The sequence below is a fragment of the Mustela putorius genome, unplaced genomic scaffold, assembly GCF_011764305.1.
Source record: "Mustela putorius furo isolate JIRA1106 unplaced genomic scaffold, ASM1176430v1.1 tig00003845_pilon_pilon_pilon, whole genome shotgun sequence".
Taxonomy (NCBI): domain Eukaryota; kingdom Metazoa; phylum Chordata; class Mammalia; order Carnivora; family Mustelidae; genus Mustela; species Mustela putorius.
This window is the reverse complement of record NW_025421998.1, coordinates 80,127,961-80,200,049: the sequence shown is the minus strand read 5'-3', so window position 1 is coordinate 80,200,049 and position 72,089 is coordinate 80,127,961. Positions and strand designations below refer to the sequence as shown.

General features: G+C 36.0%; 1 long non-coding RNA gene across 1 annotated transcript; it reads right to left on the bottom strand.

Annotated features, from left to right (window-relative positions):
* Positions 1-24,267: 24,267 nt before the first annotated feature.
* Positions 24,268-60,267, bottom strand: LOC123394829. The gene is made up of 3 exons (XR_006609551.1): positions 60,017-60,267; positions 25,095-25,237; positions 24,268-24,442 (listed from the first exon to the last, which is right to left on the bottom strand). It is a non-coding gene; the product is annotated as an uncharacterized LOC123394829 (long non-coding RNA).
* Between the last annotated feature and the right edge of the window lie 11,822 nt (positions 60,268-72,089).

The following is a 72,089-nucleotide window of genomic DNA, read 5'->3' as shown; positions in this document are numbered from 1 at the left end:
TACAGAGAGGGAAACTATACAAATGAGCTTTTGAATCACCAGTTATTTTTTTTTTGCAGAGTAATTGCTAATTCTGGTTTGAGCTGAGGGTCAGGCTGGGTCCATGTGTAGCACCTCTTCTGGGGAGAGGGAAATCCTTTTGTCATTGCATAGGTCTGGAGCAACAAATTGGAATCTTGAGAAACTTGAAACATAAGCAGTGAGCAATAACAATTTAAGTTCTCGTAGAATATTTACTAAAATCAACCTTCTGATGAGCCATGAAGAATCTCCAGAAATTTCAAAAGGCTGGGATAGCTTAGACTTTATTCTCTGATTACAATGCAATTAACTAAAAAGTCAGTAATAAGATAACAAGAAAAACCCCACTGTCTGGAAATTTAGTAACACATCTCTAAGTCATACATGAATAATTAAGAAATCAAGATGAGGGATGCCTGGCTGGCTCAGTTGGTAGAGCATGACTTCATGAGAGGATTTTGAGTTCAAGCCCCACTTTGGACATAGAGTTTACTTAAAAAAAAAATAATTTAAAATTAAATAAATAAACAAATAAATAAAAATAAAGAAATCAAAATGAGAATTAGTTCAAACTGATTCATAATGAAGATACAACAGATTTAACCTTGTGTGATGCAAATAAAGTATAGTGAAATCAGTGTTTTCGGGAACATGTATACTGTAAATATATATTAGAAAAAGGGGTTACAAATTAATAATTTAAAATTCCATCTCCAGAAACTAGAGCAGGAAAAACATACCAATTTTATGAAAAAGAAAAGAAAAAGAAGGTAATAAGAGTAGAAACTGATGTAATAGAATGAGAAAAGCACTAAGATAAAGCCTTTTTAGAAAAAAATTACTGAAATTAATAAAGCTCTAGCAGAATGTCAAAGGAAAATAAGGGAAAAATAAATTACTATTGCCAGAAATTTGAAATCCATTTTTAAAAACCTTCCCACAAAGAAAGCGTGTTACCAGAGAAGTGTTCCAGATATTTAAGGATGAAATTAATATCAGTTTATGCAGTCTCTCCCAGATAATAAAAACAGAGGAAACATTCATCAGCTTTCTTACTTTAATGATGGCCACATACCCAAAACCTGACAAGGAAATTATGGAAAAAGAAATTAGAGATCAATATCTCTCATAAACATGGGTATAAAAATTATTAGCATAACACTGTAATTAAATCAAGTGATACTCAAAAAGAAAAATGCTCCACAACATAGCAGAAGTAATTCCAAGAAAGATTGATTTCGTATTTCAAAATCAATGTAATTCATCTTATCATCACAGAAAAGGAGATAAAACGTGATTTTTTCAATAGGTGGAGTATAAACTTTTGATTCAACATCCATTCTTGATAAAATTGCTAGAACTAGTTATAAAGAGGAACATCTTTAATCTGGTAAGGAGTATTTATGAAACCACCATAGCAAGCATTATACTCACTGGTAAAATGTTGAAAACGTTCCCCTTAAGATCAGGGGATAAAAATGTATGCCTACCCTCACCATTTTTATTCATTGGTGTATTGGGGGTTCTATACAATGCAGTAAGATTAGAAAAATAAGTAAAATATGTCTGACAAAAACCCATATCCAGAACATGTAAAGGTATCTTAAATATTAATAAGAAAAAGATCATACACTGAAAAATAACTGAGCAAAAGATCATACACTAAAAAGCAAATGAGCAAAAAGTTGAACAGATCTTTAACAATAAGAAAAAATCCAAATAAACATATAAAGATGGGCTCAAGTTTATTATTCATTAGGGAAATGCATGTTGAAACCACAGTGCATTAATTGTACATATACACCGGAAAGGCTGAAATCTGAATGAGAAAAAATGTTTAGTGTTGGTGATGGTGTGGATCAACTGGAATCCTCATATGATGTGGTTGGGAGAGTAAACTGGTACACTCACTTGGGAAATGTGTTTGGCAGTTCTTTCTAAAGCTGATCATATGTGTACCCTTTGACCCAGCTATTATGCTTATGTTCATTTAAAGACATGTGCTAAAGTGTTCACAGATACACTATTCATGTTAACCAAGATTGGAAAACTGAAATGCTTATCAGTAGTGGAGTGGATTAATGTTAGTATGAACCATATGCAAATTGTTGGTTTTACATGTCAAATAGTTCAAATATTGACAACAGTATATTTTTTTTCAATTGATATATTGTATATATAAACACTGACTATATACAGCCGTGTAGATAAAGATTCATAACCACACACAACAACATAGAAGAAACTTATAAACCTGAGGTTTAGTTAAAGAAAAAAAAAAAGCCAGACATGAAAGAGTAAATACTGAATGTTCCGATTTAAATAAAAAAAAACTTTTGAATTAATACTATACTACACTGTTAGAAGTTAAGATAGTAACTATGTTATCCATGCTGAGAGACAGTAATGGAAAGAGATATGAATGAGGCTTTTTGGGTTATAGGGTTCTAGTAATGTGTTGATTCTTCATCTGAATGCTGATTGCACAGATGTCAATTTGTAAAGATTTATTGAATGATACAATTATGATTTATACTTTTCTATATATGCATTTTACTTCAATAAAAAGTTTTAAAATTAAATCAAGAGGCAGATGCAAAAAATGTACAAAAACTATTAGTGTATTGTTCTGTATATAACATTAGAAAGTGATGTCATGAATGTATTGTGTCCTGTGACCTCACAATAACTATATGAGGTATGTATGATTATTTCCTGTCCACCTTTTATAGATGTGGAAACCGAAGGTCAGAGAGGACCCATGTCAGGCATCAGTCCTTGAAAACGGTCACATGATCCCTTCTCTCACTAGGCCTATTGGCTCATTAGACGTGCCAGGACTACTCTGAACCTAGAGCAAGCTCTGCTTAGGCTCAGGTTGGGGCCCTCATCCCCATGGGTTTACAGAAAGTGCCAATTAGTGGGAAAGGGGACAGGAATCAGTCAACACATCTCCAAGGTTGGGGTAGAGTGGAGAGGGGAACAATGGGCTTTGTTTCTGTAGATCCTCAACAAGTGAAAGATGAGGGTTGAACAGAGCAGAAAGTCACATCAGACAGAAAGAAAAGGAAGAGGAAGTTTGGAGGTTGGGACGTAGAGCCTGTTTCCTGGGAGTAGAGTGGGTAGGAGGTGTTCTGGCTAGAGAGCTGGGGAGTACAGAATTAGAGTGAACCTTGAGTGCCACTATGAGAGTGAGCTTGAGGGGGAGAAGAGTGCGTGGAAAACAGTCCACCCCCCACAAAGCCCTGCTCAGGTTGCCCAGAAAGTGTGGCCATTGGATCCCAAACACTACTGGAAATTGCTGGTATGGGGCTTGCCTATTTGAACTCTCAGGGAGCAGGTGCTGAATGTATAGGAATCATGAGTGAACCTATCAGAAACACCAGGCTGAGCCACTGGGAGGCTTTTGTCTTCATTCTCTGCATATTATAGCAGGCTAGAGCAGTGTGTCAGTCCATCGGTGGTAAGTGACAGAAATCCAGCTCAAACCCACATAAGGGAGGTTTATGAACTTGGGAAAGTGACTGTGCAGACATAGAATTAACTTCAGGTTTGTCTCAAATAATGTGGGGTCTTGTCTTTCTCAGTCTCCCCAGCTAAAAAAAAATCATGTCAGTCACTGAAGGGCAGATTCTAAGATGAACACGCAATGCGCTTGAAACCTTTTCAAAACTTTTTCAAAAGATTTTCAATGTTTCCATTTCCATTAAGTCAGACTTACCTTCCAAGGTCTATCTTTGAAATCAGTGAAATGTTGTGCCCAAGAGAAACAAAATGAACTCTAGGATCTGATTAAATGTTCAACTGCTGAGTGAACTTGTCTGAATGACAGATGAGAAGTGAACATTCCAAGTCTGGTTTTGTAAGTTCAGAGTCTCTAAACCACTGACCCAGAATGTGATGTTCTCTCTTGCTCCAAGACACTCTTCACTGTTTATCTATAGGAACCTGGAGAGTGATACTATTAGAGAGCTCCCAAGGAATGCTACTGACTCCAGAAACTTTGGTACAGTCAGCTCTGCTCTAACACTTGCTTTGAAACACAGATTTATTCCAGTGCTATTGATATACTGGGGACAGATTTGAGCATAATGCAAATTTCAGATTTTATGTTGGCTTTTTTGGAATTTCATCTGGGATGCACACTAGGTAAGAACAGAAAACTAAATGCAGCTGAAGTAAGTTGTGTACAAATTCAGAAAACTCATATATGCACACACATCATTTCTCCGTTCTCTCTGTGCTATGGCGCACAGGCCCCCACATCTGGTACTGAATTTTCTTTCCAATTTCAGATAATCCCTATTCAACTTTATAAAAACTCACGACCTGGGACCCCTCCAGTTTCCACAGCAAGCTTCAGATAACTTTCAAAGTTAAATGTCATATTTATTATGCTAATTCATGAATTTCCTATCATTTAATTTATATAAAGCTGTTAGACTCCTATTTTTTCATATATGTGTCAGAGGTGAAGTTTGTGATTGTTGTACTCTAAACTACCTCCTTAGAAGTCCTGTTATTTTTACTGTGAGATTTTCCCCATAGTATAAGAATTTTCAGGAATATGTATATTGTATTATAGCAAAACTGTACATAAAATTCACTAAAAGTCAGTCAGGGCTTTTGTGTGTAAAATTTATTTCAAGCCATTTGAGATGATGGCTGCACTTCATTTAGAAATAAAATAAGAATCTAGAAGTTACTAGATATGTGGCTTTGAACTCATATTCACATGTATTTAGGGATTCTTTTACTCTCAGAATATGCTTTTGCCATGTGTAGCACTGCTCTTTGCATAAAACATATTACAGAGCTTAAAGCAATTATTGGCTTTCTGTGCATCTTTCTGGCAAACAGAAAATTGTGTTAAGTGTATTGAACTTAAGTTAGTCAAGTCATGTCACTTCTAACAAGATCTTCCCCCTTCTTTTTGGTGATGACACAACGTGGCAGCCTGTACTGAAGTGTGGTGACATGGGTGTTAGTAAGTGGGATTTAGAACTGCCTAGAATACAGTAATACAGATAAAGAATATACTACTCTCCTAGGAGCAAAATGGTAGTTTTAAGGCAGTGGTGCAAAACTTGACTGCTTTGGGATGGGTAGATAAATGTTTTTAATTAGGTATTTGAGAAATATTCTTTTATGAAGAATGAGTTCTCTATGCTACGAGCTCTTTTATGTCATCTGATGGGAACATGGTGATTAAGAACAGCATTTTTTTAGAACAGCCTTTATATAACAGTGATTGCCACAAAGGCCTGTCTTGTTAAAAAAACATAATGTCTGCACCCCACCTCTGTTAGCATAACACTAACAACAGTAATGACTGGACACAGAATTGAAAAGGAGCTTGGGGAGCCCTAGTGTCTTTTGCATCTAATTACTGAGATGTCACCAGAAATCTGATTGTGTTGGAAGGAGGGAAGTGGGGAGTACTGATGAGATGGCAGTGCCTAAAACAAAGGATAACATTGTCTCTTTGTATCTGGATCACTGTTCAGGGAATCTACGATGCACATTAACCCTTTGCCATGTTGGTACAAGAGGCAAAGTGGGACACTATATTAGGCCTCATGATTTGATGCTTGAGATGAATAAGACAAATGATTTTTGTCTTCTTTGGGTTCAGGTGTTAGTGTTCATGAAAATGTATTTTATTTTATTTATTTTTTAAAAAAATTTTTATTTATTTATTTGACAGAGAGAAATCACAAGTAGATGGAGAAGCAGGCAGAGAGAGAGAGAGGGAAGCAGGCTCCCTGCTGAGCAGAGAGCCCGATGCGGGACTCGATCCCAGGACCCTGAGATCATGACATGAGCCGAAGGCAGCGGCTTAACCCACTGAGCCACCCAGGCGCCCCATGAAAATGTATTTTAAATGTCAAACCATTTGATTCAACATGATGAGATTTCTACCTGCTCTTTCTGGGTACAAATGGGAATGGTAGGACTAAGTTTTGTTTTCTGACTCATCTCTTGACCAATACAAGCATGGAGCTGTACATCTGTGGCGAATACAGCCAGCCTCCCTTCATGCAACGTGGCAGGTTCTAGGATTCCGGAGGATCCCACTGAGGTTCTCAGACTCAGCTTTGTGAGCCTTAGGTAGGCTGGCTTTTGGTTCCAGGGAAAAAGAATCAATTAAATGAGTTCTGGAAAAAAAAAAAATCAGCTTATATTCAAGAGACCCAGACATGCTGAAGATTGCTTTGGTCAACTTCTGTGGGCACAAAAGAAGAGGGTTCTGCAGCGTCTCCTCCTGCTGCACTGTTCACTTTTGAATTGGCTGCTCAGGGTGCTAGAAGAAAGACAGGTCTGATTTTCCTCTGTGCCTCTGATGAACCAGTGTACTTGAAAAGGTCAGAAGTGAGATTAATACGGATAGACATAAAAAGAGTTTCCAAATTACCTCTTTACTCATATATCATTCATACATTATTTATCAATGCTTCTGTGTGCTGAGAGCTGGCATAAGCATGGGGAAACAAAAGCAAGAGTGATGTGGATCCTGTTCTAGTGGAGGATGACAGGCAGGAAAACAAGGAAGGGCCATAAAGTGTTATGGGGACTCTGAAGAAGTCAGTGATGGAGAAAGAGTAGTCATGTCTGTATAGAACATGGGTCATTAAACTTTTTTGCCCTATGGACACATTTGGCCATGAGCAAGATTTAATTCCTCATGCTTCCAATTTTAAGCAAATGCTCAACACAATAGCTATTGAATCTGACAGTATTTAGACCACAAGCTAAATTACAGAGCTACCATTACTGGTAGTCCGTGAGTATATGAAAAGGAAATTAATGGACAGTCCAAGTTCTGAGTTACTCTGATAATACAAAGGAGCAAGGGAAAAGTCCCAGAACACCAGTTATTGCCTTGGCTATGCAGCTAACTAATTGTATAATCCGCCAAATCACTTATTTTTGGCCTCAGTTTCCTTACACGTAAAATGCGAAAGTCCCCCATTCTAGATCGTAATGATTACAGAAAAACTCCAAGACAAAACTAAAAAGAGAAAACCAAGAGTGCAAATTCTTAATAGTATTTTTCTGTGTATAAACAGACTTTAAAGAGCAACTGAATGATTTTGGACCTCTCTTGAAATTCAAAACAAATTGGAAGCCAGACGGTGGTTACCCATAATCCCCACATGAGATGAAAATCAGGAAGCCCATCTGCTTGAATTACCCATTTCCACATGGAAGTTAGGATCTCCAGCTATTCATAATCTGGTGAGTCATTTCATTTTTTTCTTTTCTTATGTGTGCCAAAGGAAATTTCTGCTGAGGAATATAGGGTTCTAAATTCTGCCTGGTGTCCCTGGAGTATATAGTAAATGTCCTTTTTGTGAATATCTACAGAAAACCCAGGAGAGTACAGGGTAACATTGTGCATTTTATAGATTAAATACTATTCTCTACTACAGCTAGGACTTCTAACCCTGATTGTTAAAATCAAGTTCCCATTTCTAGTTTCCTCCCCTGTCTGATCCATTTGTAATGCACTACCAGATTAATCTTTCAAAACAGCTCTGTCCAGTAGAATGAACTGTGATGATGGAGATGTTCTATACCTTTTCTATCCAATATGGAAGTTACTAGGTATTGGGCACTGTTGAGCATTTGAAATATGGCTAATGCAATTGAGAGCTGATTTTTTCATTTTCTTTAATTTTGATTAATTTAAATTTAAACTTAGGTAATTACATATGTTGCTGGAGTCAGCATTGAATATTACAGTTCTCAAGCACAACCTTGATGGTGTCCCTCCTCTGCTCAAAACTTTAAATAGGTTTGCTCTGCCTAAAATTTACCATTAAAATACCTTCAACTGGTATTCAAGAAATTCTATAAACTGTTCTCAAACTTTGCCTTTCATGCAAAATAAATATTTCATCCAAAGTAAAATATTTGCTGTTCTCAAATTTATCTATTTTCCAGCAACCTCATTTTTTCTTAAGATTTTTTTAAATGAGAATGACATTTCATTCATTTACTTACTTATGTCTGATATCAAAATATCTCAAATACTCCCCCCTCTATAAAGTCTTAACTGCATTCATAGAAATTGACGCCTCTTGTGCTCATGAAATCTCATAATCCTTTTTATGACATCTGGTACATTTTACTGTACATCTTCACTATTTATGTACATTAAGTCCACTACCTGATTGTAATCTGAGACTGCTGTTCATGTCTGATTTAACTTTCTTTTTTTTTTTTTTTTTTAAGATTTTGTTTATTTATTTGACAGAGGTCACAAGTAGGCAGAGAGACAGGCAGAGAAAGAGAGAGAGAGAGAAAGGGGAGGAAACAGGCTCCCTGCAGAGCAAAGAGCCCAATGTGGGGCTCGATCCCAGGACCCTGGGATCATGACCCGAGCTGAAGGCAGAGACTTTAACCCACTGAGCCACCCAGGTGCCCCTGACTGGGCACCACCCAGGTGCCCCTAAACTTCCTGGCTCTTCTCACAATGAAGAAATATAAATTAATTATTAGGCAGACAATCAACAGCATTGGGTTTAAATCCTAGCCACTTGAATTACTACCTAGGTAATTGATTAGCACAATGCCAGGTACTTAGCAAGTGCCCAGCAAATGCTAGCTATTTGTAAGCGCTAATGAGAGAAGGTCAGGGTTTTCTTAGGCAGATTTTCATAACTGTTTTTGATACACAAGCAAAAGACCATACTGTTTTATTGAAAGAATAAGATCAGCAAATATTCTCCAAGACTGTCATAAAAAGAAGCTTGTTCTTTCTCAGGGCAGGAATTCTTTATCTATATTCACCTCTCTCTCCATCAATGAAAAATGGAGTTTGGGGCAGAATGTCAAAAAAAGGACTTGAAACTTAGTCACAGGCAGGACCAACAGCAGGTCATCCTGAAAGCTCTTCCTTGGTAAAGATAACCCCACATCCTCAAAGCATGTGGTTTCCTGCCCTCCTGCCATCTACTGTGTTCCCATGCCAGAACCCACTGTTTGCAGCACCAGGCTTGAATGGCTGATTTTTCTTTGGTCCTGGGCTTGAAGGGAATTATAAAGATATGTCGGTCAAAATGGAAGAGCACAGATTTAAAGAGAAGCTGCCCTTTTCAGCCTTTGAGAGAATTCTTTGTTCTTTGCTTTTGGACACTAATCTTCAAGTTGATTATTTAGGGTGATTTTTTTCACAGTGTTTGAAATCAAATGCTTTTGAAACGATACAGTAGAGAATTTTAAAGATTTTGCTCGAAGACATAAAATTCTGCTAAAATACTGGTAATTATGTTTAAATTACCAAATTCCTGAGTTTAAAATATTTGTAAGAAAATAACATTTTTATTTGCAAAAGCCACATGAACTAACTTCTAACCTACTTTTAGCTGGTAATACTAGCTGATCTTTAATGAACCAATAATATATAAATATAAATCATCTCAGTTTGAATCCTAGTTTTCTATTTATATAAATCATTATCTTACTGGTTATAGTTAGCTCCTTCTAGGTTTGAATCCAGGCTGGTCCACTTAAAAACTTTACAGTTTCCCACAAGTTACTTAACTTCTCTAGCCTAAGTTTCCTTACTTATGAAATAAGCTATGAATTGATGGTAATTCTCACTTCATAAGAATGTGGTTAAATTTGAATCGAATAGCATAATATAGCATTTTATACAGTACATGGCCCATAAAAAACAGTATATTTAACTATCTTCACTATGTGGTTTGTACTAAAATAAATGCTTTAAATTATTAAAGAACAGTTCCTTCACTTACTAGGCTATTTGTAACCCCTCCATATAACTTTGAGTATTATTAGTTAATCTTTTATTTGGAAAGAAAATAAAAATGTCTAGCTTACCAAGAAGTTGCAATGTTAGTACAAAGGATTTCCATATGCCATTTACCCAGAATCACCAACTTTTAAAAAATATTTCGCTTCATTTGCTTTATTACATGTGCTCTCTCCCTATAATATACGCCTATATGTGTGTCATGTGTAGGTATGATATACATGTAGTATGATATTGAACCATTAGAGTAAAAGTTAAATACATTATGTCTCTTCAACCTTGGATATTTCAGTGTATACTTCCAAAGAACAAGGACATTTTCTAAGATAAGTAACTACAGTACAGTTAGTAACGTCAGAAAATCTGATACTGTTACAGTTTACCTAATCTACAATCCATAATCCAGATTTGTCAACTGACCTAATTTTATCTTTATAGTACTTCTTTCCATTTAGTGCAGGATTTAATCCAACCTCACATACTGCATTTAGTCGTCAAATTTCATTAGTCTCCTCTACTCTGAATACCTTCTTCAGTCTTCTGCCATTTTTTGTAACATAATGTAGGTGAAAACTCTTTTATGATAGAGGTATAATATTCCATTGTATATCTTCTTTATCCATCCTTCTGTTGAAGGGCCTCTTGGCTCTTTCCACAGTTTGGCGATTGTGGCCATTGCTGCTATGAAAATTGGGGTACATATGGCCCTGGTACATATGGTATCTTTGAGATAACTACCCAGTAGTGCAATTGCAGGGTCATAGGATAACTCTGTTTTTTAAATTTCTTTGTATCAGCATAGATGGGACTGGAGGAGATTATGCTGAGTAAAATAAGTCAAGCAGAGAAAGTCAATTATATGGTTTCACTTACTTGTGGAGCATAAGGAATAACATGGAGAACATTAGGAGAAGGAAAGGAAAAGTGAATTGGGGGAAATTGGAATGGAGATGAACCATGAAGAGATTATGGACTCTGAGAAACAAAGTGAGGGTTTTGGAGGAGAGGGGAGGTGGGGGGCTAGGTGAGCCTGGTGGTGGGTATTAAGGAGGGCATGTATTGCATGGAGCACTGAGTGTGGTGCATAAACAATAAATCTTGAAACACTGAAAAAATTAGATTTAAAAAAAATGTAGGTTAAAAATCTTAACAATCATTTGAACCTAGACTCAAACTCTGTGGGAGGTAGGTTCTGAGATGGTTCTCAATAATCCCTAGTATTTGTGACCTGTTGTGGCATATATGTGGATTTTGTGACTTGTTTTTGACAAACAGAATATGACTACAGTAATGAGCTGTCACTCTTAAGATTAGGTTACAAAAAGATTAAGTTACTCACCTCACACCTTTGCAAACATGAAGCTGGCCAAATCAATATTCCAATTCTCCGTATAAAGAAACTAGAGATTTACTTTTGTCCTCCAAAAATGCCTAAGGTCCAAATATCAGTAGAACATTTTCTGAAAATTTCCAAAAGTTTTACATCAACTTATTTGATCTTATTTTTAGATTCATGCTAGGTCTTTTCTGCTTTACCATTGTATGTGGCCTGTTTTCATCTCAGGTCCTGACTGTTAAGTAGTATATTTTTAATAAATCTGGTATTTTGTAATGAAACTTTCAGAGTTTATACATATATATATACACACACACATACATATCTATCTATCTATATATGTATACACATACATATCATGTAAACTTATATGTATGTCATATATAAAAAGCCTATAGTATTTATATAAATTTTATAAAGCCTATAAATTTATGTAAAACCTATAATTTATATTATATATAAATATATATGTATAAAGCTGATGTCAATCCAATCTATCTTATTAGTCCAAGCTCACTAAATTATCTACTCCTACCCTTTTGAATGAATATCCCATTTTCAATTAGAACTTCTGCCAAATTGAAACTCACAATTATAAGACAGTCCTTCTTCCTTACAAGCTATTTGTAAGTGGTACTAAAGGTTTTTCCAAGATTTCATCTTTTTGCTCATATCTAGCCAATTCTCAATTCCTGTTAACATGCTATCAAAATTCTTTTTTATTTTTTCCAGAATTCTTTTAAAAATGTCTCTATAGTGATCCTTTTCTCTTTTTGCTGGGCTCCCAGGCTGGGTATTTATAACCACATGTCCAGCTGTCTGTAACAGCAGAGTTTTTTCTGTTTTTGTTATTTATTATCAGTCAAGACATCTGGGTTTCTTTTATTATACTGAACTTAAAAACTTTTGTAGAAACTCCATATTTCCAGGTATTCCATAATCTGTTTATCCAATGCCCCACCTTCATTTTAAACTCCTCAGACCACCTGGAGTGAAGTTTACCCTTCTAGAAAGTGATGGGAAGCTTTAGAGCAGCAATTTTTAAAAAAGATTTATTTATTTATTTGAGAGAGTAAGAGAAAGAGAGAGCATGTCCACAAGCCCATGAGGCAGGTAGAGGGAGAGAGAATCTCAAGCAGACTGTGGTAAGTACAGAGCCCAGTGTGGGTCTCAATCTCATGACTCTGAGATCACGATCTGAGCCAAAACCAACAGTTGGATGCTTAACTAACTGTGCCACCCAGGTGCCCCGAGAGTAGCAACTCTTAAGCTTTTTAGTTTTAGGGTCCCATTACCCTCTTACAAATTACTATCTCAAAGAGCTTATGTTTAGGTTTGTTGTATCTATCAATATTTACTATACTAGAAATTAAACTGAGAAAATTAATTAACTTTATTTTAATTAAACTAATAATATTAAACCCATTATTATATAATATTATATATTAATATAATTAATGTACTTTTAATGAAAAATAACTTTTCCAAGAATAAAGTTATTGGTAGGGAGAATTGTGTTGTTTTACTTTTTAATTTCATTAATGTTTGGCTTATTAGATGACAGCTAGATTCTTATATCTGGTCTGCAGCCAATCCATTACAATATGCTGTTTTGTTCAAAGTATAAAAAAGAAATCCAGCCATAGGCGGACATGAAATTGGGAAGAGAAGTATATGAACTGCCTTTTCAGATAATCCCTCTTTAAAACTATACTAAAACCCAGTGATAGTTTCTTAAAGATTAATTGCAATGTGGATGTGAAGCCATATCTTTTAATCAGCTTTTTATACTCTGTCAGTAAACTTTTCTTACTCTATAGCTTTTAAATCCAATGAATTCTTTTGAATTTTAAGTGAATCTTTTATCCATGCATGCATGACTTTGTAACCTCATTCATTAGCCATTTGAAAAATATTGGCTCACTGTGCAGACCTTCAAAGTATTAACACATTTTAAAAACATTGAAAACCGCATTTGCTAATATCCCCCCTAATCTAACACCAGGAAACTGTTCAGCACTTGGTGGCAATAAAAGTTTGATTTAAATTTTTCTTGAAAGTTTTAATTATATCACTGGCAAGAAATACTGTCAGTTGTTTTCCTTAAAGTGACAGAGTCACTTCATTCGTTTTTGAAAAGTGCCAAATACGTTTTTTCCAAGGAGTTTTATTGAGATATAATTCACCTATGATAAAAGTTACTACTTAAATTTTAGAATTCAGTGGTTTGCAATACATTCACAGTGAGAAACCACTACAGTAAATTTTAGAACACTTCATCACCCCAGAAAGAAACCTCACATCCATTAGCAGTCCCTCCACATTTCAGCACAATACCCAAATTCTATATAACCACTGATCTACTTTCTGTCTCTATGAATTTGTCTATTCTGAACATGTAATATAAATGGAGTCATATGATACATTGTCTTTTGTGGCTGGCTTCTTTATGTAGTACAGTGTTTTCAAGATTCATCCATGTTGTAGCACGTATCTAGTACATCATTTTTTTACGGCTGAATAATATTTCATCTTATGAGTATTCCACATTTTGTTTATATGTCAGCTGATGGACATTTGGTTGTTTCCACTTTGGGCTATTTTGCATAATGCTGCTTTGAACATTTGTCTATATATTTTTGTGTGTGGGCAGATATTTTCAATTTTCTTGGGCACACAGAAGTGGAATGGAATGGAATGGATTGGAATGGAATGCTGGATCTTATAGGAATTCTATATTTAAAATTTTGAGAAACTTCCTAGATGTTTTCCACCTTGTCTGTGCCATTTTATATTCCATTCCCGGAAGCAACACGAGAGGGTTCAATTTCTCTATCTCTTTGCCAACAGTTGTTATTGCCTATCTTTTATTGTAGCTATTCTAGTATGTATGAAGTGGCCATTGTGGTTTGGGTCTGCATTTCCCTAATGGACATTATTGACATTTACATATCTTCCTTTGAGATATGTCTAATCAGAAGCTTTACCCCTTTTTAAACTGGGATATTTGTCTTTTTGTTGTTTAGTTTAGAGTTCTTTATATATTCTGGATACTATACCCTATTTAGATATATGATTTTCAAATATTTACTCCCCTTCTATGAGTTGTCTTTTCACTTTTTTATATGATATCGTCTAAAGCACGAAGTTTTTTTATTGTAATGAAGCCTGATGTATCTGTTTTTTTCTTTTGTCAATTGTGGTTTTGGTGTCATAGCTAAGAAACCTTTCCTAACCTGTGATCACAAAGATTTACTGCTATATTTTATTCCAGGTATATCAGTTCTAGCTTTTACATTCAAGTGTGTGAGCTATTTCAAGCAAATTTTTGTGTGTGATATGAGACACAGTTTCAGATTCATTCTTGTATCTGGATACCCAGTTCTCCTAGCCCCATTTGTTGAAAAGATTCTTCTTCCTCCTTGGCACCCTTATCAAAATCAAATGACTGTACTTGGGTGGATTATCTTTGGCTTCTCAGTTGTTTCATTGAACTATTGCCTGTACTTATACTGGTACCACACTGCCATGATGACTATAAATTTGCAGTAAGTTTTGAAATCAAGGGGGTGAATCCTCCAACTTTGTTCCTTTTCAAAATTGTTTTGGTTCTTCAAATATCTACCTGTGAGTAACTATGGTTTGTTTTTTGGTTGTTTTGGGGGAAAAATTATGTTCTATGTTAAAAGTGTCTTGTTCTGCTCTCAGCTCAATCACACAAATACCTTTCTCAAGACAACCATTGTACTTTATAGCATATAGCAGAAATGCTTTATGCATGCTTCTCAGTTTATCATGCAAAATATTAAAGGATGTATACTCAAGGGTCAAGATTTATTTTTTTAAAGATTTTATTTATTCATTTGAGAGAGAGAGAGCAAAAGCAGGGTAAAAGCGGGGGGGGGGGGGAGGCAGACTCCCTGCTGAGCTGGGAGCCAGACAAGAGGCTTGATCTCAGGACCTAGGAATCATGACCTGACCTGAAGGCAGATCTTAACCATTTGAGCCACCCAGGCGCCTCAAGGGTCATGATTTAATAAATTTAGTAAATTTTGCTGCTTTATTAGGACATTCTTTAGAGATACTGGCTTTTTAGTTGTTGTTGTTAAGTGTAGGAGTCAGTGAAGAACACAACTACTGCTGGTACATTTCAGGGGCACTGCCTTGATTCCAAAGACACCAGCAGTTTTGTCCATCACTGATTTTACATAATTGCTGCCAATGTCAAAATACTAAAAAACTAAAAATTTTTTGCATATATTTGGTAATATTAATCTGCTTAAAAGAAAATCTGTGATGAGTAAACTTTCAAAATGCCAATTTACTGGCCTCATATCTTCAGGAAAAAAATCAGCAAAGTTTTAATTCATGTTCTATCACATATATTTTTAAACCGTGTACATAAAAAATAATTGTCCAAATAATCTTATCATTGTTATGAATATTTACTTCTGATAGAGAATGTAGTTGTTTTTATTAGTGCTATTATCACTTGGATAAGAATATTTTTATGTCTTTTAAAATAATTCCTTGACCCAGAATAGTCTGTGTAATAAAATATTTCCTATAAACAATGTAGTTTGTGGCCTTTGCGTTTGAGATAGCACAAAATATTTTAGACAAAATGTTCTTTCAGTGAACTTTATAATTTTTCTACTACTAATTACCAAATGTCAGAATTAATTTTTCTCAAATGATTATTCCTCTAATATAGTTGACAATCCCAGGCATTTAACTCATTCATTAAAATGCAATATGATTTCTCCAAAGGTTTTCATGACTAGTAATGACATGCATTATCATGCATCACTAATTTCCATGAAGAACAATGAGATACTATTTTATTGGTATCTACATTTATAGGACTTTACTAACTGCATACTTGTGAAGAAAAGGACAAAAGAACCCAGGGCAAATCAACCTCAGTTTTTTGTGTTTACTTTTTTTTCTTATGATTAAACAACGTGCTATATTAGTATTTGATGTTAGAGTTGCTACTGGTTATTTTTATTATTGTGTAGTTTTTATTAATAGTTGGAATAAATATATGGCTAAGAAGAACAATAATTAAATTATCAAAAATAAATATATGAGGATAATTATGAGTAAATTTGGAACTAAAAAATTTTAAATATTTCAAACTCCAATTTTAAAGAAAAATATTGGATGAAATGTTCCAAAACCTTTTCTTTGAAGTTTTGCATTTACATTTGTTTTCATTACTTTCTCCAGTTGTGAGCATTTATTAATTTGAAGACAAGTCAGTTAACTTACTGAACTATCTATAGTCATATCTCCTTCTAATGCATTTTCACTTTGTTGCACTTCATAGATTTCTTTTTTTACAAATTGACAGCTTGAAGCAACCCTGTGTCAAGCAAGTCTATCAGCACCGTTTTTCCAACATTTGCTCACTTTGTGTCATATTTTGGTAATTCTTGCAATATTTCAGACTTTTTCATTATTACTGTGTTTCTTCTGGTGGTCTGTGATCAGTGATCTTTGATGTTACTGTTGTTAATTGTTTGGGAGCTCCACAAACCATGCCTGCATGAGAGTGTGAATTTAATTGATAAATGTTATGTGTGCTCTGACTGCTCTGTTGACCAGCCATTCCCTCTTTACCTCTTTTTGGACCTCCCTATTCCCTGAGACACAACAATATTGAAATTAGGTAATTAATTACCCTATAATGGCCTCTAAGTGCTCAAATGAAAGGAAGAGTCACATGTCTCAAAATCTAGAAGTGAGTAAGCTTAGTGTAGAAGACGGGTCCAAAGCTGAGTCAAACTGAAAGGTATACCTCTTGAGCTAGATGGTTAGCCAAGGTGTGAATGCAAAGGAAAAAATTTTGAAGGAAATTAAAAGTGCTACTCCAGTGAATACACACATCATAAGAAAGCAAAACAGCTTTGTTGCTGATATGGAGAAAATTTTGTGGTCTGGATAAAAGACCAAATGAGCCACAACATTCCCTTAAGCTAAAACCTAATTCTGAGCAAGAGCCTGACTCTTTTTTTTTCTTTTTTAAGATTTTATTTATTTATTTATTTAAGAGAGAGACAGAGACAGAGGGAGCACATACAGAGGAAGGGCAGAGGGAGAGGAAGAAGCAGGCTCCCGCTGAGCAGGGAGCCCCATGCGGGACCAGATCTCAGGACCCTGGGATCATGACAGGAGCCCAAGGCAGCCGCCCAACCAACTGAGCCACCCACATGCCCCAAGAGCCTGACTCTTCAATTCTGTTAATGCTGAGAGAGGTGAGGAAGCTGCAGAAGAAAAGTTTGAAGCTAGCAGAGGTGGGTTCCTAAGGTGTAAGGAAAGGAGTTGTCTCCGTAATAATCCAAGTGCTGCTGTGGAAGCTGCAGTGTTAATCCAGAAGATCTAGCTGAGATAGTCATGGATGACTTGGAGGGGTTCAGAGCTTTGCTGGAGAACGTAACTGCAAATATGTGGAAAGAGCAAGAGAACTAGAATCAGAAGTGAAGCCTGACGATGCAATTGAACAACTATCCCCTAGATAACAAACAGCTGCCTTCTCACGGTGACACTCTGAAAGGTGAGAGGTGCTTCTCACAGATGAGCAAATATGTCTTGGGATGGAATCTACTGCTCCTGGTGAAAATGCTGTGAAGACTGTTGAAATGATAACAAAGGACTTACAGACTTGGTTGACAAAGCAGTGGCAGAGTCTTAGAGGATTGACTCCACTTGAAAGTTGTTCTGCTGCAGGTAAACAACATTTGAATGCTACAGAGAAATCATTAGTGAAAGGAAGAGGCAGCTGATGTGGCAAGATTCTTTGTTGTCTTATTTTAAGAAATTGCCACAGTCACCCCAACTTCAGCAACCACCACCCTGATCAGTCAGCAGCCCTCAGTATAGGACTCCCTGAAAGCTCAGATGATGGTTAACATTTCTTAGCAACAAATTATCTTTAAATTAAGGTATATATATTCTTTTAGACATAATGTTACTATACACTTAGTAGTCTATAGTATAGTGTAAACATAGCTTTTATATGCTCTGGGAAACCAACATTTGACTTTGTTGACTTTGTTGAGGTGATTTGGAACCAAACCTGCAGTGTCTCCAAGGTATGCCTGAGCTATAGATGCTTTATTGTAGTAAAGATTAAATGTTTTATGGTGCTACTATTTCAGTGCTTACTGCTATTCACTAAAATAGCATTTAGCATTTAGCATTCACTAAAATAGCAGTTACTTTTTGATAAAGATTAATTGCTGATTTAACAAAAGAATTCAAGCTTTCCTCAGGTTTGCATAGAAAAAATCATCTTCAAGGGCGCCAGAGTGGTTCAGTTAAGTGTCTGACTGTTGTTTTACCTCAGGTCATGATCCTGGGGTCATGGGATTGAGCTCCAACCTCCGTGCACTGTCTGCTTGGCATTCTCTCTCTTACCCTGTCCTTCCTGCTCTGCCCCTCTCCCCAGCCCTCTCTCGTGCTTGTGCACTCTCTCACTAAAGTAAATAAATAAAATCTTTTTAAAAAGCCATCTTCAGTTTTATAAAATAAAAATGTAGAATACAGTAATCAGACTTCACATCTAATGAACAATATATTAAAATGTCCCCATATACTCATTGACTAAAACACTTTCAGTTGGAGAATTATTCATTGATATGTACATATTTCATCGATTAAGGTGGGTTTTACTCAAAATGATATGACTTCTCTTTACAATGACAGCTTCTCATTGTAAGACACATTGTCTTCACTGTTTGTATGAAGCAACAGTGACACGCAGGGACTGATTAGCTTAAATCACAGATGTGTTTGCCTTAGGGAAGTACCAGTAGCCTAGTTTTTCCCATAAAGCTGATAGCCAGAATTCACATAATTTCCAGTCCAAAGCCACAACTGTCCCAATTCCAGTATTTCATTAATTAAATTGGAACATAGTAAAGAGGAAAGGAAGATTGAGCCTGCAAATATTTAATGTCTATATGCTTTTATCTAAGGCTAAAAATATGATTCTGTATATTACTAGGGATTTGCTTTCACTAGGCTAACATCAGTTAAGCAACTCATTTGTATAGCACTTGAAAAATTCATTTGCATCAGTCATCAACACATGGATGCATAATGAGAGTGGGTATTTTTCAGGAAGAGAACACACATTTGATTTGACATTTTCTTGTTGAACTTGCGGCAGCCAGCTTCCCTGGCTTTCTTCCATCTTTTCATCCCACCAAACTTTTCCTCCTACTCATCAAATAATCACAGCATTCTTCACCATAAAACATAGGCAGATGGGTTCCTGTATCATTATTTGTAATCCAATTGAAAAGATCTGTTTTTGCTTCTCCTGGCCCTCATTCCATAGTTCTCTAAAATCAACATTCAGCTTCTTAAATTCACAATCTTTCTTTTTCTTAGCAAAGAAATGAAACTTACCAATAGCATTTTTTTGCAACTTTTTCATGTACTTTCTAGTCATGCATAATCTGAGAGTTATTCATATAAAATGTTGGAAACTTTTTTCTGAATACAATAATAATAGCACACTTTTAAAATACAATGTAGCAATGTAGTAATGTTATTATCTAATAACAATTTTGTTGAAGTCATCCACCTTTTCCTATAAATGTAAATGTTTCATTATTTAAGCATTCATTTAAAGATTATCATGGGTCCTATTTATTCATTATCATTTATTCTGAATTACTTCATAATTGGATTATTTCTCATTTTCCTTTAATAATTCCTTGAAGCACCATCTAAAAAACACTATGTGTTGAGAGGTCATTCCTCTAGAGTAGCTGTTGGAATTTCTTGGAGTGGTTGTCCTGGGATTCCAGGTTACATTTTTCTTTCCCTATTAGAATGCCCCAAATTGGGGTGCCTGGGTGTCTCAGTGGGTTAAAACCTCTGCCTTCAGCTCAGGTCATGATCTCAGGGTCCTGGAATCGAGCCCCTGATGGGCTCTGTGCTCAGCAGGGAGCCTGCTTCCCTTCCTCTCTCTCTGCCTGCCTCTCTGCCTACTTGTGATCTCTGTCTGTCAAATGAATAAATAAAAAATCTTAAAAAAAAAAAAAAGAATGCCCCAAATTCTTTGTTGAACAAGGGAGGGATATATGATATTATTTCTTTATACTGTCCAATTAATACTTTATACCCATATCCTTGAATTTTTTTAACCTATAAAGAACTATATAAATCTAATGTGTGAAAAAATAAAAAGAGCAAACCCCACCAATGACATATGAAATAGGAAAAGTATAGTGAGAATAAGTGTCAGTTTACATACTGAGGTCTGAAACAAAATTTTGCAAAAAGGCATTTTTCCGTTCTACAAATTCATATCCCGGAGAAAGTGAGGATGTTCTCAAAATTCATGGCAGTTGATTAGACACAGTTAAATCTTTGCATAAGGAGTATGAGCCTCTGAATTTTTAGCTTTATCAAAGTGAAGTTTCATATTCTGTATTTAGTAAACACTCCAACCTGATATAACCACAAATTATAGAAATATCTCAGCAGGGGAAGGGGAAGGAAGGGTGGCAGTTACATGGGAGAACCGGTTTCCCAGCCCTTTCACTTGTCCTCTTCATCCTCAATCCATCATCATTTTGTTCCTGTCTTGCCAACCCATTCATAAACATACTTTGAAAAGAGTACCCTACAGGAGATTTCAAACTTTCTCGAGACAGGCAACAAAAAGCCTGAAATTTATCGGTATGTGATTTTTCACCAAAGGACAAATACCTATTTCCTATCTTTCAGCACATAAACAAAATGCTTGTTATTATATTTGAAGCTGCCTACTACATACAGAGCACATTGTTCATTATCAGGAAATATCAATTCTAGAAAGGTAGAAAAATCTCTGCTTCAGAGAGTTTATGTTCTAAAAACAACTTGACACAAGCTATTTCTGATAAGTGATTTGAAAAAATGAGGCGCGAGTGTTGTAAAGATTTCTACTTAACTGATTCTTCTTTAAAGGGATTATTATCTAGCATCATGTAGTAAAAAAATTCATCCATAGTGGAGATTAGGAAATTGTACTGATTTGGGTTCTAGCTTGATTGGGTGTGACCTTGTTTATGTTATTGAACATCTCTGGGCCTCAAATTTACTGTCTGAAGAAAACAAAATTGATTGAACAATCTCTAATTCTCATTATTCTGTGTTAGTTCATAGGAAGAAAATGCCTTTTTTTTTTTCTTTAAGAAAAATTTCCTTTTTGGTGACCAGTGTTTTCAGTTTACCCTGTTAATGAATTTACTATCTCATTTTCTATCATATCTTTTGAATGTCTGTATGGTGCTTAAGATCTTCTTATATATATCTGTGTATTTCCCAATACATATATACATATGTTTCTTTGTTTATAAAATAAACAACATTGATATTTTTTAACATGACAAAGCATTTTTCATGGATATCTAATTCCCATAGCACTCTCTGAGGTATTATATAATTATGTTCACTTTCCAGGTAAAGACTTGGAGACACAGTGAGATTCAGTAGCTAACCCATAGTCAGTAGACAGTAGACAGTAATTGGGGAACTGAGATCCAAGCCCAGACTGTCCAACTCTAGGGCCACTTTACCATATCACCTTCCTATGTTACTGGCTTCATACTACAACCCTACAGTTTTTCAAGTGCTTCTTTTTCTAGGCAGATTGATTTCTTTGTTTTCAAACAGAATTTTATGTGCTTGTTGTTGGCTGTGTCTTTCCATCTTGTCTGCCATCTTGATTGACACAGAGTTTCAGGCAGCCATTGTATCAATGGAGCAGAGTTGCTATCTGAGATTAATCCTATGCATCGTCATGTGTATATAATAATGGCTCCCAAATTTAAAGCCTTAACTGTTCTTTTGAGCACCTGTACTGTGCCATAGATTCCTCAGCTAACATCTTACTTCCCCCCAAATTTGTAATGCCCTTGTATTATCTTACAGGTAAATATACCACCAAGTGTCTCCAAGGAGGAGGAATTCTAGATTACTTCCTCTCCCTCATCACCTGTATCCAGTCTTTGCAACCTGATGTTTTTGCTTTCTTCATGTCTCTCAAATCCCATTCTTCTCCATTTTCATCATTATCACTTCTTGTCTGGATTATCACAATAGCTTTCTTATATTCTCCCTACATCTCCTGCCATGCTCTGTTCCAGTTTATCCAGCATAGATCTGGCACAGTAATCTTAAAAAAAGATTATTCCTTTGGTTTTTCCCAAATCCTTCAAATTTTCAGTAAAAACTGAAAACTCTGTATCATAACTTCTAAGGCTTTTCTTGACTTCCTTCTCTACCTCTCTCATCTCTTCTGATATCCTTCACCTCAGATGAGTTTCAGCCACTCTTCCCATATCTCCCAGCTCTGCTATGTGTTCCTCCACTAAAACTACCAAGTGCGATCATATTCCCTCATGCTTAGAGCCTCAGCACCTAAGCAGTTTAATATAATAGCTAAAAACTCAGACTTTGAAGTTATACAGACCTGGTTTGAATTGCTCACCTACCACTTACCAGCGTATTTAGGCCAAGTTGGATAAGTAATGTGACCTCCCTGAGTCTTAGTTTCTTCATCTGTGAAATGGGCATATTAAAGGGCTTATCCCACAGAACTGTTAGAATTAAATGAAATAATTAATGTAAAGCCCTTATTATGATGCTTGGAATATAGTAATTGCTTAATGAATGTTGATACTACAACTAATGTAAATGCATAAAATCAAATGAATAAAAATTAATGAATAAATGAACACAGTAATGGAATTAAATCTATGGAGGAGAGATAAATGCACTGGTTCAGTGATGGAGAGGCTCAGGATGAGGTCAAGTAAATAAACATTTCAGATTTGTCAATTTTCTGCCTTGAAATTTGTTTCATAGTTGATATTATTTTAATAAAAGAAAAAAACAATCAAAAGATTGTTGGTCAAGGCTTTCATTTTGTATTTCCACTGCCATGTTCTTCTTGTCACTTGAGAGGTACTTTTTTACTACTTCCAAAATTGTAGTCTTTGTACATCTTTAATGAATCAGAATCAGCACAATGCACTTTCTATTGAGAGAGCCATCTGAGGTTCCTGGCCTGAGGGGCACGGATGAAGGAAAGCTGGTGTCAGCACATTTAGGGCACATCAGAGAACAATTGAGCAGTGTGCAGAGTCTGTGCAATCACTTGCTCTCATTAGATACTTCTTAAATGTTCGCATGCTTGCCAGTGGCAAAGATGGCAAACTTCAAGTAACTGGGAACAAAATTTTTATTGTCCCCCACAGTTCTATAAAAGCTGTATTTAATATTTTTTGGGTGTTTTTGTTTTTGTTTTCGCTTTTTTCCTGAATGGCTTTCCACTTTAAACCCTTGGTCAAGAGTCAATGTCTGTAGTTAGTACCTGGAGTCCTTAGCAGATGGAGTGACAGGGATTAACAGGCATTTCTGTAGGTGGTAAAGTGTACACAGCAAGGTAATAGTAGCTAACATATTCAAAATCTTTATAATTTAACTTGTGATTCCCATATGTGATCTCTCTTGGGCTGTTTTCTCATATATGATCTCATATGGGCAGGGAAAGTATTTTTATTAACTTTCCTTTATACTTGAGGAAAAATTTAGGGTAATAGAGTATCTGTCAGTTGCTCAAATTCACTTGTTAGTGAGTGGTATAGTTAGGGTCGTTTATAGTGAGTCATATACCCTTCCCCACTCATATCCAAATCATTTCAGAGGCTCATTTTATAATGGATCTCTAAATTGAAGAGGCAAGAAATATTTACTACCATCGGGAGAGCAGATATATGGCAGATTTGCTTCACTGTAGGCAGTTAAGACATTTAGGGAAGTATGTCCCGTGGGGTGATGGCATCCATCAAAATAGTTACTACTTGGCAAAGGTAGGAGGCAAGCAAATTAGGTAGAAAAAAAGTAACTACTTTTTCTTGCTTTATCCACCATTTCAACCAGCCACAACCACAGTGTTAACTGACTTCGTGAGATTTTTGAACTTGACCTGGGATCCGTTTTACATGCTCTGATATTAGTTCTCCTCTAGAAAAGAAGAGTCTCCCAGAGCAAACAATCTTCACTTCAAAATCATATATGTAACTACTAATGCCTTAAAATACTTACCATTATTCCTAACTTTTTAACCTATGTCTTCTACCATTATTTTAAAATCTTTATTGGGACAATTTCAGAGTCACTCCTATATTTGAGTGTCATTATTTTCTGAAGTCTAGGCATGAGTGGTTGTGGTTCTCTGAATTCTCCATGTCTTCTTTTTCACTTCAATGATGTATTCAATAAATACTTGTGAGCACCTACAAAGCATGAGAGGCACAAAGATAAATGCATTATATTCCCTGACCTCACCCCTTTGGTTGAGAGAAGTTATCAGTACCATTTCTAAAATAGAGAGGTAAGTATGTTAATAGTTGTGTCAATCCAGATCATTGCTGACTCTTTCTAAGGAAACTTGAGTGTCTCTGTCCGCTAGAAGCAGGGATTTCCTCTGGCAAGCAAGATCACAGCTGATGTTGGAAAAGCCTTGGTACTCCCTATGCCTATATTCCACCTACCAAAAGACCGCAGCAATCAATTCACTTGGAAACCCTATGGTAAATATAATCCATTAGGGTTCACGCTATTGTTATCTCTGGTCATCATCTCATATACAAGCCCCTCCAATCATCTGCTGTTTTCTGCATTCTCACCTTTAGAATATTTTAGGCTTCCTGCCTCCTATCTATCCTTAAGGTACTCCTCTCTGCATGGTCTCCCAGACCTGATCTCTATATTCTACTCTGAAACTCTCTGAACGTAGTTAAAAAGTTTTCCTATCTTCTTCCAACTAATGGCCTTAACTGAAACTGAGACTTCACTTATGAAAACCCTTCTCCAATTTAAGTGGGGAAATCTATGATCAGGAAGGAGGTGTTCACAAGAGTTTGTGTGGATTTACGGCTTACTTACAAGAATTCTCAATAATAGTTGTTTGTTTTAGTGTTGCTTTTGGAAGCCATGACGTGATAGTCCCCCAGAGCTGTTCCCACAGTCCTTAAGTCTGTCAGTAGGAAGGACCTGACATTTGGTTCGATCTTCAAATATCAGAGTACCTGAGAAAATAAGAACATAAGAATAAACCACTTAGTCATGTCCAGGCTGTTTTATGCAATCAAGCTTTATTTCTCTGACCAAGGATGTGTCCATTCTGCCTTACAAGCAATCACCTCAATTAAAAAACAATGTATTTCAAATAGACTTGTCTCATACCGTAATGTAATTTTTTTTTTGTCTATGAACTTTTCTGTAATTTTTAAGCTTATTTAAGCTTTTCATTTTTTCCTTCTTAATCTGCTTTTCACTTCTATCTCTTAAAGTAGAGTTTGGTTATGTTTGCTTGCTGGTGGGTAAAGTACTACAAGCAAGTCTGTGTTATTTCATATAAATGAGTAATGGTTACAGAAGAAATCAAGCACACACACATTCAAGAAATAAGGACATGATTTAGCTAGCAATAATACTGTTCTAAGCCTAATCCATACTTTTTAGGGATGACTCAGAAGGCAATTCAAGACCATGCAAAAGCCTGAGGAATAACACAGCTTGTTATGATAAATATGTGGAAGTGTTAACAGAGTTTTCAGATTCTCTGAGAAATTTGCTTTAATTTTAAATGTAAAAAAAAAAAGTTAATGTAAAGTACTTTATAAATAGAATTATATGTGCTATTCCTGAGAGACGATAGGAGTGTTAGTGTCAAGGTCACTTTCTTGAACTCCAGAAACTTCTTGCAAAGAGTAAATCACTAATCTGTTTTCTAGATTTCATTATCTTCTTTCAAAATCATATTAATATTTTTGCCTATGCCGGTAATATTTCCTAATTCCACTTCCTCCGTGCCAGTAAGACACAATGCTGAACTACAAAAGACATGGGCACTGAAGTCACAATCCTGTGAATGTTAACTCCTCTTACTAACTTTGTGACCAGGGACCTCTTAAAAACAATTTTTAAAATATTTCTTTGTTTTAGTTTCCTACTCTGTAAAATGGAGATAATTTTTAGCATATTAAGTTCTTGTAAGAAGTAAATGAGACAATTTGGGTAAAGCATTTAGAACTGTTCCTGACACATACTCTGTCCTCAGCAAATGCTTTCTATTAACAACTACCACTTTTTTTTTTTCTTTAAAATTAGCAGTTCATAGGTGAGGTCCTATTATTTTAAGATTTAGTGAACACATCTTTGTTAACTTGAAATGGAACATATTATCTTCTAATAGTTGTTTTTCCATATGGAAGAGGCCTAATCCCCTGAATCTGTGCTTATCACAGATGTCATTGTGCCCACGGCATCTGGCAGCTGAGAAATGATGAAATATTGTGGAGGCCGAGGGAGAATTCAGTTTTGTTCTAACCCCTCAATCTGCAAGTTTGCTCTCATAGTGAAGTGAAGTCAGCTTTTCTAGATCTTCCTTTGAATTTACCTACTCCTGCTCTTGGATTGCATGGAATGTATAATCATTCTTGTCATTGGACAAATCTTCTGGTTTAAAATAGCCATTGTATTTCAGATACAACTTGTCTTTTCCATTTCAACCTGCCCAGTTCCTACAAGGTTTCCTGATGACTGTTTTCTTAACATGTATCATCCTGGTCACTATCCTTTGTTCATAGTGTCTTAAAGTGTTTTTGGAGTAGAATGCACTATTCTAGATATCAAAAAGAATTATGGGATTTGCCTTTTGTGGGCACTGTGTTTCCATTAATGCAGCATAAGATTGTATTCATTTTGGAAAAGCCTTGCTATCGTGTTGGCTACTGGACTTGAACTCCATGACAATAGCTGAGGTTTTTTTTTTTTTTTTTTAATTGGAAAAACTTGTTCTTACAACAAGTTATAGGTTTCCTCATTGTGTCATTGTGCTGATGTAGTTTGAATCTAATTCTAAGACTTCATAGTTTTATCTGTCAAATTCTGTGTTGTTAGTTTCATGTCATTGCTCCAGTATATTGGAAACTGTAAATCATTATTATAATATATATTAGTATTTGATCTTGACATTATGACATCTGAAAACTTGACAAGTACACCTTAATATACACTATATAATGATGACAACCCTATTGATAAGGAAGTAGATTGAGACAAAGCCTAATACATTGACATACGTTGACATGCTGGACACATCTATTCAGGTTGTAAATTAACTGATAATCAATACACTTTAATCACTAGCATTATTTTATCTCTCTCATCATTGATATTTACTCTAAATCACTCTGGGTGATTTATTGAATGAATCTGCTGGTTTCTTCATCATTCTGTGAGGGACAGTAGTTCCCCCTTATCTGTGGTTTCACTTTCCAGTGTTTCAGTTACCTGCAGTCAACTGTGGTCAGGAAACAGATGATCTGTCTTCTAACATATGGTCAGAAGTTCAGCAGTAGTCTAACACTTCATCACAGTGTCCACACCATTCACCTCAGTTCATCTTATCACATGGGCATTTTTTCATCTCACAACATTACAAAAATAAGGGTGAGTATAGCACAATAAGGTATTTCAAAAGAGAGAGACCATATTCACATAATTTTATTGTCTATTTTTATAGTTGTTCTATATTATTATTAGTTGCTGTTATTAATCTCTTACATGCCTGGTTTATAAATTAAACTTTATCATAGGTATGTATGTATAGGCAAAAAATAGGGTTTGGTACTGTCTGTGGTTTCAAGCATTCCTGGCGGATTGTGGAATGTATCCCCCACAGATAAGGAAGGACTACTATAAATCATTGGGACTGGAATGCCAGACTCACTTAAAGCCTGTATATATTCTCTAGCTATTTCCACATCTCTCCTCAGAGTCAAATTTTTGTTTTGTATGTGTGTGTGCATGCATACACACACACTTCTTCCTTACTTATATAAGTTTGAAATAATGTGATATAAAATAATTTATCATACCCTAGTTTTTTTTAGCATTTCCAAAGTTATGAAATAATGTAGGAGAATATGAACTTTAATGGCTGCATGATTTGCCATAAAATGGATTCAGCATAATGTATGAAACAGATTCCTAGATTAAGTATATATCCAAATTTTGGCTATAATGACTAATCTTAGGACAAAAATAATTACAGCCAAATAATTCTCAACATTTTTGGATAAATGCCTAGGAGAGATTAATTAAACAGTCATAAATTTACATATACATATGGCTGCATCCATATTTATAGTTGTTTTAAGAAAAGATATATTTTTATTTTAGAAGATATATGAAATACCAGGAAAGATTGAGAAGTTAAAAAAATTATTGTCCATGACTCAGAGAAAGGTTATCAATATGTATACATATATTTCGCATATTTTGATATACCTATTTAAAATATAAAAAGGGAGTTATACTGCATATTTTATCTTTTAGAATTTTTTAGAATTAAAAATAGGTCATAATCATTATACCCTATCATTTATTAGTTTTCTACACTATAATTTTAGTATCTATACAGTGTTCCTTTGCATGGATTTAATCTTAAAAAAGAAATTTCTTGATATGGGTTAGTTATGTTACTTCTGTGCTCTTTGGTATGTAGACTGTGATGAATATCCTTGATAATAATCTTTGTATACATTCACAATGATCTTCTTAGGAATAAATCTTTAAGGTAGAATTGCTTGTCAAAGAGTATGTATACACAATATTAAGCTTTTTGTGGAGATTTTTCATTTGTTCCTTGGAAAATGTACTCATATTTTCCCTCCTAGTGGCATAAAATCACATTTTTGGGGCACTTGGGTGGCCTAGTTGATTAGGCATCTGCTTTAGGCTCAGGTCATGATTCCAGATCCCGCAATCCAAGCCCCGGATTAGCAGGGAGTCTGTTTCTCCCTCTCTCTCTACTCTTCCCCTAGATCGTGTTTACCCTCTCGCTCACTCTCTCTCTCTCTCAAATAAATAAATTAAAAATCTTTAATAAAATAAAATCACATTTTCCCAGATTCTTACCAAGAGCACTTAGACATTTTGGCCTTGTTTTAAGTGAAAGTTATGTTGTGTCATGGTTTATAATTGGCATTTCTTCTTTGACTGCCAGTGAAGTTTTATGTTTCATTGTGTGTGTGTGTGTGTGTGTGTGTGTGTGTGTGTGAAAAAAGAGAAAGAGAGAATGAGAATTTGTGTGAATTTCCTCTTCAGTCTTTATTGTTTTCTATAGATTGTCTGTTTTGTATTGATCTAAAAAATATATTTGCTATTAGTGAAATTAAGCATTTATCTCCGAATAACAAACATATTTTCAATAACAAACATATTTTCATATTTTGAAATGTTTCCTTTTTTAAAAAAAATCTGTTTAAATTCAATTTAGGGGACACCTCGGTGGCTCAGTCAGCTTAGCATCTGTGTTCAGCTCAGGTCATGATCCCAGTTTCCTGGGATCTAGTCAGCCATTGGCTTCTTGCTCAGCATGGAGCCCATTTCTCCCCTGCCTGCTGCTCCCCTTGCTTGTGCTCTCATGCGTGCTCTCCCTCTCTCTCTCTCTCTCTGGCAACTAAAAAAAACTTTATAAAAATAAATAAATCCAACTTAGTTAACATATAGTGTATTATTAGTTTCAGGGGTAGAATTTAGTGTTTCATCAGTTGTATATAACACCCAGTGCTCATCGCTAGTGCCCTTCTTAATGCCCTTCACCCAATTACTCCATCCCCCCACCAACCTCCCCTCCAGCAACCCTCAATTTGTTTCCTATGGTTAAGAGTTTATGGTTTGCCTCCCTCTGTCTTTTTATCTTATTTTGTTTTTCCTTCCCTTCCCCTACGTTCATCTGTTTTGTTTCTTAATTTCTACATATGAGTGAAATGATATGGTATTTGTCTTTCTCTTACTGATTTATTTTGGTTAACGTAATACCCTCTAGTTCTATCCACATTGTTGCAAATAGCAAGATTCCGTTTTTTGATGGCTGCATTAGATTCCTATGTGTATGTGTATGTGTGTGTGTACCACATCTTCTTGATCCATTCGTCTGTTGATGAACATCTAGGCTCTTTCCATAGTTTGGCTCCTTTGGAGATTGCTGCTATAAATGTTAGAGTGCATGTGCCCGGATAAATACCTAGAAGTGCAGTTGCTGGGTCTTGGGGTAGTTCTATTTTTAACTTTAACTTTTTAAGGAACACCCATACTCTTCTCCAGAGGGGCTGCACCAGTTTGCATTCCCACCAACAGTGTAGGAGGGTTCCGCTTTCTCTGCATCCTCACCAGCATCTGTCATTTCCTGAGTTGTTAACTTTAGCCAACCTGACTGGTGTGAGGCGATATCTCATTATGGTTTGATTTATATTTACCTGATACCAAATGATGTTGAGCATTTTCTCCTGTGTCTGTTAGCCATCTATATGTCTTTTTTGAAGAAAATGTCTGTTCATGTCTTCTGCCCATTTCTTGACTGGATGTTTTTGGTTTTGGGGTGTGGTGTTTGATAAGTTCTTTATAGATTTTGGATACTAGCCCTTTATCAGATATGTCATTTGCAAATATCTTCTCCCATTCTGTAGGTTGCCTTTTAGTTTTGCTGATTGTTTCCTTTGCTGTGCAAAAGCTTTTATCCTGATGAAGTCCCGATAGTTCAGTTTTGTTTTTGTTTCCCTTGCCTCTGGTGATGTGCCTAGCAAGAAGTTGTTGCAGCTGAGGTCAAAGAGGTTGCTGCTTGTGTTCTACTCTAAGATTTTGATGGATTCCTGTCTCACGCTTGGGTTTTTCATCCATTTTGAGTTTGTTTCCTATTCTCCAATATTGTAAAATATCCAATACATTATTGTTAGTACTGTAATATTTTCTTAGCATTTCAGTATTTTCTCCTGGAATCTATTTCTGTTTAAGCTGTGAATAAGAATCTGGCTTACTTTTTTCTTTCAAGATTATTAATCACTTCTCTCAGCACTACTTATAAAATAGTTATAAATCCCCTACTGATGTGAAGTAATATAAGCATAAATAGCTCAGATAGATATACATAAGAGCTGTTTTTATTCTATTTGCCAATTTACCATTTTTAATTGAAAAATTTGTTTATATTTACATAAGCACATATGTGGGTATGATTTACAGTGAGTCTTTGTATGAATTGGCCTTTGGGTGCTTTGAGATTAAATTGTGTTTTTATCACATACGTTTTAAATAAAATCTTTGAATTCAGTTTTGAGATTACTTACATAATTTTTTTCCACTAATTCCTATACCAGATTGAAAGCATGCTGCAGTTTTGGTATCTTTTGAAATACAGGTTTAATGTTTTTCTTTCCAAAAGGAACATGTAAGCAGTATTATTTTCTGGAATCTTTTATGTCAGTAAATGACTATCTGTTTCATTCATTAAAGACAACCCAGACTGTTTTAAATTTCTTAAGTGTCTATTTTTTATTTCCCCTGAATTTATGGAATGATGTTTGGTTTCCCTGTTCCTGCAGAAATTTTTCTTAAGCCTCCATTATTTTTTTCTCTTTTTTCAACCCTGTGAGGTTTTTTTTTTTTTTCCATATTCCCTCAGTTCTGCATTTTTTCTTATTGAGGTGAATGCTTGAATCCCTTCCTCAGATCCAAGATTAGAGCCTGGGAAGTGATATAGCAGTCCAGTTCCCCATGTCTGATAAACACTTATCTATGATTTTAAACTTTCTTCTATCCTGTAACCTGGTTCTCTGAAGTTCTGAACTAATGGATTACATTAAAACTTTATAATTCTTAACATCCATTTCCTCAAAGTTCTTCTCAATTTTTTCCCTGTCTTGAATGTTTTGCTTATAATTTCATTTAAAAACCCCTAATTTCAGCTTTAAGTTCTTCTTCAATAAATAAGTCTTTGGGGAAAATATTTAAGTTTCTATATGCCTTGTTTTTAAAAAATCGAACTTCTGTTTATGTTTAGATGTACAGCTTTAGTTTTATTTTGATAATAAAAAAGTTACCTACACATTTTTTCTCTCCATTTATTATCACAAAGTGCTTTTTATTTCCACTCCAAGGTTTATGTGGTTTTATGAGGTCCAGTTTAATTTCTCTATATTTGTGGCTCTCATACATCCTACACTTGCTTTAAAAGGTAGCTGAATATCCTTTGGGTCTTTATTAAAGAGCTGAGCCAGGTAACAGATGAATGCCTCTCCCTTTGTCTCTTCATTCATGACTACTGTATGATGTGGTTTACCAAGGGAAATGACACACATTATTTTATTCATTCTTTAATACTTCTGGGTTTTTTTGTTTTGCAGAATGAGTGTGTGAAGTGTGAATTAATTACTATACTTGACAGTGGCTTTGTAGCTGAGATATGGCTGGACCTTGCAGTCTAGTGGCAAACACAGACATGAAAGACTTTCAGGTAAGGTTAGAAGGTTCTTGGAAGAAATGGATAACCAGAAAAAGCAAGATCTCTGACAGTGACATTTTACTAATCCCTAATGAAATACCCTGATGACTCTAACTTGTTGCCCATTACACAAAAGTTAAATCTGATTTTGGTGCCTTTTTGTTGTATGCATGTGGCCTTCTACATTCTCCAGCGTATGCTGTGTGTGTTGTATTGTATTGTATTCTCAAAGTCCTTATTCCCCAAATTATCTCACTTTGCAGCTTTTCTTACCAGACTTTTCAGTGTTTCTTATTGTCTTCCCTAACTGATATCCTTTGTCTTAGGTGACAATAGCTGGTTTATTTTCCTTTCATTATTTTTGAGGAATTCCCTGGCATAGTGGACTCTCGGCCCTCAGAGTTTTAAGTTAAGTAAAAAAAAAAAAAAAGCAAGTCCTTTGTGCAAATCCTTCATGAAGCTTCCACGGTGGTCAAATAAGACAAAAACAATTCATTGAGAACCAGATCCTCTCTGCCCTCCAACACTAGAACTGATACAAGAATGTGAGTTGCCAACCTATGGAAGCAGGTGGGATAAATCAAAATACCACAGAAGTCTACTGTATTTCACTCATTGTTTTCCTGACTGAGCATTCAACTGTTGCTATTTGCTTTGACAATACTCTGGAGTTTTATTTCCAATAAGGTTGACTCTGACCGTTTTTGTCAGATTTCTCAGTGTTTTTAAGGGAGGATGGGCCCCTGGAGTTCTCTACTCTGCCATTTTCACTGATGTTACTTTCAACTTGTATTTCTTACATGAAAATGCATGTCTGGGTGTTCTTCCGAATCAATGCATAAAAGGTTCTTCATTCTTTTATATCACTACAGTGTTCCATGTATAGATCTACTGTAGTTACTTAATGAATCTCCTGTTGCTATGCATCTATCTTGTTGCTAACATTTTGCTATTACCAGTTAAATGTAGTGAATAGCCTTATACATGCTATTTCACATCTTTGCATGTATATTTATATATCAGATTCCAAGTGCCTTGGTGTGCCAATGGTTATGAACATCTGTAATTTTGAAAACATTGCCAGATTGTTATGTATGCTGTTATCAGTTTACAAATCTACTAACCATTCATGATTTAAGATGGGTTTTCCACTACAATGCTTCATTAAAATTTTTCATTGTTTCCAATTTGACACAGTATGTTTTTATTTATATGTCTCTAGTTATTAATGAGTTTGAGTATCTTTAAATAAATTTAAAGGTCCACCTAATTTATGAATCTTTTGTTTATTCACTTTTCATCTTTATGGTCATTTTCTTATGGGTTTATGGGAACATTTTATATTAGGGCAACATCCATAATATTTCTCTAAATATTATTACTATTTATCATTTTTTCTGTTTTAAATTCAGCAATACAGAGTTAGCCTGTGAAATCCTAGGCCCCCATCCTGGACCCCAGTAAAAGCTGAACGCCAGGCCTACACTCTCTCCCACACCCCTGTGACGTGTATGGCCCCAGGTGTGGTGTAGTTTCCAGGTTCTGTAAGTCATTAACCTTGTCTCCTTTGAAGTCTTCTGATGGTTATTGCTGAGGATGTCTTACAGTCATAATAAGAACCACAAGGGACAGTCCAGCCATAACGTTGGTTATTGATAGCCCCATATAATAGGAGGTTTCGATCTAGATACAATTTTTCCAAATTAGGTTTCACTGGAATCTACGAGGCCCAACATCCCTTATTGAAAAGCCTATTCCTTTCTCCTTTTACCCCACATAACAGTTTGAATCACCAAATTTATAAAATGGCTCATTTCTGTAAATATTTGGATATATATCTAGATTTTCTGTTAAGAGATTTTTTCCTATCAATTCTAAAAATTGAGATTCCCTCATATACATTAGCAGAATGTTTTGTGGACCAGCTTCTCTCCTGTCCAAGTTTTATTTTCTCTTTAATAATCTTTGATAATCTAAAAAAAAATAATAATCTTTGATGATCTTCTTTTATGGCAGCCCCCATAGAATGTAGGTAACTAGTTTAGAAATGTTGAAGACTCACATATAATTACCTCTGGTTTGTATGTTTGTATTGGCCAATATGGTAAAGACAGTTGTGGAGTATGTCACATCATGGGACATGTTGGCCATGTATATCAATGCATACATTCTCTTGGATGGAACATACTCCACCGTATATATCTGCTCTAACTTGCATTTTAAGCTATAAAGATAAGTTGCCCAATGTGTGATGTTGCTCTGGGTAGGTGGTGGTTAATGTCCTACATCTATGAGAAACCTAAATTTTGGAATATTTGTAGGTCCCTATTCAGGGATTTAACCTTTCTAATTTAGTTGTCTCACAAAAATTTTTGTGTAAAGAAAGATGACTACCTTCTCCATAAAAACGGTGAATTTCTGATGAACTTTAAGGCTCGTATACCCAACAAATATATTCTAATGATTTTGATTATATTGTCTGAAAATCTAGTTAAAAGTAATGTTTACAGGTTAACTAAGTTTAATGAACATTGCTTTCCTTAACGTGCTTTTTCTTGGATATACATTTGTATTTTATTATCATTTGACCAATAAAGGCATAAAATTAAAATTTGACTTCTAGATCAATAATATTCTTATATATATATTTTTCCATGACTCAAATTATTCAATATTCAATATTATTCAATATTATTATGGTAGATTTTCTAAAATACTAGTTACATTGCTTTTATTTAGCATATGGTTCTATTGTATTTAAGGAATTGTAGTTGAAAATGTGGGGTTATGAAAACTAATGGGAATAAGAATTTGTGTTTGTCATTTTTTAAAAAAGGTTTTATTTATTATTTGAGAAAGAGATTTAGAGAATGAGTGGGAAGAGAGGCAGAGGGAGAAACAGACTGGAGCAGGGAGCCCATCATGGGACTTGATCCCAGGACCCCAGGATCACAATCCAAGCTGAAGGCAGACGCTCAACCGACTGAGCCACCCAGGCACCCTGTTTGTACTGTGGAAACATGAAACATATATTAGAATTATTTTTTGTTTTAAGTTCTCACATGTTTGTTACTGAACCATCCTACTAGTAGAAGAGCATAGTAACAGAGAAAAAAAAAAAGTATTTCTCCTATAAAACATGTCTAGGGGTGCCTTAGTGGCTCAGATGGTTAAGTGTCTGCCTTCAGCTCAGGTCATGATCTCCAGGACCTCGGATTGAGCCCCATGTCCAACTCCCAGCTCAGTGGGGAGTCTGCTTCTCCTTCTCCCTCTGTCTCTCCCCCTGCTTGTACTCTCTCTGCCTCTGCCTCTGTCTCTCTCTCTCTCAAATGAATAAATAAATCTTTAAAAAAAATGTCTATTTTTCAGATAGTAGTGATGTTTATAGAATGATTGGGTACAAGCTAATGAGTGATTGGACGTGACTTTCATGCAGCATAAATACCATGCCTTCTCATGTGTGATCCCTTATAGACCCAGATTGGTTCTTCTTCAATGCCTCCTCTTGGAGTTGTATCTGATTTTATTACCAGTTTTCATCTGAATCCACTGGAATGGAATGTTTGTGCATCTGTTTCTTGGCCAGGAATCTCTTGATCCTGAAAGTGTTGTGAGAAGAGTTGGCAAGGAGTAGTCAACTACACACACCATGATGGCAGAGAAAAGGAGGTATTAGGGGTATTTTTTTACACCAATAAAAAAAGATAAAAGGCAAGAAAGTATGATTATTAATAGATAAGTAATCTTGAAGAGCTGTGATCTAAGATTATGGGTTTCAGTATGTAATTTTATTAATTGCGATCTGACCTCCAGAGAAAAACATTATTTCTCTTGTATGAATCTTTAGTGACTCTGGACATGCATAAACTATTGCCTTGTGATTTAAAAATTAAAATGATAAAATTCTAGTACTTCCATATTAGAGATGAAAAAAGCACTTACAAGGAAATGAAAATTAATAAGACTTCCAATAACTAGAGAAATGTAATTGCCTATCAAAGTGAATGAGATTAACATTTATATGTTAGGACATGAATGCAAATTCTAAGAAACATTTTTGTGTTTTTTACTTGCTAAAGACATATTCTAACTTTAATGCTGAACATATCATCCATACTTATCTTTGAAAGTTAAATACCCAAAAATATTTTAAAAATAAACTCTAAGTACTATATTCTAACTTTAATGCTGAACATATCATCCATACTTATCTTTGAAAGTTAAATACCCAAAAATATTTTAAAAATAAACTCTAAGTACTATAAGATCAAGTATTCAAGTTATGTAAATTGTGGGCCAGTGCACACTCAACATGCTTCAACTACAGCATTTGATTTTGAGATATTATTATTATTATCATTATTTTAATTTCTTATTTTTTTATAAACATGTATTTTTATCCCCAGGGGTACAGGTCTGTGAATCGCCAGGTTTACACACTTCACAGCACTCACCAAAGCACATACCCTCTCCAATGTCCATAACTCCACTCCCCCTTCTCCCAACCCCCTTCTCCCAACCCCCCTCCCCACAGCAACCCTCAGTTTGTTTTGTAAGATTAAGAGTCACTTATGGTTTGTCTCCCTCCCAATCCTATCTTGTTTCATTGATTCTTCTCCTACCCACTTAAGCCCCCATGTTGCATCACCACTTCCTCATATCAGGGAGATCATATGATAGTTGTCTTTCTCTGCTTGACTTATTTCGCTAAGCATGATACACTCTAGTTCCATCCACGACGTCGCAAATGGCAAGATTTCATTTCTTTTGATTGATGCATAGTATTCCATTGTGTATATATACCACATCTTCTTGATCCATTCATCTGTTGATGGACTTCTAGGTTCTTTCCATAGTTTGGCTATTGTGAACATTGCTGCTATAAACATTCGGGTGCACGTGCCCCTTTGGATCACTACGTTTGTATCTTTAGGGTAAATACCCAGTAGTGCAATTGCTGGGTCACGGGCAATTCTATTTTCAACATTTTGAGGAACCTCCATGCTGTTTTCCAGAGTGGCTGCACCAGCTTGCATTCCCACCAACAGTGTAGGAGGATTCCCCTTTCTCTGCATCCTCGCCAGCATCTGTCATTTCCTGACTTGTTGATTTTAGCCATTCTGACTGGTGTGAGGTGATATCTCATTGTGGTTTTGATTTGTATTTCCCTGATGCCGAGTGATATGGAGCACTTTTTCATGTGTCTGTTGGCCATCTGGATGTCTTCTTTGCAGAAATGTCTGTTCATGACCTCTGCCCATTTCTTGATTGGATTATTTGTTCTTTGGGTGTTTACTTTGCTAAATTCTTTATAAATTTTGGACACTAGTCCTTTATCTGATATGTCGTTTGCAAATATCTTCTCCCATTCTGTCAGTTGTCTTTTGATTTTGTTAACTGTTTCCTTTGCTGTGCAAAAGCTTTTGATCTTGATGAAATCCCAATAGTTTATTTTTGCCCTTGCTTCCCTTGCCTTTGGTGATGTTCCTAGGAAGATGTTGCTGCGGCTGAGGTCAAAGAGGTTGCTGCCTGTGTTCTCCTCAAGGATTTTGATGGATTCCTTTCGCACATTTAGGTCCTTCATCCATTTTGAGTCTATTTTCATGTGTGGTGTAAGGAAATGGTCCAATTTCATTTTTCTGCATGTGGCTGTCCAATTTTCCCAACACCATTAATTGAAGAGGCTGTCTTTTTTCCATTGGACATTCTTTCCTGCTTTGTCGAAGATTAGTTGAGCATAGATTTGAGGGTCTATTTCTGGGCTCTCTATTCTGTTCCATTGATCTATGTGTCTGTTTTTGTGCCAGTACCATGCTGTCTTGATGATGACAGCTTTGTAATAGAGCCTGAAGTCTGGAATTGTGATGCCACCAACGTTGGCTTTCTTTTTCAATATTCCTTTGGCTATTCGAGGTCTTTTCTGGTTCCATATAAATTTTAGAATTATTTGTTCCATTTCTTTGAAAAAGAGGGATGGTACTTTGATAGGAATTGCATTAAATGTGTAGATTGCTTTAGGTAGCATAGACATTTTCACAATATTTATTCTTCCAATCCAGGAGCATGGAACATTTTTCCATTTCTTTGTGTCTTCCTCGATTTCTTTCATGAGTACTTTATAGTTTTCTGAGTATAGATTCTGTGCCTCTTTGGTTAGGTTTATTCCTAGGTATCTTATGGTTTGGGGTGCAATTGTAAATGGGATGGACTCCTTAATTTCTCTTTCTTCTGTCTTGTTGTTGGTGTAGAGAAATGCAACTGATTTCTGTGCATTGATTTTATATCCTAACACTTTACTGAATTCCTGTATAAGTTCTAGCAGTTTTGGAGTGGAGTCTTGTGGGTTTTCCACATATAGTATCATATCATCTGCGAAGAGTGATAATTTGACTTCTTCTTTGCCGATTTGGATGCCTTTAATTTTCTTTTGTTGTCTGATTGCTGAGGCTAGGACTTCTAGTACTATGTTGAATAGCAGTGGTGATAATGGACATCCCTGCCGTGTTCCTGACCTTAGCGGAAAAGCTTTCAGTTTTTCTCCATTGAGAATGATATTTGCGGTGGGTTTTTCATAGATGACTTTGATGATATTGAGGTATGTGCCCTCTATCCCTACACTTTGAAGAGTTTTGATCAGGAAGGGATGCTGTACTTTGTCAAATGCTTTTTCAGCATCTATTGAGAGTATCATATGGTTTTTGTTCTTTCTTTTATTGATGTGTTGTATCACATTGACTGATTTGCGGATGTTGAACCAACCTTGCAGCCCTGGAATAAATCTCACTTGGTCGTGGTGAATAATCCTTTTAATGTACTGTTGAATCCTATTGGCTAGTATTTTGGTGAGAATTTTTGCATCTGTGTTCATCAAGGATATTGGTCTATAGCTCTCTTTTTTGATGGGATCCTTGTCTGGTTTTGGGATCAAGGTGATGCTGGCCTCATAAAATGAGTTTGGAAGTTTTCCTTCCATTTCCATTTTTTGGAACAGTTTCAGGAGAATAGGAATTAGTTCTTCTTTAAATGTTTGGTAGAATTCCCCCGGGAAGCCGTCTGGCCCTGGGCTTTTGTTTGTTTGGAGATTTTTAATGACTGTTTCAATCTCTTTACTGTTTATGGGTCTGTTCAGGCTTTCTATTTCTTCCTGGTTCAGTTGTGGTAGTTTATATGTTTCTAGGAATGCATCCATTTCTTCCAGATTGTCAAATTTGTTGGCGTAAAGTTGCTCATAGTATGTTCTTATAATAGTTTGTATTTCTTTGTTGTTAGTTGTGATCTCTCCTCTTTCATTCATGATTTTATTTATTTGGGTCCTTTTTCTTTTCTTTTTGTAAGTCGGGCCAGGGGGTTATCAATTTTATTAATTCTTTCAAAGAACCAGCTCCTAGTTTCGTTGATTTGCTCTATTGTCTTTTTGGTTTCTATTTCATTGATTTCTGCTCTGATCTTTATGATTTCTCTCCTCCTGCTGGGCTTAGGGATTCTTTCTTGTTCTTTCTCCAGCTCCTTAAGGTGTAGGGTTAGGTTGTGTACCTGAGACCTTTCTTGTTTCTTGAGGAAGGCTTGTACCGCTATATATTTTCCTCTCAGGACTGCCTTTGTTGTGTCGCACAGATTTTGAACTGTTGTATTTTCATTATCATTTGTTTCCATGATTTTTTTCAATTCTTCTGTAATTTCCCGGTTGACCCATTCATTCTTTAGAAGGATGCTGTTTAGTCTCCATGTATTTGGGTTCTTTCCAAACTTCCTCTTGTGGTTGAGTTCTAGTCAGAGCATTGTGGTCTGAAAATATGCAGGGAATGATCCGAATCTTTTGATACCGGTTGAGTCCTGGTAGACTGGTAGAACACCGAGGATGTGTTCTATTCTGGAGAATGTTCCATGTGCACTAGAGAAGAATGTGTATTCTGTTGCTTTGGGATGAAATGTTCTGAATATATCTGTGATGTCCATCTGGTCCAGTGTGTCGTTTAAGGCCTTTATTTCCTTGCTGAGCTTTTGCTTGGAAGATCTGTCCATTTCAGTGAGGCGAGTGTTAAAGTCCCCTACTATTATTGTATTATTATTGATGTGTTTTTTTGATTTTGTTATTAATTGGTTTATATAGTTGGCTGCTCCCACGTTGGGAGCATAGATATTTAAAATTGTTAGATCTTCTTGTTGTACAGACCCTTTGAGTATGATATAGTGTCCTTCCTCATCTCTTATTATAGTCTTTGGCTTAAAGTCTAATTGATCTGATATAAGTATTGCCACTCCTGCCTTCTTCTGATGTCCATTAGCATGGTAAATTCTTTTCCACCCCCTCACTTTAAATCTGGAGGTGTCTTCGGGCTTAAAATGAGTTTCTTGGAGGCAATATATAGATGGGTTTTGTTTTTTTATCCATTCTGATACCCTGTGTCTTTTGATTGGGGCATTTAGCCCATTCACATTCAGGGTAACTATTGAGAGATATGAATTTAGTGCCATTGTTTTGCCTGTAAGGTGACTGTTACTGTATACTCTCTCTGTTCCTTACTGATCTACCACTTGTAGGCTCTCTCTTTGCTTAGAGGACCCCTTTCAATATTTCCTGTAGAGCTGGTTTGGTGTTTGCAAATTCTTTACGTTTTTGTTTGTCCTGGAAGCTTTTAATCTCTCCTTCTATTTTCAATGATAGCCTAGCTGGATATAGTATTCTTGCTGCATGTTTTTCTCGTTTAGTGCTCTGAAAATATCATGCCAGCTCTTTCTGGCCTGCCAGGTCTCTGTGGATAAGTCAGCTTCCAATCTAATATTTTTACCCTTGTATGTTACAGACCTCTTTTCCCAGGCTGCTTTCAGGATTTTCTCTTTGTCACTAAGACTTGTAAATTTTACTATAAGGTGACGGGGTGTGGGCCTCTTCTTATTGATTTTGAGAGGCGTTCTCTGAACCTCCTGAATTTTGATGCTTGTTCCCTTTGCCATATTGGGGAAATTCTCCCCAGTAATTCTCTCCAGTATACCTTCTGCTCCCCTCTCTCTTTCTTCTTCTTCTGGAATCCCAATTATTCTAATGTTGTTTTATCTTATGTTGTCACTTATCTCTCGAATTCTCCCCTTGTGGTCCAGTAGCTGTTTGTCCCTCTTTTGCTCAGCTTCTTTATTCTCTGTCATTTGGTCTTCTATATCACTAATTCTTTCTTCTGCCTCATTTATCCTAGCAGTGAGAGCCTCCATTTTTGATTGCACCTCATTAATAGCTTTTTTGATTTCAACTTGGTTAGATTTTAGTTCTTTTATTTCTCCAGAAAGGGCTTTTATATCTCCCGAGAGGGTTTCTCTAATATCTTCCATGCCTTTTTCGAGCCCGGCTAGAACCTTGAGAATTGTCATTCTGAACTCTAGATCTGACATATTACCAATGTCTGTATTGATTAGGTCCCTAGCCTTGGGTACTGCCTCTTGTTCTTTTTTTTGTGGTGAATTTTTCTGCCTTGTCATTTTGTCCAGATAAGAGTATATGAAGGAGTAAGTAAAATACTAAAAGTGTGGCAACAACCCCAGGAAAATATGCTTTAACCAAATCAGAAGAGATCCCAAATGGTGAGGGGGGAGAAAGGGGATAAAAAGAGGTTGAAAAAGAAAGAAATAAAAAACAAAAAGAAAAAAAGAAAAAAAAAACGAAAAGAATTTAAAAAAGGAAAACAAATAAAGAAAAATATAAAAAGGAAAAAATATATATATTAGATAAACTAGTTTGAAAACGTTAAAAAAGGGTAAAAGTTAAAAAAAATTAGATTAAGAGAAAAAAATGAAAAAGAAAAAAATTAAATTAACTGCAAGACTAAAAAAATTACAGGGGAAAAAAAAAGAAAAAAGAAAAATATATCACAGGGAGAAAGCCATGAGTTCCGTGCTTTGCTTTCTCCTCCTCTGGAATTCTGCTGCTCTCCTTGGTATTGAAACTGCACTCCTTGGTAGGTGAACTTGGTCTTAGCTGGATTTCTTTGTGATCTTCTGGGGGAGGGGCCTGGTGTAGTGATTCTCAAGTGTCTTTGCCCCAGGAGGAATTGCACCGCCCTTACCAGGGGCCGGGCTGAGTAATCCGCTCGGGTTTGCTTTCAGGAGCTTTTGTTCCCTGAGCGCTTTCCGTAGAGTTCCGGAGGACGGGAATACAAATGGCGTCCTCTGGTCTCCGGTCTGGAGGAGCTGAGAGCCCGGGGCCCCACTTCTCAGTGTGTCCTCAGAGAATAGCGCCCAGTTACTCCCGTCTGCCTGACCTCCGGCCGCACTCCGAGCTCACGGAGCCTGTGACCAGTTCAAGGTAACCCCGAGCTGTGAGCTTACTGTTGGCTCTTTCTCTGTAGCCGGCTTTCCTGTTCCAATACGCACAAGCTCTGCGACACTCAGACACCCCCGATCCTTCTGTGACCCTGCGGGACCTGAGGCCATGCTGACCCCGCGTGGGCTTCACCCTGGTCTAGCCTCTGGAGCGATGTCCCTCAGCAGAACAGACTTTTAAAAGTTCTGATTTTGTGCTCCGTTGCTCCGCCGCTTGCCGGAAGCCGGCCCCTCTCCCCGGGGTCTATCTTCCTGTCGCTTTGGATTCACTTCTCCGCCGGTCCTACCTTTCAGAAAGTGGTTGTTTTTGTTTCCAGAATTGTTCTTCTTCTTCTCTTCGATCTGCCGATGGATTTGCAGGTGTTTGCAATCTTTAGATAAGCTATCTAGCTGATCTCCGGCTAGCTGAAGTAGTCTCAGCCTGCTACTTCTCCGCCATCTTGACTCCCAATCGAGATATTATTTTTTAAATTCACAAAATTTCTGTGGCTTGCTTCTGGGTATTTATTATTTACCCAGAATTTTTGGACATGAAGTTAATTTCACATTATAAATGAGAAAGTCTTCTTTTTTAGATACAAAAGTCTTTCAGTTAATGCCAAAACCCATATAATTGTTTTGACATCCGATTTACTCTACAGTTTTTTGATGATCATTTGTTGACATCGCTCAGCTTTAGTTTACCCTGCTCTCTTCGAGTATAATCCAACTTATTTTTTAACCCCATTTGAAAAGATTTCCTTAGGCCAATAGAAACATTTTTAGATCAAGCTGGAGAAAGATCGTAAAGGAAGTATGTGTTTGTTCTGCCAAATCATTAATTGCAGAATATTTGAGTTACAACCAGCACCTTAAGCAAACAAGGCTGGCATGCAGGACCACAGTTTCCGAAGATGGAAAAGACCCCAAGAAACTGACTTGCATTTCCTGTTTAATTCAGTTGCCAGAGATTGGGTTTGATGAAAGCTAACCACTCTAAATTTTGGATGTCACACCTCTGCATAAATTCAGTGGCTTAAGGGAAAATAAGCATTTATTATTAGGTCACAAATCCATAGGTTGGCTGGGAGGATTTTCTGGTCTTGACTAGTGCCTAGGCTCTCCCACATGTTTGGGGTGGACTGGATTTGGGGTGATTTTGAATGGTCCTGACTGGGATACTTCATCTCTTTTACATCTGTCTCATCTTCCAGCAAACTAGCCTTAGCATGTCCTTCTCATGGATGTCAGGGAACAAGAGAACAAACCCAATTTGGCAACTGATATCCAAGCCTGTTTGTCTGAGCAAAACCCTTGCCTGACCTCACAGTCAAAGCAGGAGGACCCTGCAAGGCTATTTGGCAAAGGGCATGGACTTAGGAAAGGGCTTGGACTCAGGAAGAATTTGAGCCATTTTGCAATTTGCAACTGTGATTGTTTTAGGGTCATATTCACCATCACAGAATATGTGTATATACCTGCTCTACTGCTTCCAGAAAGTAGAACTACTTCAAAGGTGTTAATACCTCACAGGGGAGTACAGAGTTAAAGCTGTCCTACCTTATGGCACCATGTCCCATAAACATTGCACTCAAATACTCAAAGCTCATATTGTTGACTAATAATAGGAAAGATGCCATTTGGGAACATTATTCTGATACTAAGGTCTGCTGAAACTTTAACAACAATGCAATTCATATTTTTCTAGATTTATCTCTTAGGAGAAATAAAGAAAACACAATTAAATGTTGAATTATTGCTCTCAAGCAACCCATTTGTGAAGGATAATGATCTCACCTAGAAGATAAAAGTTTTCATGTGATTAGATTCTTCAGTCTATGAAGCATTATCAAACACCTGAGAGTAATATATAAAAGACCTTCTTTCACTTCCTTGGGCTAATTAAGAGGAATGGTGTCTCTAAGATCTTCGCTTACAGATCTTCCACAAGTGCCTCAATGCTGGTGTTCTCAGTTACAAGTAGTGACTCACAGCTGCTGGGTTTTGTTCCAAATCATGCAGTTTATTTTCAAGATGTAGTATGAATTTTTTTTTTTTTTTGTTGGGCTCCATTTGCAAGCAAACACCCTAATTATTCAGGTCATAAATTCTGTAACACAACTGCAAACACTTTTTAATATTTCCATTTTCTTCTATCCCATAAAAAGTCTAATTGTTAAAAGTTCTACTTAATGATTTGCCATCATGTGGATACAAACAGGCTTCTCCCAATTTTATAGTCTTATGGTAAGTACTCTGTTTCATGAAATTCTAAATTTTCTTCAGTTCAATTTAGTAACTTCAACATAAGTAAAAACACTGTGAGATATCTAATCAAGAGTAATAATAGTGAAGATTTATTTGGTAATTATCATGACTTGGGAGTATATCTATATACATCTGTCTACTTCTACATACAGTGTAATTTTTGCAACAATTATAGGCCAGGATATTATATTTGTCAGTAAATTGAAGCTCAGAGCTGCCAGATTTCCTAGAGGTCACTTCTCATAGGTGAAGCAGAAGATGATGCTTATTTTGTGATTGTGCTTATTCTGGGAACACCTTCCTGCACTGTAGTCAGGAAGTTGCCTCGAGGTGGAAAACCAGGATTATAGGACTCCTTCATTACTCTTTTTACCTGGTATCACAGTCTGGTACTACTACCTCTTGTCCAATGTCTGAAAACTACTGTTTTATATAATCTTTTCAGTTTTCTATTTGTTTATCACAAGAACATTAAGTCTAGCTCCAGTTACTTGGGCATGATAGAATTCCTCTGGAATGTTGTTTATAGCTGCCCAACTTTTCAAGAAGAAGGAAGATGTAAAGGAACTTGAAAGGGTCTACCCACAGTATTCCCCATGGCTTTCCACTCTGATCCTGAAATCCATCTGTTGGGTCACCATTGTCTAAATATCTCACAACCTTTGGGAAAGTCTCACTAGCATTCCAGGCTTACAGAATCCTAGTCCGGGTCTTATACCTAGGATGGTTTGGGGGTAGTTACTCTTGATCTGCCTGTTATATATCTCCATAATACTGTACTTTAGAATTTTGCTTTCTTCTCCATCTTTAGTTGTGAATCTCAGGTCATCAAATTATACCAGCTCTTAATCATCATTGTAAATCATCTTTTCTGAGATACAGGTGGGTTTTGTTAAACTGTTAATGTAGACATCCCTTTATCTCAGGGATTTTTGTTGACATTATATATTCAAATTCTTTTTCTGATCAATTGGTTGGATTCTCTCTTATGAACCCTGTTATCTTCATATTAGTTCATTTTTGCCTTGCCTTGATATCTGATTTTCTTTCAAATTTCTTTGATTGCTTAGGCTTTTTTCCTGCAATCACTTAATTATCTCAAGTCATTCTTCTATGGTATTATCTCAGTTTTAAAGTATACCTATTCTGTACTTTCTTTTTTTTTTTTTTTTTTACTTCTGTAATAGTATTATTTTGAGCCTCATATCATTTCATTGACTCTGTCATTTCCAGTTTTGATCTCATTCTCTTGTTTTATTATCTTGTATTTAAGTGTTTTTTTTAAAGATTTATTTCACAGAGAGAGAACACAAGTAGGCAGAGCAGAAGGTTGAGGGAGAGGGAGAGGCAGACTCCTGCTGAGCAGAGAACCCCATGTGGGGCTTGATCCCAGGACTCTGGGATCAAGACTGGAGCTGAAGGCAGATGCCCAGCTGACTAAACCATCCACGAGTCCCTGCTTGAGTGTTTTTATTTATTAAATTCTCATTTTTACTTATTTCTCCTATGCTGTAAAACACTAGTAGGAACATTTTCTCTGTTTTAGAGCTAACATCTTTTTCAAAATTGTTCTGTCTTGTATATGATATATATATATTTTTTGGGAAAGGTGGTTTAGTGTTTTTGGATGCCTGTGAGACCATTTCTTTGAATCTCACTGGATCTAAACAGTCCATTTCTCCTAAAATATTATGAATGATTTCTTCACTCTCCTTTCCATCTCTGACTCTGACAGGTCTGTGTTTCTAGCCAAGCTGCATTTGGGGGCTTTGGGTATTTTTTTCTGTTTACTTTTCTGTTGCTTGTTTAGGAGGCACCAGCCAGAGAGCTTCATGCAGTCTTTGTTGAGGGGAAAGGGCTCTTTGGAGAATTTTGTGACTCCTCTACAAATGTTTCCTTATCTGGTAGAGACTAGGAGTCCTACTTTCACAGACGTGTTGATCAGAGTTTTGGGGCTGGGGGGGAGGTATACACACCTTGGAATTTTAGATCATTTTTCAGTTTATGAAGGTTACCTGGAGTCTATATTGTTTCCCAAGAGCTATTTTCTCTTTGCTCTTTTTTCCTTTGCTCTGTTTTACTTTACTGTACTACTCTCCATCATTCAAGTTAAAAAATAAAATAAAATAAAATAAAATTGCATTAAATTAAAATAGGTAGTATTTGTGAGTTTAAATTTTCTGGTAATAATGTGTCTATTTTTCCTCATGTTCTGAAGTACTTCCCATTATTTTTTCATTAGATTTATGCCACATTTATTGCCAAGGAGTTTAATGCAGTAGGTCTCCTCAGCCCAATTTTTTTGTATAAACATCTCCTTCCAATCTGTATAGCATGATTTCATGACTCTTAGTACTTTATTTCAGTGTCAGTTGTTCTATGTATGCAATTTTGCTTTTGACTGTAAGCCAACTCATTCTATTTGGAATTAGGTGAAATATGTAATTTAAAAACAAAATCACTTCTTTGGAAACAAGATGATATATTCTAAATCCTTGTTATAACGGCAGCTTTTATGCCAACTGTCAAAATATTTTCCCCCACCATTAAAAAGCAGTTCAAAATATTTTCATTCTCTGGCTTTTTAAAGCTAAATGTGATTAAAGTAAAAATTAAATTGAAATATAACACATGTTAGTTTTATTCAGCCAAGTGGTCACTGTTTTATAGAATTTTTCAAATAGAAATTAAGCTGACAAATGAGGACCCATTAATGTGTATTTTAACGTTCTTTGATTTTGCCATTATGCCCTTGGTCTACATGGAGAGATAGTATAATGAATAGCTCTGTCAAAATAAGTTGAAGGGATGTCATTGGAGATGAAATCCACTTTATCAACCTGACTTATCTTTATGAAAATCCAAAGAAGAAAGTCTGCTCAAGTCATAGCATCTAGAAAAAGTGAGCTACCCCTGAGAATAACATTATTATTTCAATCCTGAGTTGGTACTTATAGGTATTGGGAATTACAGTATATTTCCCTTTCTGATTTGGCTATTCAGAAACTCCAAACAACATTGTGACTTTTTCTACTAACTATGTGAGATCTTAGGCCATGTATTTCAGGCGTATATCTTTCTCAGGTTCTATTTCCTCTCTCAATTCTCATTTTTCCTGCTTTAATTTTCTTACTTTTTCAGTTGAAGTCTCTAGTACTCATAAAATTTTTGGAGTTGTGTTAGGCATAATAAATCTAATTAAATATTTAACTGTTTATTCCATTATTGGTGAACTGTATTTAGATATATAATAATTTAGTGAATATAATTACAAAGTCACTTTACTCAAAGTAAAACTTCAGTATATGTATATTAATCTTAGCCCCATTTAGGATTCCAAAAAAGGAGGCATCTTAATATACAACAATAAAGGAGTTGTTAAATATTGTTTATGTATATGATTTCTTCCAAATAATATTAAATAAGGGGAAATATTCATTGCAGAGCATATTAAAATAATGGGATGTGAAACAATAGTACATATTATCATATGATCTTAATTTAGTTGATATAACATGAATAGAAAATGTCTTCAAGTACATATATCAAATGTTAGATATTACTCATGAGTGTTATTAATAGGTGATTTGTATTTTGTTGTCTATAGTTTTCATGCATTCTACAATAGGTATCTGTTACTTTTATTAACAGAAATATATACTAATTTAAGTTAACTTTTAATTTTCAGTTTACTGCCATAATAATAACATGTATATTGTGTAAAGATATAACAGTATTATTTTGTTAATTCAAGACATTGACTTAAATCCTACTTCCACCCACACCTTGCTAAGCTGACTAAACGATACAAAGAACTTACATTCTGAAGAAATTGTGTTTTTCTTCTAAAATTATCCAGAGATGGTTCTCCTTTTGGTCAGAATTATTGATTTTTTTTATCATAAAGATTGACATCTGAAGTGTCAAAGTCAGGGGCACCTGGGTGGCTCGGTTGGTTAAGCATATGCCTTCGACTCAGGTCATGATCCCAGGGTCCTAGGTTAGAGCCCCACATCAGGCTCCCTGCTTAGCAGGAGACTGCTTCTCCCTCTGCCACTCCCCCTGCTGTGCTCTCCTGCTCTCTCTCTCTCTGTCAAATAAACAAATAAAATCTTTTTTAAAAATTAAAAAAAATAATAATAAAGCATGAAAGTCATATTTATAGGTATTCAAAATGACCACTTGTATCTGGAAATTTTCTGTAACTTGTAAAATAAGTTGACAGAAATGTCAGTGATAGAGACTCGCTCTTCCTAAACCAGGCTTATTCTGCAGCATGCCAATTCTAAAGGAATTGAACTTCCCTACACTGCTGAATTTTGTATTTGTACTCCACTTCACTGGCTTTTATGTGCTGAAAAAGTAGTGTGGAAAATCTGGTAGTGCAAGATACACCATGATTAGAATGCTACCATCTTCTTCCATGCATAATTATGCTTTTCCATTTTCCTATTATTCTGTTGATGGAGTATCATTCTCCACATGTTGAGAACGTATAGACTATATTTTATTTCAGAGAAGATAAACACAAGAGAGAATTGTCATTGCTAATGTTGAGCTATGAGTGACTTTTTCTCCTCAACAAAATTCACACTATTTTTAGTGCAGCCTGGGTAATTTTCTTTCTTTCTTTCTTTCTTTTTTTTTTTTTTTTTTGTCTTAATCTTTTTTTCACAATAAAAAAATTCCCTCTTCTGTGTTGGGATAAATGTGCTTTCTTCCCTTTCTTGTCCAGTCTACATTCATAGCCAGAATTATTACTTTAGCGAGACTTTGGTGTGGCGGGGGGATGGGTGTGTGCGCATGTGTGTGCACATGAGCACGTCTGAAAAAAGAGGATGAAAAAATTCTAACGAAGCATATGTTGTTATATCAAATTATTTTAACACTCTCAACAGTATAAGTCAACATTTTAAAAAGATTTCTTCTTTAATCTATACTATTAAGTTGTCTGACATTCCCTGATAGTGTCAGTGTCTTTGAACTTCCAGTAACACACAGAAGAATTCTTTTTAGCTAATGTTTTTTGGCACTAGACCTTAGTAATAGCTTTAGATGGTATTACTTAGTTATCAGTTTTCTTTCCTTTGCTTGTTATCAAAAGTTTTGTTTCATTTTCATAATAATACCATGAGACTGTTCAGATTTTTTTCCCCAGAGGTGATTTTATTTCATTAAAATATATAGCAAAAGTAGATTATTCTCTTAAGTTTTGTGCAAACTTTAGACAAAATGCAAGCCAAATCTCAGTTAAACAAATGTTTTCATTTTCAAAAGTGTCATAAAAATACACATAAATGAGGGAATTTTAATATCTTTGGACTTTCTCATGCACTTAAAACATTGCTTCTAAAGTCTCAGTCTTTTTGTCTCTTAAGATTCATTTAAGGATTTGCATTTCATTTCTAAAATGTTGTAAACATAGAAAGAAGAAGCTTAGTGTGTTTGAAAGAAGGTCATTTTGTGTTTGTGGACAATTAACTACTGCTCTTGCAATTACACCAACCATTACCCCCAAATATTAATGCTCCCCAGCCCAAATATAGGCTTTCAAAGATAATATTGTGTTTCTCTTTGGCACATAGATTCTTAAATTATTGCCTTTTCTTTAAATGAATTCTCAAATGCCCACAAATAGAGGAAAATTCATCTTATTTCACCCATTTAAAACAAACAAACATAGTAGTTTTTTCTTTTCTTTTTTGTTTCTTATTTCACTTTCGTTTTCTTTGCATCAAGTCTCCTTGAAAAGTTTTTCTATTCACAGTCTCTGATTTCTCTCCTTTTGTTCTTTCTCAAACATTCCCACTAGCTTTTATCTCTAATGCTCCACTAAAGGTACTTTTGTGAAGGGCACCAGTGATCTCTGTGTAGTTAAGTCCAGTGCCATCTCTCAGTCTGCAGCATGGTTGACATGTCTGCAGCTTTGACACAATTGATCCTTCCCTTCTTAAGTAACTCTTTTTGGCTTACAGGAGTTTCTCCTCAGTTCCTTTTGCTAGCTCCTCCGCATTTCTCCAGCCACTAAACAGTGGCGTGATCAACACTCCCATCTTTGAACTTCTCTCTCTTTCTGTTTTCCTTTTACGCTACATCTAGTCTCATTGCCTGAATTCCCTCCAGTAAACCAGCAATGCCTCAGTATATACAACTTGTCTGAAACTCCTTTGAATGCCAGACTTAATATTACCCATTGCCTAATCTAAATCTCAAACTTAATGTCTAAACTTGCCCCTCCTATAGTCTTTCTTCTTCATCTCAGTTAATGGACACTCCATCCTTCCAGCTGATGACACCAAGAAATCTTGAAATCAAACTTTAGCTCTCATATTTCACATTCACTTCAATAGTACATACTGTAGAAACTACCTTTTTAAGACACATTCAGTGCTCTTGATCTGACCAAGCTGCCATCATCCTTCAGCTAGATCACTGTACGAAAACCTTCCACAGTCTTTCTTTTTTCCTTGCTCTCTTATTTTGCACAATGCCTCTGGTGAACTTGTAAAAATGTAAAACCATTTCACCCCTCCATTCAGAACTCTCTAACAGCCTCTTATTTTGACCTCAAAGTCTCTAGGATATGACTACCCTGGATGCTCTCCTATAATATCTTTTTTTAAAAAGATTATTTATTTATTTGAGAGAGAGAGAGAGAGAGACCACGAGAGAGGAGAAGGTCAGAGGGAGAAGCAGACTCCCCATGGAGCTGGCAGCCCGATGTGGGACTCGATCTTGGGACTCCAGGATCATGACCTGAGCCAAAGGCAGTCACTTAACCAACTGAGCCACCCAGGCGCCCTCCTATAATATCTTTAACTCTCCTCCAGCCACACTGGCCTCCTGGATTTTCCTTGAAGTCTCCAGGTGTATTCCCACCCCCGCCCCCCAGAGCCTCACACTTGTTTCTCCCTTTGTCTGAAATGTTTTCTTTCTAGATACCCACAAAGCTCATTTTCTTACCTCCTCAGGTCTTTACTTAAATATCACATTTTTGGTGACACCTTCTCTGGATCTCTTTTAAATTTGCACCTCCACATGTCCTCTGGCTCATCTCCTTGCTTCATGCCCCTATTTCAGTCATCACCATCTTTCACATACATATTTCTTTGTTTGTTGTCAGTCTCTCCCCAAAACAAGAATGTAAGGTTGAGTTTTAACTCTTTTGTTCAGAACTGTATCAACAAAACTTAAAACAGACGCCTGGGTGGCTCAGTGGGTTAAGCAGCTGCCTTCGGCTCAGGTCATGATCCCAGCGTCCTGGGATCGAGTCCCACATCGGGCTCCTTGCTCAGCAGGGAGCCTGCTTCTCCCTCTGCCTCTGCCTGCCACTCTGTCTTTCTGTGCTCGCTCTCTCCCTCTCTCTCTCTGATAAATCTTTAAAAAAAAAAAAAACAAAAACAGAGTCTGAAATACGTTGGGTACACAGTAAATATTTGTAGGATACATTAACGAATATAACAAAACAGTGACCAGTGTAGCATGTTTTTAACTTTGGAGTGAATTGTATTATTTTGGATAATAGATTTAATCTTCAAAAATATTTTGCATATGCTGATAGAAAATTTAGGTTTATTATATTGTACTTCCATTACCCTACCTACACTAAATAGACCCTTTATAAATTGGATGAGTAAAAATTTTGCTGCATATGAATACAAATGAAGAGATAGGCTAGGACACATGAACAAAGTAAGAATAATCAGGCTAGGATTTAAAAATGTATTATGTAACTAATGCTGATTTCACTGAGTCAAATTAATAGGTGGGATAATGAATATAAAATGTGTAGGATCTTGTTCCTTAGGAAATAAAATGGAAGTGTTGTAGAGCTTTGTTTAGAGACATCTTGAGAAAATGAAATAGTACCAAAATGACATACTGAGAATGATTTTCTTTGTAGTGTCATGCTGCCTTTATGAGGCCGTTTTCTAGGCAGGCTTACCTCTGAGTTTTGATATACATTTTAGTTTATCTATTTTTAGAAGAAACACATTTCTTTTTCATGAGAGAAGTATGAACTAACGCCAAAAATATGTCCCTGTTAACGTTCCCTCAGCCAGGATTCTGCCGTCTCTAGCCAGTCTGGTTGTCATTCTGAATTCATGGTAAGAAGACTTGGCAAGGAGTCTGCAGACAGGAGTTGTAGTTTAAGTTCTGCTTATCCCGCCCTTTCACCACCTACTACCCATATCCAATGTTCAACCATAACAGACTTTAATAACACATTTAAATGTTGTGGAATAAGATCCCTGTGTATACAAAAAAGGTCGTTAGTGTCTTAGTAGGAAGTATATTATGATTATTTGCCAGGGGTATCATTGAAAAGATTCTTAATTTGTATGAAAGGTTGGGTAAATATCCTCCAAGTTCTATTTTAAGTTTCTAGATTTGATCATCTTTATAAGTTATCTGCTTACATACTGCATTGTAGCATTTATGCAAGGAAATGGAATTTCATTCCCGGCCCTTATTTATAGTGTCTGTTTATTGGAAAACTGTAATTGAAAAAAAAAACAACACGTTTTTTACTCCGTGAATTTTGCATGAATCAATTATAAAGGCTGGAAGCAATTGACAAATACTTTCTATAACAAAATGATAGCTCTTGAATATTTTTTATCATAAATGATACGTTGCAGAAATGTACTTAAGAAAGAAAACTGGCTCCAGTTGAAGAGCAATATAATATATCAGTTGGCCAAGTCTGCTTCTTTCTAAGAGAAAAGGTGGCAGAATATGAATTGTTCTCTGGAAATGTAGATTAAAAACTAAGAAGTATTTTGATGTGCACATATATCAGCAGCCTCACTAATAAAAATGGGCATCTGGCATTTGTGCTCCTTAAAAGAAAAATTAGCATACATGTAGTATTTTGGCCAGAGTACAATACACATAAAATAAAAGTTTATATAACTCAGTCTATGAACATCAAATAAATTTTGAATCAGCATATGTTTAAATCTTGTATAGATCCTGTATGAAATTAATAATAATTAACTTTGGACATCAAGGCAACACTAGATCAAGAATTACTATGTTTGATTAAAAAGCATATTTGGGAACTTCCATTTTAGATCCAACATGTTCAGAGTTTAGGAGTCACCACTCCATCTTAACAAGTAAAAAGCTAAACAACAACAATAGCAGCAAAAACTGAAAAAAATCAATAATTCTTTTTAGATTCATCAAAAAATGATGTCATGGGGGGGGCGCCTGGGTGGCTTAGTGGTTTGGGCCTCTGCCTTCAGCTCGGCTCATGATCTCGGGGTCCTGGGATGGAGCCCCACATTGGGCTCTCTGCTCAGCGGGGAGCCTGCTTCCCCCTCTCTCTCTCTGCCTGCCTCTCTGCCTACTTGTGATCTCTCTCTGTCTATCAAGTAAATAAGTAAAAATCTTAAAAAAAAAAAAAATGATGTCATAGGGAAAACTGCTATCCTCCAAACTGGAGAGACCATCAGGTAGAGAATCGGACTTGCTGGAGTAGAAAACCTCAAGCAGGCACCTTTGTAGGAATTACTACTGGGATAGAAAACTGTAACTGATGAATTGCTAAAGGCACTGTGTAGTGTGGACAAGACTGAAAGTTAACAACTCCAGCAGAACTTCGTCACTGGGGAGCCTCCACACTTCTATGCATTTCACCTGTAGGACCTTCCTAGTAAGTACTGGAGAAAAATTCCCTTAGACTTCTGTCAGAGAAGAGAAGGAACCATTTTGATGTTTGCCTGGGCAATCTTGTCTTCTTAATGAGGATAAGTTTTTCCTGATCTCGGGAGAAGCTATTTTACCGAAGACTAATATAATATGACTTCCCAGAGCCTAACCTGTCTGGGGGAAGGAAAATATACCACTCCAGCACTCTGTAGCCCACTTGTCCCACATAACGAAAGAAAAAAGTTCTGAGAAGTACCCGATGAAATTTGCAGTTCAGCAGCACAGGCTTCCGAAAAGATGGACCTAATCACAGATAGAACACATCCTCTACCAGCAAACCTTAAATTATATACAGGCCTATTTGCTACAAATTATTTTATCCAGTATAGAAAGCCCACCTTTTCACACACACAAAAATTATAAGATACACCAAAAGGCAAAAATTATAGTTTGAAGAGATAGAACAAACATCAGAACCTGAGTCTAATATGGCAGGAATGCGGAATTATTAGACCAGGGATTTTTCAAAAATATAATTAATATGCTAAGGGTATTAATGGAAAAAAGTAGACAACATGCAAGAACAGATGGATAATGTCAATAGGCAAATGGAAATCTCAATAAATAATTTTTTTAAATTATGAAATTAAAATGAAGAATACCTTTGATGGACTTATTAGTAGACAAGACAGGGCAGAGAACTAAACCTCTAAGCTTGAGGATCTCTCAATAAAAATCTATAAAACTGAGAAGAATGTGAAAAAGGACTGAAAACTCAAAACGAAATATCCAAGAATTATGAAATGACTACAAAAGGTATATACCACATTATATTCTTTCAAGCCAGATTCTCTGATATAAAATTCAAGCAAGCACAGCCAAGGGACAGGGAGGAGTCTTTATAACTGATTCACTTTAAGAAAAACACGCAGGTGTAATAACTATGAGGAATGGCTGCCTGGGAAGAAGAGCCCCACCTCCAGTGAATGAAACACAGAACACATTTGTGACCCCAATCTTGTTTTGTCTTCATGCAAGTAATCCACAAATGCTGATCTTTTCTTTCTTCTTTCACTTTAGTTTTCTGAGGATTAGCTATTAGATACGATGTAATGCCCCACCAATATATTTAATTGTCTGCCTTGTACACCGAAGTTCTCTCATGTTGCTCAGGCCTCTTCTAGTCCTTTGTGTTACTTTGGAACACTTAATTATTCCCACATAGATCCCTTCAACGGCAACAAGAAAGTCACAAAGCAGCTCTCAAGGAAGCTGATTATTTTCATTTTGCTCCATTGCCTTTGGGGGAAGCTGTCTCCACAAGATTCTCATTGATGTCAGAACAGTAGAGCTTAACCTTGTCCTATATTGTGTGTCTGGGTTTATATCTGGCCAAGAATAGATGCCACATTTTATAAATCTTTAAACACATTTTACTGAGTTTCCTACCCAACCCCCAGCCCAATCCTTAGGAAAATGTGTCTACATGTTTGTGTTTCATGCACAGATAACAAAGTATCTAATGAGCAGTATTAAAAGTTGTTTGATCCATTGAGCTTATTAGGAGTTTTAAAATATTTTGTTCTTGTTTTTTGAATTTTGACTTATATTTGCTTTAACTCAGTAAATCATTTCAACATGCATATTAGTGCATTCTTGATATGACTAGAAAATGACTTTAGTAATATAGCTAATTACAGCTAATCACTACTGAAAATATAAGTAAAATTTACTGCAGGGTACAAGTCAGTTCAGCACATATCCTATTTGACATGATGGAAATGTGTGGAAAATGATTGAGGAAAAGAAAAAATGATTACTGTAGGCCCCTTAAGTAAGTCTTTTCAGAAGACATTATGGAGGTCAAAATCATCCATTTAACCCACAAAAGCAGAGAGTCTATGTTGTAGGTAGAATTCTAAGATGGACTCCCAAGTTTCCCAGCCTATGATGTATAGAATATATGTTTTCCTCTCCCCTTGTACGTGGGCAGACCTATGAATATGATACAATAATCACTCACTTGATTAGACTAGATGATAAATGTGAAAGACTTTTGAAAGATATGATTAAAGTCCCAAATCAGTTGACTTTGAGATAATCAAAACAGAATGAAGGTAGAAGATAACAATGGTAAGGGCAGAAATAAATGAAATAGAAATTTATTTTTTTTTAAGATTTTATTTCTTTATTTGATAGAAAGAGACAGCCTGTGAGCATAAGCAGGGGATGAGGGGCAGAGGGAGAGGGGGAAGCAGGCTCCCCATGGAGCAGGGAGGCCAGTGTGTGGGACTCAATCCCAGGACCCTGGGATCATGACCCAAGTCAAAAGCAGATGCCTAACAGACTGAGCCACCCAGGTGCCCCAATGAAATAGAAGTTTAAAAGATATAGAAAAGATGGGTGAAAGTAAGAGTGGTTTTTCTTTAAAGATAAACAAAATTGACAAATCTTTAGATTAAACTCACAAGAAAAGAGATGGCTCATACATAAAATCACAAATGAAAGGGGGAAACATTACAACTTATAACACAGAAATATTAAAGGTCATAAGAAACTATTATGAACAATCATATGCTGACAAATTAGGTAACCTAGAGAAAAAATAGATAAATTCCTAGAAATATGCAACCTACCAAGATTGAATTAAAAAGAAATAGAAAATCTGAATATACCAATCACTAGTAAGGAGTTTGAATCAGTAATCAAAAGTCTCCCAAGAAAGAAAAATGCAGGACCAGATGGCTTCACTGGTGAATTCTGCCAGACATATAAAGAAGAATTAATGCCAAACCTTTTCAAATATTCCCAAAAAATTTGAGGATGAGGGAGCACTTCCAAACTCCTTTTATAAGGCCAGCATTACCCTGGTACCAAAACCAGACAAAGACACTACAAAGAAAGAAAATTACAGGCCAGTATACCTGCTGAACACAAATGAGAAATTCATCAAAATATTAGCAACCACATTGAGATACCACCTTACACCAGTTAAAATGGCAAAGATTAACAAGACAGGAAACAACAAGTGTTGGAGAGGATGTGGAGAAAGGGGAAACCTCTTACACTATTGGTGGGAATGCAAGTTGGTACAGCCACTTTGGAAAACAGTGTGGAGATTCCTCAGAAAATTAAAAATAGAGCTACGCTATGATGCAGCAATTGCGCTACAGGGTATTTACCCCAAAGACACAGATGTAGTGAAAAGATGGGCCATATGCACCCCAATGTTCAGAGCAGCAACGTCCACAATAGTCAAACTGTGGAAAGAGCCAAGATGCCCTTCAACAGATGAATAGATAAAGAAGATGTGGTCCATATAGACAATGGAATGTTACTCAGCCATCAGAAAGGATGAATACTCAACTTTTGTATCAACATGGACAGAACTGGAGGAGATTATGCTGAGTGAAATAAGACAAGCAGAGAAAGTCAATTATCACATGTTTTCACTTATGTGTGGAGCATAAGGAATAACATGGACGACATTAGGAAAAGTGAATTAAGGGATATTGGAGGAGGAGATGAACCATGAGAGACTGTGGACTCTAAGAAACAAACTAAGGGTTTAGAAGGGAGGAGTGTGCAGGGATGGGTGAGCCTGGTAGTGGGTATTAAGGAGGACCCATTGCACGGAGAATTGGGTATTGGTATATAAATAATGAATCTTGGAATACTGAAAGAATAAAATAAAATTTAAAAAATATATTAGCAAACCAAATTCTACATTACATCAAAAGGATCATACACTGTGTGACCAAATGGGATTTATTGCAGGGGCAAGAATGGTTCAACATCTACAAATTAATCACTGTGATGCACCCCATTAACAAAATTAAAGATAAAAGTCATACAATCATTTCAATTTGTGCAGAAAAATTAATTTGACAAAATTAAAAATTATTTCATGATAAAAACTCAGCAAACTGATAAAAAGAATGTACCTCAGCATAATAAAGGCCATGTGCAGCAGCTAATAATGCTCAATGTTGAAAAGCCAGAAGGTTTTCCTCTAAGATCAGAAACAACACCAGGATGCCCACTGTCACCACTTCTAGTCAACACAGTACTAGGAATCTTAGCTAGAGTAATTATGCAAGAAGAAGAAATAAAAGGCACCCAAATCAAAAAGGAAAGAGCAAAATTATCCCTGTTTGCACATGACATGATTTTATATATAGAAAATCCTAATGACTCTATCAAAACACTGTTAGAATAAATGAATTCAGTAATATTGCAGGATACAAAATCAACAAACAAAAATCTGTGACATTTCTATACCTAACAATGAACTATTGGAAAGGAAAATTAAGAAAATAACACCATTTACAATAACATCTAAAACAAGATAATACTTAGGAATACATTTAACCAAGAAGTAAAAGCTGTCTACACTGAAAAATGTCAGATGTTGATGAAAGAAATTGAAGAAGACACTAATAGATATTCTATGTTCATAGATTGTACAAATCAATATTGTTAAAATGTACTACCTAAAGTGATCTACTAAACTGAGGTAATCCCCTTCAGAATTCTAATGGCATTTTTCATAGACAATCCTAAAATTCATGTGGAATCACAAAAGCTCCCATATGGCCAACTCAATCTTGTGAAAGAACACAGCTGGAGATACCACGTACGAGACTACAACGTAAGCATTCACACCAAAAACAAACCAAAAAAGGTAAATACATAAAGTGATGGCTATGTTAATTAAGTTCATGGTGGGGGATCCTCTCACAACATGTAGGCATATCAAATCACATTATAATACTTCAAATATATAACAATTCTATTTGCCAATTACACCTCAATAGAAAGATAATCTTGAGTGGGCCTGATCTAATCAGATGTACCTTTAAAAGGAATTAAGTTCTTTCTAATGAAAGTAACTGAAAGCATCAAAGAAATTCTTTTGTTGTTTTTGAGGAGTAGCTTCTGTGGCGTGAGGGGGTCAAGGTGACAAGAACCTGAGGCAGGCCTTGGCAGCTGGCAGTGGTTCCAGCCAAAAGCCAGCAAGTAAACATTGCAGTCATACATGCAAGAAATGAATTCTGCCAACAATCCTAAGGAATATGGAAGTGGATGTTTCCCTTGTTGAGCTTTAGATAAAGATGGATCTAATGGATTTATTGATTTCAGCATGGCACAGAAGATCTAAACAAAATATGCTGGACTCCGGACCCATGATACTGTGAGTTATTTGTATTGTTTTAAGTTGTTGAGTTTTTGGTAATTTGTTGCACAGTAAAGAACACACAGTCTGTGAAGTAGAAGTATTTCATCCTTGAAGGACTCTTACCTTCACTCTGTCTCCAGAATCTAGTCAATGGTCCTTGGTGAGATTCTTCACCAGGAAGTCACAAATGGCTTTCGCAGCCTCCTTGTTTTCAGCTTTTCCCCCAACACAAACCTTTCCCTTCAAGCACATTAAATGTCTGTGCCCAGAGTAGAGTAAGACACACTCTCATTATTGAACCATATCACATACTTTGCTTTGCTTTCTTCATGGAATGTTCTCCCCACCTACTCTTCAAAATCTAGATCAAATGTCACTGCCCTTATGAAGATGTCCCGGGTCTCCCTTGCTATTTGTCATTCCATTATGCTGTCATAATAAATAAAAATTTTTGTGTAAGTCTTCTGTAGCAGAGAAGTATTGGATATATCTTTACATAAACAAACACAATGACTGGCACATATTGGATTTTAAGCAACTGGTAACTATTTGCTGAATAAATAATATTGGGTGAATTATTTGTTGAATAAATGAGTGAATAAATAGATATGAATCAGGACCCAAATTAATCACAGTGTAAAAATCAGAGTTGCCATATGAAACTATTGAAATAGGTATGGTGCTGGTTTTCTTTTTTTTTAATGTTTTGATCTCATAACATAGAGAACTTCATTCTGTCTGTAAAACAGTCATCACTTGTGGCTTATATGGCTTGCAGCATCACTAGTAAGTTAAGGTTGAATGAATTTTAAATCCAAAACTGTTAACAATTGTAAACTCGGCTTCCATTCCTTTCACCCCTAAGAGTCCTGATAGTTGTAATAGTATTACTACTAATAATCATGATAAAAACAAACACATAAAGCATACTTTGTTTAAACACTTTCTATGTATTAGCTGATTTAGTGTTTATAGTAACTTATAATAACCCTGTAATGTAGATTTCATGTATTACCAATGAGGGAATGTAGGCACAGAGAGACTGAATCATTCTAATAGTGTTAGAGCTAGAATTTGAATCCAGGCAGTCCGACTTTTTGTACTCATGGTTACCTGATTTCTACCTTGTAGTACAGTAACTGTGTTACCTCTTTAATGTTCAAGTGATGGTGATAGTGAAAGTGCATTGGCTTTTTGCATATATTGATTTGGTGGAGGGGAAACGAGTGCAGAAGATTCCATGGACTTTTCTCCACTCAAACCTACTTGACTTGGCTATCAGCTTGCTATCCATCTGACCTTAGAATTCAGAATATTCTAATGAAGCCTTGCAAGTACCCTGTCAAAGCTTCCTGTGCTTTTTCATTTTCTGCCGTAGAAAACAAGTTTGTAAGAGCTGCTGTTTGTTGAAAACTTACTCATTTAGACATGACAATTTTAAAATTACTTGTAAAGCCCCTGATTATGTCTCTCAGCACTTCCTAGCTGAGGGGAAGGGAGTACAGATTTGTTTATGGTATTTTTAGAGCCAGAAATATCTAAATCTTTTCATGGAGTGAACAGTTGATAAAGAAACAAGGCCATGAGCTCTCAGAGCCGCTTCCGGAGGCCCTGGATCAGCAGCAGGTGGAGTGGTTTCCAAACACCAAATTACTATTTTTTTCTTACCCTTCTGATCCCCTTGGCAGTTCTCTTGTGAGACAAGAATAAAAGGTACAGGCGCATATTTGATCTCTTTTATATGGGTGATTTCCATAAAATTTGGAAGTGTGATGGGGGTCAGGGGCCAGAGATCACAAAATGGGAAAAAAGCTTTTCACAGGCAAAGGGCAATCTTAATTAGCAAAATCATTTCATTTTATCTCTTGACAGTTTCGAAAGCATACTGTTTGGAGGCATACCTGAAATAAAATTTTCTATTGTTTTCTCATCCTTGATAAAGCTCTGAAGTCGTTTTTGTTTTTCTTTTTTGGTGTTTCTGCCACCCTGGTCTGCAGTCTGTAGGAAAATCCATGAGCTGCTTTTGCATTTAGTACACATTCAGTGATATATTCCTTATTGCACAGAAGTGGCACGATTTTTAGTATTTTGAAAACAAGCTTTGCAAAAGATAGTATTATCCTATGGGTGATAATTGTCAGCAGTATAGCCAACACAATTTTTTCTAAACTCAGTGCAAAAGGAATTTGTTTACACAGATTCTATATTCATGTCAAAGGGCAAAACTTCAAGAATAACAAAAACAATACTCAAATAGAACAGGAAGGGGGACTTGATCAACAGACAGACTCACTCTAAATCAGTAGTCAATGTGAGAGTGTGGTACTGGTGTAGAGAGAAGCAAATCGAGCAGTCAAGTGGAACTAAGAGCCCCAAGACTGACTCAAGCATGTATGGAACCTGGATATATGATTGAGGAGGCATGGCAAATTGTTGGGGGAAACTGGGTTATTTTTTTTTAAGTGAGACTGATAGAATTGTTTTAGTTAATTTTGTTTTGTTTTGTTTTTTAAGGTTGATTTATTTATTTTTAGAGAAGAAAGGAGAGAATGCTGGAGGTGGGAGGAAGAGCAAAGGGAGATGGAGAGAGAGTATCTCAAGCAGACTCCCTGCTGACCACAGAGCCCAAAGCAGGGGTTTGATCTCAGGATCCTGAGACCACAACCTGAGTCAAAATTAAGAGTCAGGTGCTTAGCTGACTGAGCCACCCAGGTGCCCTATAGAATTGTCATTATATGAAAAAATAAAATTACATCCTTAAGTCCACCATTCACGCACCAAACATATCCCCAAATAGATTAAGATCTTAAACATAAAGGTTCTGTGTAAGATATTTCTATGTTGTTAGAGGAGAGAAGCATTTTATGATAATAAAGTACACCTGTTTATATTTTATGACTTTTTAAAAGTTTTATTGAGGTATAATAGATCAATAGTAAACTACACATAATAAAGTGTGTAATAAATTGAAACACCATAGTCAAGTCAATTAAACATATTATCTGCCCCAAAAGTTTATTAATGCCCCTTCATAACCCTGCCTTCTGACACACCACACATGGAACCCATATGACCATTCATTTGCTTTCTCTCGCAATATATAGTGTCACTAAACAAGCTAACTTGTGCCACATAAACAAGCATATAGACACATACATACATTAGGGATCTCTGCATTACAAATCAGAAAATAATGCATACAAAGAGGGCCAGATTTTCCTGGGTAGCACTCATCTGACAAGCTCCAGGCAAATCTAAAAACAACTTATTCAATTGTTTATGCATAATTACACCCTTAATTTGAATTGAGAAAAAGAAAATCGAGTGAGTACCTAGGAAGCACTTTCACAGGTAAGTCCAGTGGATTGTTAAGACTTTTAAGTGAGTATTTCATACCTCAAACTTTGTGCTTGGAAACAACATACCCCCTCAGCCTCCCAGGTTGGCAAAAACAAAACAAAACAAAACAAAAAACCCCAAATAGCTCTAATTCATCAGCTAATGGCTCATTTCTCCACTCTCTTAGGCATAATCAGACATAGTGCTGATGTCTATGGGCTAATGCTCTTTTTAAAATTGATTTTGTAATTTTGGTGTCAGAACTTATAGGATATTCATTTGCTATTCAAGAAGCCATTAGGCTCTTTACCAAGTCTGATTTATTTGCAAATATCTGACTCGATTTTGCTAATATTCTACTTGTCTGTATGCTATTTGAGAAGGAGATCGGATCTTACTCATCTTTGAATGTCTACAACACTGGGTCAGTTCTTTGCACCTAATAGGTATTTAGTCACTATTTATTAAATTGAATTAAATAAAATTGAATAGATCATTTTAATAAGTTACGGAAACACTGCTTTTAGTTCAATTCTATTGCCTTAAGCCCAAAATGAGCACAAGAAGCAGATTCTGGCTTCTGCCAATGCAAGAGAAACCAAATAATTTAAGTTTGTTTAAAGAAGATTTTTTTTTTTAAGTAAACTCTACCCCCAATGTGGGGCTTTGAACTTACGACCCAAGAGTCACATATCTACAGACTAAGCCAGTGAAGCACCTCTAAAAGAAAACTTTTTAACTGTTAGAAACTGTTAGAAAAATTCCTTACATTTTCCTTCCTACTTACTTTGGATTACTGGTTCTTGAAATGGGATGCACTTAGGATTATTTGGGGGAATTTTGAAAGATTTTTATGCCCAGGCCACAACTAGATCAATTAAATGAAAAATTTGAGGATGAGACTCAATCATCAGTAATATTTAAAACTCTTTATGTGATTCAGTCAATGTCAAGAACACCACCTTAGATGGAGGTGAAGAGTAACTTGACAATCATTCTTCCTCCATCTTTCTTCATGGTATCCTGAAACCACCACCAACCCTCTCATAGCTGGAGAAGGTTGGGAAAGTTATCTGTTTTTATATGACACAACACAAATCACTAAGTTTCCAAAGTTAAAATGTGGGCCAGGCCACTGATGGCAGTTGTCCAAAACTGGAGAATGCTTGGTATTATAATTTTTAGCAAAACTTCAAAAAATTCCAGCAGATTGTATTGCAAATTAATTAAACCTTTATTATAATATGGATGTTATAATTTAGAGATTCCTTTTCTTTCCATCTCCTTTTCCTTACTCATTCTGTTCACACATATTCTTGAAGGAGATATATCAGTTTACAGTGGCTCTTCAAAAATTATCTTGCAGTTACCATTATTTGGGGCTTTGATTATGGCATTAAAATGTTTATTTGGTTTTAACAATGTAATACAAAATAGTTCTTTCAAACAGGATAGAGGAACTTGACAGAAATAACATTATCTCCTCTATATCAAATGAGTTCCCTTGATACCCCTACATGTACATGTTTAAAACAAGAAATCAGTATGCATTATAGATACAAATGATTCATCCTGTGGTTCTTATTCTGTTTTTATCTTTCATCTAAATCAGCATATTTATGAGATCCTTCTTCATTGGAAACTCTGACATTAGTCAAAATGTTTCAAATCATTTTTTTTAAAAGAAGCCAAAGTGTTTCTAACTCATGACAAAGCAATTTTCTTTTTTAAATCCACAAACTAACTTGCAGCACATTTTATGCTATCTTTCTCTCCCTAATTTATCTTAGATATTATTTTTGTATCTCTTCCAAATGAGAACTGACTATAGACAATTGTGCTTTGCTATGATCTGGTTGAGGAAGTGGCTTCTGTATAATCTAGCATATAGTCACTGGAAAATATCTCTAAAAATTGTTTGTTTTTTTTAAATTTCAGGAGAAATATGCATAAGGAAATTCTTTTAACAGGAGTGTTGCTTACAATTTGTAAGAGAGAGCATTAAGTGTCTAAGACCAGTGGTGCTAGATATAGCTGAATATTAATACCTAGATATTTATTCACTTGTTTATTTCATAAGCATTTGTTGAGCATATAGATTATTTCAGACACTTCCTCTTGAAGATACAAGTATGAATATGAGAGTCTCTTTCCTAAATTTGCAAAATAGTACTATTAACTACGTCCTGGTGAGGACTCAACAAACTCTTGCAGGGAAGAGGGTGCTTCTGTAAATAAACATTTTTTATTTTGTTTTTAAGCATATAAAAATTGCTTGAAAATGGAATATAAGCTTCATATATCATTGTGTTTTATATGTATAGGAAACTTATCTGGTTGTTTTGTTATGATAATGATAGTGCCTTTTTAAAAATCACCAAAAAAACCCCAAAAACCTATGCTTTTGCATGGATCTGGATGGTAAAATCTGCATATAATTTCTCACTGGAGCTTCATCAATGGAAAAATGTTGTTCCAATACAATAACAATTTGCTTTTTCTATATAACACATCAGTGGGCATAGGGTAAAACAAACAACAACTAAGAAAAGACTTGGAATATCGCTTTCTAAGGTGATCTGAGAACATAAATATTTTAAGGCAATGATTCAAAAGAAACTTCAAAGCAGCTAATAATATAAACTTATTTTGTGAGGATAACAAAGACTTAACTGTAATCTTAACCATGATGTAGGTGCTACATGGAGAAAGTTATGCTTGTTTGCTTGTTACGGTAGAGAAGAGATGAGGGGCTGAAGGGGTTTTTACTGAAAATAAGTTTTACTTGATTATATGTAGCTCAGGGAAGCTCATCTCCCGAGGCAGAATCCAAATTAGGATATCACTCACTTGAAAGAGTTAAATCATTTGGTCTCAGTGTCTGCTCCCCCACCGGAACAATGAGACTTGTCATTTTCTTATGATCGAAGGACCCCCTGCAGGCTTTACTGACACCTTGTACATCATACAATGTTGGCCCACTACGTCCAGATGCAAAATCAACAAGGGGTCTTCAGATGAGCCAAGACCATGCATGTGTGGTTGGTTGCCAGAAAATCCGTGTCTCAAGGAGTCAGATTTTCTGGGTTAGAACCTGGTAGGGCATCATTCTGTGAATGACATGAATATAGATGATGACCATAAGCAGCTTTGCACTTTTGAACAACACCTAACCAGTTAGCAAGATGATGGAATGGGGAAACAAAAACAGTACTAGCTAATACTTACACAGTGAATAATAGATTCCAAGCACTGCTCTAAGGGCTTCTGTGTCTTAATTGATTTAATTCTAAACCCAATCCTGTGGTGTTGGTACTGTTATTACACTCATTTTATAGATGAGGAGACTGAGGCAAAGAAAGGTGTTGCTTATTATGCAAGACTTATGTTGTCCAGCTAATAAATGGGGAAACAGGGAATCAGACTTGGGGAGTCTGACTCCAGAGTGTGGACAAATTAACCACGATGCAATGCTGACTGTCATAGGAAATTCAGCTAACATCAGTCTGCTTCAAAACTAAAAATAAACTGTCTACATTGTGCTTTGGGGGGCATTAGGGACAAGAATAATAGTCAAACAAAAGTAGTTAGGAGGAGGTAAAAAAGAGAGTGAATGAGTTAAAAAATAAATTATTATGCCCCAGGGGAAATATAAACTGTAGAATAAGTTACTTAAACCTAGAACCCCAGCCAACAGGTGACACATACCTTTAAAACAAATGTCATCTCTGCAGAACTTTAAGAAGATATAGAGTGTCATACAAATCAGAGAAAAGGCATTGTAGCTCCAAAAGTTTAGGAGTTACTTCCTTTAAGGAAATATATATTTACTTTTTCAATCCCAATATTTCTTTAAAAGTTAGTACATCTCAAAATGGATGAGGAAACAGGTTTGGGGCAAAGAAATAGATTTTGACGATAATGGAGACTTCACTCAGGGTTTGTCTTCCAATTTGTAGAAATTCCCTGCTCTCTTCATGCTGCATGAACTTTATAATCCAGTAGAAGGAAGTCAGATCCTGAAATTGTCTTCAGTTCATCAGGTGACATTTTGTTGTGGCTGGATAAAGTATTTCATTTCCTTGTGATTCAGATTCCCCACATGTTAAATGGGGTCAAAGGATCACTGTGTACTTTCTTGCAAAATGTTCTGAAACTAATATATTTTGAGATTTCTAAAAGAAAGAGGACAGAAAACCCAAGAGAGTAACACGATTTCTGGGAGATTTTAGAATGACTTAGACTTGGGTGTCATTTAAATAATTTTAAGCTTTGAGTTTTTATTTGATTATGCTGTATTTTGACATTATTCAGTTTATGACATAATAGAAACTGACATTACAAAATATGATGTTTTCTAGCCCTTCTGCATGAATTAACCTTTGGGGCTCTTATTCCTGGTTATCTCTTTGGGGTCTTTCTCTGCTTCTCCAGGGCATTTGCACCCTGTTTATGCAGCAGAGCCTTTCAACAAAAATATAAGTCATTTCCTGCAAAGTGTACCATCCACTTTTAGTCTCTTGCTTATTCCCATGAGTTGCTGAGGATTTTAAGAAAGCCATAATGCAACTTTCCATCCTTCCTCCTATTCTCAAGAGTAGAACTCCTGCTACATATTATATGCCAGGCCTCAGTGAAAGAAAAACAGCTACACCACACAGCTCCCACCCTTTCAGGTGGTAAATACAAAACGCAAAGCTGGCAAGGAAGACAATCTTTCTTGCTGGATTGGAGTTTTAAGCAGGTCCTGTCAGTACAATCAGGACACATCTTCTTCTTTTTCTTTTTTTTTTTTTAGAGATACTATTTATTTTAGTATTATTTGCTTTCATATTTTTCATATTATTTATTTTTTATTTATTTTTAATTTAAATTCAGTTAATTAACAAATAATATATTATTTGTTTCAGGGGTACAGGTCTGTGATTCATCAGTCTTATATAACTCTCAGTGCTCATCACAACACATATTCTCCCCAGTGTCCATCACCCAATTATTCCATCCCCCACACCCTTTCCCTCAAGCAACTCCATTTGTTTCCTATGATTACGAGTCTCTTAGGTGTGTCTCCCTCTCTCGTTTTGCCTTGATTCATTTTTTTTCCTCCCTTCCCTATGATCCTCTGTCCTATTTCTTCAGTTCCACATATCAGTAAGATCATATGACAATTCTTTTTCTAATTGACTTATTTCACTTAGCATATAATACCCTCCTGTTCCATCTACCTGGAGGACACACCTTTTTGAGCAAAGGGAGAGGAAAGCGAGCTAGATTATCCTAAAATGGAAACTATTGACTGACTGAAGGACTATTGAGAAGTATGGGGGAAATAGATTTATTCAGAATATTTAGACTTTGATAAAGTTAGAAAATAGCAAAAGGCCAGGCTTCTAGTAATTTTATTTATTCTGTATTCTGTATTCTTCTGAAATCTTACTGTTTATCCCCAGTACATTTCACTGAACATACCAGATACCCCAGTGCATTATACTGCAAAGCTCCACACATGTGTAAGGGCCAAGGGCAGGCCATCCCAAGATGAGCCATGTTGGCATAAAGATTATTTTGAGTGAAAAAAGCAGTCAAAGCACAACAGGTTCCGGAAAGCTCTTTACCTCCCCTGCACAATTGCCTGAAAACAATTTAGATAAGGGACCTGATCCTAGAAGAGAGTTATCACTGTATAAAACTACGTTCTGCTGTGAACTGGCTTGGTAGGGAGGGAGGAAATCTAGAGAGGCCTCTTAGATCAAAGTCCCCTGAGCCCCATTATTTCTGCTGGTCCCATTGTTTACCAAACATTTACTCTCTTTCATCTTCCTGTGAAATGCATCCTTCTCCTTCCTGTGAAATGCATACCCAGTTCTTGGTTCAGGATGACAAACATACCTCATTTTGTCTGACTCTCTTTGGAATTTCCATGACTATGTGGATTCTCTGTACATACAAAATTGAATTTGATTTTCTCACTGTTAATCTGCCTCATGGCAATTTGATTCTTAGTCCGGTTCTAGAAAGACTTTGAAGGGGACTCTTGCTCCTAATACAGGTCTATTTCTTTTTTAATCAGCTATGATTCTGAGTTTAATTTTTTTCCTGAAGCTTTCTATTACGTTTATCTTCATCTCATACTATTTTGTTATTTACATGTAGCCATTTAACCAATTCATTTCTTTTTAAGTAGGCCTTTTCCTTCCCCCTCCCCTTCTCCTCCTGCTCCCTTTTTTTCTCCCTGTCTTCCCTCCCTCCCTTCCTTCCCTCCTACCCACACTCCTTGTATCTTTCCTTTTCTTTCTTTTTCTTTCCTTCCGTCCTTCCTTCCCCCCCTTCCTTCTCTCCTCTCTTCATCCTCCTCCTCCAACATCACTTCTTTTTCTCCTCCCTCCTCATCCTCCTTCCTTTTCTGACCTAAAGGCCCTTTTGAATGAGTGGGTTAAACAAAACATCCTTATCTATCCGAATGCTTTTCTGAAAATTTCTGTCATATCCGTCACACAATTTAAAGCAGAAAAAAATATTTTGAGTGTTTCTGGGAGGGTTTTTTTTTTTTTTTAACTCTATCCTCTTCTGTAAGATACATAGACAATGGAAATCATTATAATTTCATAGCTTTATTTTTTTATTTTATTTATTTATTTGTCAAAGAGAGTGCACAAGAAGGGGGAGCAATAGTCACAGAGAGAAGAAGGCTCCCTGCTAAGCAACACAGAACCCTGGGTTCATGAACTGAGCTGAAGGCAGCAGCTTAATCAACTGAGCCACCCAGGCATCCCTCATAGCTTTATTCAAATAACATTTTGAAAAGGAAATCTTTGATTAATTTTAGTTTTGTATACTCTTTAAAAATGCTGATTGATGGAGTTGGAGAAGACGCAAGTCTAGGCTGAGACAGTTTAGTGTAGTAGTTGAAAGCAGGGGTTTTGAAGTCCAGAAGCCAGTGTGACCTTTGATGGGTTATTTCACATCTCAATCCCCTGGTTCCTCAGTTGTGAACTGAGAGTAATAATGTGCCTATTTGCTAAGATCATTAGGATGGTTAAATAAAGGGGTAAGGTTTTTTGCAGAGTGTCTGTCATGTAGCAGTGAATCAATAAATTGTACTTGTTGTTTGTAGTTGCACTGTATTACCTATCAATTCTTCTTCTCTTTTTCCTTTATCTTTTTTGTTTTTCTTTGCTTTAGTTACCAACAACAAAGAAATTAAGACAGTTCCTTGTGTCCCATATGTTAGACTAGAGATGCTAGGAATTAATGAACTGTAAGGCCATTAATTAATTAATTAATATGTAAAAAACATATGATTGTGTAAAAGTGTGCACACATGGGTATGTATGGAGAAGAGGGAACAGGGATAAAGGAATGAAGTAACGGTTATTAGCAATACTCTATGGACTTTTTATTATTATTTAATGTTGGCCCAGTTAACCTTAGACACTGGTGTGATTTTTCTCATGTGATTTCTGTCTTCAGAAGCTTATAGTACCTTCACATTATTAATTTAAAATACTCTGAATCTTGCAGTCTTCTTCCTGATTCTCTTCACTGTAGTGACTAACTTGCTGTTACAGACTAGTCACTTTAGCTCTTCTGCCATCCTTGCCATTCTGTGCATCTCTCATACATGACAGAAGATCTATGCCTCTGTTAAAGGTAGCATTTTAACTCAAATCCAGGTTGACTTCTGCCTTTCCTGGAATAACTTTTTTCGGGGAATATCCTTTTAAAAAAATCAGATTTTTAGGTTTTACTTATTAGAATCTATTATTTTTACTTTCTATTTTTTTATACTTACTACTTTTTTTTTTTTAAGATTTCATTTATTTTTAGAGAGAGTGCAAGTAGGGGGAAGATTAGAGCAGGGCAGTGGTTGGGGCAGATAGGAATCAATCTCAAACAGACTCCATGCTAAGTGCAGAGCCCAACCTGGGGCTCAGTCTCATGACCCTGAGACAAAACCAAAAGCTCAACCAACTGAGCCACCCAGGTGCCCCTAATTGGATTTTAAGCTTTTTAAGATAAAGTGTCTTATTTTCTGCTTCAGTTCTATCTTCCAAAGTAATAAAAAAGAAGTACCTCAATAACTGTTTCTTGACCAGCATTTCCCAGTTTTCAGTATCTTCATATTTGTTAATATTTTTTAGTCATTTACACATGATGCATCTATCCATCTGTTTACCAACACAAAAATACAATTAATACTACTGATATTTGCAATATATTATTTGAAATTTTTCAAAAACTCTTTTCTGGGAAACCTGAGTGGTTCAGTGGGTTAAGCCTCTGCCTTCCGCTCAGGTCATGATCTCAGGGCCCTGGGATGGAGCCCTACATCTGGTTCTCTGCTCAGCGGGGAGCCTGCTTCCCCCTCTCTCTGCCTACTTGTAATCTCTGTCAAATAAATAAATAAATAAATAATCTTTAAAAAATCTTTTCTTCTAGAAGAATTTTTGGATTCAGTATTCTTATGTGTCTTCCACGAATGCAAAAGATAATGTTTCTTTTTCAATCACAAAAACATCCTTTTGCTCAGCTAATCAGGTCCTCTTGATTATCCTCTGAGACCTATTATCCATGTTAGAAGTTAAGGAATACTTTATTCTCTCTTACTCTACCAGGTTCTACTTCATTAATTTAATTTTGGATGCATTCTTGCAATGAAACTCTTTGATCTTTAGTCATGGCTTATTAAATCTCTCTTCTGAAATGCACAATCCTTTCATCTTATATCACGGTACATTCCAAATTGGTTTTTCTTTCAAGATCTATTTCAAATTCACAATTCATTTCTCTCTCTTTTGGACTTCTCCAGTGCTCTGATTTTACCATTGAACATCACATTTTGCTTTCCATTCATTCA